The sequence below is a fragment of the Notolepis coatsorum genome (assembly GCF_963971535.1).
Source record: "Notolepis coatsorum genome assembly, chromosome: 6".
NCBI classification, from domain to species: Eukaryota; Metazoa; Chordata; class Actinopteri; order Aulopiformes; family Paralepididae; genus Notolepis; species Notolepis coatsorum.
The window spans coordinates 10,871,928-10,944,016 of NC_140170.1; the positions used below are offsets into that span (position 1 = coordinate 10,871,928).

At 42.6% G+C, this 72,089-nt stretch overlaps 1 protein-coding gene across 4 annotated transcripts; it reads right to left on the reverse strand.

Annotated features, from left to right (window-relative positions):
* Positions 1-9,070: 9,070 nt before the first annotated feature.
* LOC311230580 (CMP-N-acetylneuraminate-beta-galactosamide-alpha-2,3-sialyltransferase 1-like) lies at positions 9,071-60,620 on the reverse strand. 4 transcript variants are annotated; one of them, XM_084316901.1, is made up of 10 exons: positions 60,502-60,620; positions 58,426-58,534; positions 58,247-58,291; positions 57,799-57,847; positions 57,021-57,295; positions 53,232-53,425; positions 43,745-43,924; positions 15,704-15,749; positions 15,096-15,215; positions 9,071-12,389 (listed from the first exon to the last, which is right to left on the reverse strand). In XM_084316901.1, exons 5-10 carry the CDS (start codon positions 57,264-57,266, stop codon positions 12,222-12,224), a joined length of 954 nt encoding a protein of 317 aa, XP_084173027.1. In that variant the 5' UTR covers positions 57,267-57,295; positions 57,799-57,847; positions 58,247-58,291; positions 58,426-58,534; positions 60,502-60,620; the 3' UTR covers positions 9,071-12,221. The 4 variants fall into 4 exon arrangements, with proteins under 4 accessions (XP_084173027.1, XP_084173025.1, XP_084173028.1 ...); XM_084316899.1 differs by lacking the exon at positions 57,799-57,847; XM_084316902.1 differs by lacking the exons at positions 57,799-57,847; positions 58,247-58,291 and having other exon boundaries at positions 58,422-58,534.
* Between the last annotated feature and the right edge of the window lie 11,469 nt (positions 60,621-72,089).

Below are 72,089 nucleotides of genomic sequence, written 5' to 3' on the forward strand. Positions count from 1 at the left end.
AGCCAACAGTCTAATGTACAAGTGTTCTATGGGTGATTTCATAAAGAATTCAATTTCCATTTGTTATTTATGTGACATGACTGCACCATAATAGCCCAGTTTGTCCTGAAAACAAAGATGTATATAACATAATTGTGTGTTACAGTGTTATACATGTATTATTACACAATTACACCGGGCGAACAAAGAATAGGAGAACGAAATGTCTTAGATCTCAAGACCAGTGTAGTTTTGACTTCTCACTACTACCAGAGATTGTCCAAACAGGCTCAGAGACAGTTTCTCCCCCAGAGCCATCACCACCACCCTGAACTCTAACATGCACTAATAATTCAAACAGGACTGTAACATTGTCTTGTTGTATAGCATTTAATGTTTCTGTATAGGATTTTATGTTTCTCTTTTATTACTTGTGATTTTATTACTGCACCTTAAGCTTGAGTCCCAAATGTTGTTGTATGCAAATATAATGACAATAAAGTACAATCTAATCTAATCTTGTCCCTGTTTTTAACAAGTGTTGTGTTCATGGATGTACAGTATATGATATATGTTTTACTTTACCCGACTTGACATTTGTTCGAAAGTCACTATTCATAAGTAATTCACCCGTGTGAAAACCAATAGGTGGTAGATGTTGGCCAGTGCCTTCCTGTATTCTCTGCTACAAGCTGTTCCTTCCTGTGTTCTCTGCTACAAGCTGTTCCTTCATGTGTTCTCTGCTACAAGCTGTGCCGTCCTGTGTTCTCTGCTACAAGCTGTTCCTTCCTGTGTTCTCTGCTACAAGCTGTTCCTTCATGTGTTCTCTGCTACAAGCTGTGCCTTCCTGTGTTCTCTGCTACAAGCTGTTCCTTCCTGTATTCTCTGCTACAAGCTGTTCCTTCCTGTGTTCTCTGCTACAAGCTGTTCCTTCCTGTATTCTCTGCTACAAGCTGTTCCTTCCTGTATTCTCTGCTGCAAGCTGTTCCTTCCTCTATTCTCTGCTACAAGCTGTTCCTTCCTGTATTCTCTGCTACAAGCTGTTCCTTCCTGTATTCTCTGCTACAAGCTGTTCCTTCCTGTATTCTCTGCTACAAGCTGTTCCTTCCTGTGTTCTCTGCTACAAGCTGTGCCTTCCTGTGTTCTCTGCTACAAGCTGTGCCTTCCTGTATTCTCTGCTACAAGCTGTGCCTTCCTGTGTTCTCTGCTACAAGCTGTGCCTTCCTGTATTCTCTGCTACAAGCTGTTCCTTCCTGTGTTCTCTGCTACAAGCTGTGCCTTCCTGTGTTCTCTGCTACAAGCTGTGCCTTCCTGTGTTCTCTGCTACAAGCTGTGCCTTCCTGTATTCTCTGCTACAAGCTGTTCCTTCCTGTGTTCTCTGCTACAAGCTGTTCCTTCCTGTGTTCTCTGCTACAAGCTGTTCCTTCCTGTGTTCTCTGCTACAAGCTGTTCCTTCCTGTATTCTCTGCTACAAGCTGTTCCTTCCTGTGTTCTCTGCTACAAGCTGTTCTTTCCTGTGTTCTCTGCTACACGCTGTTCCTTCCTGTGTTCTCTGCTACAAGCTGTTCCTTCCTGTATTCTCTGCTACAAGCTGTTCCTTCCTGTGTTCTCTGCTACAAGCTGCTCCTTCCTGTGTTCTCTGCTACTCTTGTTATTAAGTCCCGGGTGCTCCCGCAGATTTGAATGGCTTGAACAGACAATACAGAAATGTTAGCGAAAATATAGTCGTTTTCATAAGGTTTCCTATGGCTATACACGTTCTAACCATTTTTCTAGTTGTTAAAATTAGACTGATTTAGTCCTTTTTTTTGTGATAAAATCTTTTTATTATTTTCCTTTTTTCCCTTTCCACATGAAACAAGACAAAACACAATACAGTGATAATAATAATTAACAACAATAATATGCAAGACTTCACAGGACAATAACAGCAGAAATAATAAAAATAATAAAAAACAGAATATAAAATAAAATGTATATGCCACAGACATTACAATTTATTTTCCAAAAACGAGCCACCGGTGGGCATTCCCAGAACATGTGCATATAAGTGCCAGTGGCCCTCAGAGTGCACAGAGAGTCGGCCCCCAACCCCATAGCATACAGCTTCCTAGGTGTGAGATACTTCCTATGAATATAATTCAAATGTATTTGTTGGTGAGCTTTGGTGCTTCAGAACGCACCATAGCACTGAAACTGTTCTTACAAAAATAATTAGTGACCTCAGAATAAACTCTGATGCAAACAAAGTCTCAATTCTCGTCCTATTCGATCTAAGCGCAGCATTTGACACGATCGACTGATATCCTCATAAATCGTCTAGAAAAGTTAGTTGGTCTTTCTGACTATGTATTAAACTGGTTCAGAACATATATCAAAGGGAGAAAATATTACGTCAGGCCTGGAAATCATTCTTCTGAGAAACATGACACCTACTTCGGAGTTCCACAGGGGAGCTGCATTGGTCCATTATTATTCTCACTATACATGCTGCCACTCGGAGACATCATTAGAAAACACAATGTATGGTTCCATAGTTAGGCAGATGACACACAATTGTACATCTCCGCTGAACCAAATGATCACACAGCTATTAACTCCATTTCCGCCTGTCTCTTAGCAATAAAGAAATGGATGACGAACAACTTCCTAAAATTAAATGAGGGCAAAACTGAAATCCTACTAGTCGGTCCTATAACAAAAAGAGAAATGTTACAGAGCAACATGGCGCAACTTACTCTTTGGATCAAACCCGAAGTTACAAGTCTTGGTGTCAAGCCTAAGCTTTAAATCACACATCAACAAGGTGACAAAAACATAATTTTCCACCTTACGTACGGCCGTTTATAAAACAAAAAGACGCTGAAAAAAACTGATCCATGCCTTTATCTCCAGCTGACTTGACTACTGTAATGCACTCCTCACTGGCCTCCCCAAAAAAACCACAGAACGACTCCAACTCATTCAAGACTTGGCAGCTAGGCTACTAACTAGAACCAAGAGGAGAGACCACATCAGTCCAGTATTAGCTAACCTACACTGGCTTCCGGTAACATTTAGAATTGATTTAAAATTCCTCCTCCTTATATACAAAACACTAAATGGAACAGGACCAAGCTACATTGCAAATTCTCTAGTCAACTAGTGCCTCCTAGAACATTGCAATCATCTTCTACTGGTCTATTGAAGGTTCCAAGCCACAGTCTAAGGAAAATGCAGGGATGCAGCCTTTGCAAACTATGCACCAAAGTTATGGAACACACTACCTACAGACATTAGGAAAGCTAGATCTCTTAATATTTTCAAAAATAAGCTAAAAACGTACCTTTAACCGACTAGCACAAGTAACCATAAGTTTGTTTGTAGACATATGCCCAATGCATCTATACTAAGCCACTTGGGTGTTTTCTTACAAATCATGCATTATGACACAAGACAATAGGACCCAGGCCTAGAACTGCACCCTGAGAGAGGGAACTGCGCCCTGAGAGGGAGGTTTGCCCTGAATGGTTTGAAGGGTCAAAGTGGGTATAAAACAGGAGGGAAGACTGTCAAGTGTTAAACTGTGGATACCAAACAGAGAAGGTAAAGACGACTTTGCAAAGTAATCCAGAACTATTTTATTGCACTGTAAAAAAAGAAATATATATATATTTGATCTATTCTACTATTTTATTGCACTGCACTATTGCACTTTTTTTTTACTCTGTCTATTCTATCTTACTCTTTTTATTATTGTCTATTTAAAACTGAATCAAACCATAAACTAGGTGGCCTGTTGGGGTGTTCCTAATGTGAAAAACGGACACTTCCATGGCACGACAGCGAGTATATAGTGTGCCTCAAATAGATTCGCTATCAGCTCTATCTTCAATCTTTCAAAATGTTCAGTTGCTATCGCTATCAACTCTATCTTTAATTTTTCAAAATGTTCAGTTGCTATTGCATGCACTCATCTGTGTTCCTCTACACACATGAGTGCATGCTTACCAACTGTCCGTCTGCAACACTACTATCACCGACATCTAAGAAGGGAGATCCCCCCTTGAATGGCCCTTCTAAGGCTTCTCTCCTCCACACTGCCTGTGGAGCATTTTTCCCTATTGTTAGGTTTTAGTGAGTTTTTCCTTACCTTTGCGTGGGGTATGTCTGGGAGTGCTTGCATTCTTTCATTTATTTGCATTTATTTTAAATTTGTTGGACCTTATGGTGTTCTTGTTCTGTTCTTGACTTATTGTTATGTTTTCTTCTTGACTTGTTTAAAGAAGACTTGTACGGCCCATGGGGACATTAACGTGTGTTGTCGGGCCATATAAATAAATTTGATTTGATTTGATTTGATATGACCGGAGCTAATGTGCAGCTCAAGCAGCTAACCAAAGTGCCTACCCAGATGGAGAAATACAGGCGCTTCTCCATCAACATGTCGCTGTGAGGGAGGAAGTCAAGTCTCAAGCAAGCCTATTGCAGCGCCATTCTCCACTGCGTGCTGTAGCACCACCCGCCGTAACCCAGCCAAGGCAAGAACAGCACCGTTCTCCACTGCGAGTTGTATCACAACCAAGGCAAGAAGACAGATCTGAAGACAGCACAGCAGCTCTTGTCAGATTGTTCACAGAATCCATCAGTGCAAGTCGCATTCCTATACCTGAACCTACAGTGTTCAATAGTGACCCGCTAAGATACAACGACTGGAAGGTGTCCTTTCAGACGCTTGTTGACAGGAAGAACATACGAGCCAAAGATAAGATGCGAATCCACGAGGGGAGCCCGGACCGCTATAGCTCCCCTAGATCAGACATCAGCTCCCCTGCAAACTTGATTTGCGATTTTTTGGGGGGTCTCTAAATTACTATTATATATTATTCACTGACAGTGAAGCTGACAGAGCAGCAGGAGGCGGGAATCGGATCATCTACAGGCGCAATTACACCTGCGGCTGGTGCTGCTCCGGTGGCCGTGGGGACTATTATTAGTTAAATATAAATCATTGTTTTGAGATTCACGTCACTCACAGTGGTGACTGTGGTGGGCGTCAGCGTTACTGCAGGCAGCCAATGTATCGATTCGTCGCAGCCAATGTAAATGCAGCAAGCAAATAAATGTAGCCTATTAGGGTCTTCAAATATGATATGAAATATGGGCGCGTTTCCTAGTGGTCGAAGCAAGCTCAGTGACTCGTCAGTCGAGAAAATAATGCTTGGGACCAGGAGTATTTCATATTGTTAGTAAGTCAGGAGTCTGAGAGATAATCATCTCTATCTAACTAAATAGATACTTTTTTTTATCATGGAATGTGCTGTGGAAGCCCCGGACGGTAAGTGAGTTGTCTACTCTAACTCTACTCTACCTACTACAGGCTACAGACTAGTAACGTCTGCGATTACACAGTCCGACTCCTGAGCACTCCTCGCTGAGAGGCGCGCCGCGCACCCCCCCCCCCCCCCCCCCCCCCCCCCCCCGACGCGGCTCACCCAAAGATCATGCTATGGGTCGCACACTGGGGGGGTGTTGCATCAGGTTACAATGATTCCTACTATGCAGCATGGCGCATCCTAGATGAGCGATATGGCAATCCATTCTTTATTGCCAGGGCCTTCAGAGATAAACTTGAGTCGTGGCCCAAGATAAGCTCCAAAAGCAGTGTGGAACTTCAAGAACTCGCCGACTTCCTGCGCAGCTGTGAGGCTGCCATGTCTCAGATCAGAGGTCTTGAAAAACTTAATGATTGCAACGAGAACCAGAAAATACTCTCTATACTTACACAGGTAAAAGGGCGCGCTCATAGGTCTTGGAATGCGCAAAGACCGGTTTTATCATAAACATCCCCCAGAGTGTGGACTCCTTTCCTTTCCCATTGAGGGTTGCTAATGGATTTATGCCCAACAATTAATAGTTGGTTATGAAATATTGGAGATTCGAAGTGCCATGGGCACTTGATAGTACAAGATCTTTGTGGGTTACGTCATGTTTGAATCACATGGGAGATGATGGAACCAAATTGTAATTGAAATTTTGTAATCAGGGTGTTGGAGTATACAGGTGCAGCTCGTTAAATTAGAATATCGTGGAAAAGTTATTTTATTTCAATTGAAAAAGCGAAACTATTATAGATTCATTACACACAAAGTGAAAGGGGAGCATTGAGCTAACAAAGGTTATTCTGGGCAGTACGTACATTTCTATTATGGGTGCTCGGGCCTGTAGCGAGTTGGGAAGGCTTGACCATCTATTGAGATCGTGAAGTATTTTGTTGTATGTGCCTGTATAGTCAGGGCCGGATTAACGACCGGGCCGTTTGGGGCGCGGCCTGTGGGCCTCTAGTGACAAGGGGCCTCCAATTTTTTTTTTTTAAATTAACTTTTTTTTTTCTCTTATTTTTGGATCGATGTCATACTGACACTGAAATGAAAAAATATTTCATCAACTAAAATATTTAGTCAACAAAAATATTTCATCAACTACAATATACAGTACGTCACACCCCGTGCCTCTCCCTGCCGTCTGCAAGTGGCTAATCTTGAGTTTCCGACCCCCCAGTAATATAACCATGGATAAATCCAAGAAAAGGAAAGTCTGAGGAAAATAGAGGGTTTAATTCAGCGTGGACAGATTAATTTGCTTTCACGACTAACAATGCAGGCTTACCTATCTATGCCTGATATGTGGTGCAAAATTTGCGAACAACGAAAAATTTACTTTTTATTTTATAGATTTTCCACAAATAAGGGAAGGACTCAAATAGAGCTGCATAGTTCAGGGTTTTATTTCAAAGTAGGTCTACAGATGCCAGTGTTGTTTTTCTCCTTTTCTGTGTTTTATTTCAAAGTAGGTCTACACATGGTAGTCTTTTTTTTAAAGTGGACTACTTTTTATTTGATAAATGTTCCACAAATAAGGGAAGGACTCAAATATACCTGAATAGTTCAGGGTTCCTTTTCATAAGAGTTTGAGGTTTTCCTTTGTTATAACAGGTAAAAACAGCAATAAAAAGTCAAAACTTTTCTTTTTGTTGCTTTATAATTCCATTAATGTAATAAGTATAAAGTATAATAAATTGCAAATTACTTTGGGTATGCAATTGTCAGGCGTTTTATGCTAAATGTGAGGTATGCTTGGGGATATATAAAATGTTATACACTGTGTTATCTTCTTTTAAGGGTAAATAGGTTGTGCGGCTCCCTGAGCATTTTATTTTGTGGGAGGTGGGAAAAGTGGCTCTTTTGATAGTAAAGGTTGCTGACCCCTGGACTAGACGTATAGGGAGGGCTGGAAATCTATAGTGCTCCCTCTGTCCTGTGGAGGGCGGCAATACGCCTAGACGCGTAGTCCGCCGGAAATATACAAGAAGAAGAAGAAGAAGACGCCCGCGTCTAGTTTTTTACCAACGGATTTCCAGTTTCGCATTCGCGTTCTGCGATCCGATTGGCCACTGACGTTTCTGGTGCGATCTGATTGGCCACTGACGTTTCTGGTCATGTGACATGTGCGCCCAATCGCGTGACGCGCCCATTTCCGCCTCGAACAGCCTGCAAACTACCTAACGCCTAGTTTATCACTGGTTAAGCTTAGGCGACTCTTTCGAAGTTGGTTAAGGTTAGAGTTTGGAATCAGGGCTGGTGTTCTATCGCCCTACTCTAAGACAAACTCTAACCTTAACCAACTTCGAAAGAGTGCCTAAGCTTAACCGGTGATAGAAACAGGCGTCACACGATTGGCGCAGATGTCACACGCCCAGAAACGTCAGTGGCCAATCAGATCGCAGAACGCAAACGCGGAACTGGAAATCCGTTGGTAAAAGTAATCAGGCGTCACGCCCGCATCTCCACATCCCAGCCCCGACACGAATGAGGCAGATTGGGATCATGACAGACAGCAGAGACCCGCCGGTGCTGATAGTGGATATTCTTGGAGCCCGCAGCCCAAAACAGATTGAAATCTTGAAGTGGAAAAATGCTGCTTTAGAGTACATGATTAGAAATACAAAACAATGAATTTTTTGGAAAAAAAACTTTACAGATGTGTTCCATAGACCCACAGGAATTGTGTAAAGTTGCCCAAATAGTGAAAGGAATAGCAAGACACAGGACCTTTAATACTACTTGCTCACTCAAAATATTCATTAATTAGAAAATATCTTCACTGGCACAGTGCTTAATTCGGTATACAGATTCAGCACTATGGACAGGTGTCCTCCAAAAAAATTATAATTTATAATGTATTTGTCCATGTTATTCAACAGTAGGCTATTATGAGCCAACGAAATTAGTTAGATTGGACATTTTGATTAATTATTTCAAGTGGAGAATTGAGAAATTCTGAATTACTGTATGAATTTCAGGACCCTGTCTATTATTATTATTTGTTTATTTAGACGGGACAGAGCATATTAATGGACACTACAAATAAATGCAGTGTAAATACACTGGATTTAGCAAGGATGATAGTTTTCATCCGCAGTCCCCACACAAAACATAAAAACTAAACAGGCAGGCAGTGAAGCATATGCTACGAGACAAAGCATAAAAACATACAAAAAACTAAGTACAAGGTATAAAGTTGTAGGATGTTGTCAGGGTGCACTACTATACTATTTGACTATATGGTTACAGGTTTGGTTGTCGAGTAACCATTTGTTTTAGATTGAACTTAAAAGATGGAAATTATGTACAATCTCTTATGGTAAATGGTAGATCATTCCAGATTAAACATCCCTGGACTGAGAGGGTGTTTTTACCGAAGGCGGTTTGCCGGCCGGGTACTTCGAAATCCCCTCTAGTGGTTGCCCTAGTGCTGATTCCTCTATCGGGCTTCCTTTCTATGAATTCCCTCAAAGGGCACAGACCATGTAGGGTCTTGATAATAATAATAATAATAATAATAATAATAATAATAATAATAATAATAATAATAATAATAATAATAATAATAATAATAATAATAATAATAATAATAATAATAATAATAATAATAATAATAATAATAATAATAATAATAATAATAATAATAATAATAATAATAATAATAATAATAATAATAATAATAATAATAATAATAATAATAATAATAATAATAATAATAAATTGTATTCGTATTGCACTTTTCGTTCACTAGGATCCCAAAGTGCTACAGGGTTAAAACATAGTTAAACATTTTAATAATTATTAATAAAAAAAATTAAATACAGAGTAAAAAAATAAATAAAAATAGAACATAGTTAGAAACATAGTATAAACAGAAAATTAAAGGCAACAGCACAAAAAAAAATATATCACAAGAAAAAAAAACTATAGCCTGTTTAAAAACTTTAAAATTGGCAAATGTGACAGTGGTGATGAGTGAGGTTTTTTATCGAACACTTTAAGTGCACTGCACTCTTTTATAGCTGTTCTATGGGTTTGAGAATTCAAATGGGTATGAGTGAACAAAGCAGTGAGTGCTTGAGAGGTTAGTCACTTTACTAAAAATGCTTCAGATATTTCTATGAATAGAACAATTAGATTGGACATTTGATTATGTATGTCATCATGCACAAGCACAATAAAACGAAAATAAATAAAGAAACCCATTATTATTTATTTATCCCAAATTAACATTCTGACGGCCGGTCTGCAGGCAGTCAGCCAATGCACGTCGCTATATAATTACTGTAACTGTGCTGTAGTGGGTAAAGGGTTAAAAGTATATAAAAAGTAAAAAATATATAGATATATCAGTCCAATGACATTTCCATAGGTTAACCTCTTCCACCCGACGGGACCGGTACCGGGCATCGTGTGAGGTTTTTGTCCGTTGCTCACCTACTCGCTCTGTTCCTTTAAGCCTACTCGCTCTGTTCCTTTAGTTTTCTGTTAATCAATTGCATTCTCCTCACCTCACTAGCCCCCACCCTCGCGTTCGTTACTCTCGTTTGCTCTTCAGCAGCCACACCCTTGGACTACCTGTCATGATGTGTTTGATTGGTCTGGTGCCGAACACACACTTCTAGTTAAAGTATCAATTACCTTCACGCACCTGAGGTGCATTCTAATTAGTTCCCCTTTGGGCTTTAAGTACCTCGCTCTTCCCCTCTGGCCTTGTCGGGTCGTTCCGTATCATATCTCTATCACCAAGACTCCTTCGGGAGGTTCTCTGTCTGTTATGCTGTTTTCATCTCCGGCATGAGATGCGCTCTAGCCTTCGCCTCCTGTCGCCGTTTGCCTGGAAGGAGACACTGGACTGCGCTCTCTAAACTTCCACGGGAGGTATTCCAGTGTTCCACTTCAGACCTCCGCGCAGCAGACGTCCAGACGCGCTTCCAGACCTCCGCGCCAGATGCACTCAAGCCTTCGCCTCCTGTCGCCGTTTGCCTGGAAGGAGACACTGGACTGCGCTCTCTAAACTTCCACGGGAGGTATTCCAGTGTTCCACTTCAGACCTCCGCGCAGCAGACGTCCAGACGCGCATCCAGACCTCCGCGCAGCAGACGCCCAGACGCGCATCCAGACCTCCGCGCAGCAGACGCGCTCTTCACTCCAGACGCGCATCGCTTCCTAATACTCTACGGGAGGATGCGTCTCTCCGAGCCGGCGCGCTCTTCCGCGCAGACGCGCTCTTCACTCCAGACGCACATTCAGACGCACTCCAGATGCGTCCTCCGTACCGGCGCGTACTCCAAGCAGACGCGCACCACTCAGACCTCCGCGCCAGATGCGCCCTCGCTACCGGCGCGTACTCCAAGCAGTCGCGCACCACTCAGACCTCCGCGCCAGATGCGCCCTCCGTACCGGCGCGTACTCTAAGCAGTCGCGCACCACTCAGACCTCCGCTTGGACAACCCGTTCCCCGTGGCTTCCCGCTCTCTTTACGCACAGCGCCTGGGTGAGTTTTGGCAAGACTGTCTTTGACCCTATTCGTTTTTCGTGTGTTTTATACACTGAAGAGATCCTGTTTTTTGTCTGACTGTCACTCTCCCTGTGCCTGCTTTTTTGGATAGTTCATTTGGGATAATATTTGCTTGAACATCGCTCACTGTGTGTATTCACACCGAAGATATTTTCACTTGGATTATTATTGGGACTTCGCTCACAGTGTTTTTTGCACCGAAGATTCAATCACGTGGATTTGTGTTTGGGACGTTACTCACAGTGTGTATATACACCGAAGATTCATTCACTTGGATTACTCTGTTTTTTGGGACAAGTCACTTCTCCTGTCACCTGCTCTGTTCCCCACTGTACTCTGAGCTAACCCGCTCCCTCTCTCCCTCTCGGTCCCGTTTACCACCTGGGAGATCTGCCGAGAGAAATCTGCAGAGCGGCTCTGACGACACCGTCTGCTTCCCCAGACGACCCATCCCGGGAGAAGCTGCAGAGCAGCAACATTCATCTATGCTTGTATCCCAGTCTTTGTTTGTTCTCTCCCCAGCCCGCCTCCGCGAGCCTCTGTCCCTGTTTTCCCCTCCTAGTCTTCCTAGTCCTCCCTGTCTAGTCCTCCTAGTCCTCCCTGTCCCCAGCCCGCCTCCGCGGGCCTCTGTCCCTGTTTCCCCACTCTAGTCCTCCTAGTCCTCCCTGTCCCCAGCCCGCCTCCGCGGGCCTCTGTCCCTGTCTCCCCTCTCTAGTCCTCCTAGTCCTCCCTGTCCAGTCCTCCTAGTCCTCCCTGTTCCTGCCTTGTCCCTTGCCCGGGCCCTGCCTTCCCTTAGCCTTCCCCTTAGCCAGCTCGCCTCTTAAAGGCACTGTGCCTTTCCCATTCTTGTTATCCAGTAATTTGTGTTCTCCCTTAAAGGGACAGTGCCGTTTTTCTGTGTGTTTCAATAAATGCCCAGTTCTTGGCTTACTCTCATACCTGTCTTGTGTTGTGCGATTGGGGTCGGTTACAAACCATAACACATCGTCTATTATAATAACATTTAACATTTTAAGCATTTTATGAGCAAACACAATTCATTAGATTGGACATTTGAAAACGGTCTTGAACATGTCTGGACATTATAGCCTGCGAACGTTACCACGTAAACTTTTTTTTCACCAGTTAACCTGATAGGCGTGCTGATCAGCAGTAATGCAACAAACTTTTAAAATAACCCTTAGATTGCGTTGTCTTCCTGACAACAATTATTAAATACTGAGACATGTTTCTTTAATATAAATGCGTACAACTTTCAAATCAAGAGGGATTCGCGACTCCTTGTGGAACTTTGGTGACCCGTAGTGGGGGTCGGGACCCCCAGGTTGGGAACCACTGGTATATTCTATAATAATTGCTCAATATCCTCTAAAGAAATGTATTTTTTGTTTGTTAGATAGTTCCACAATAAGTTTATACTCAAACATTCCATCATGTTGTCCAGTTTTCAGATTTTTGTTTTTCAGTTCTTCCCAATAGTGGCTCCAGTTTCCATCTTTGTCTTCCCCAAATCCGAACACATTGACCTGGGAAGACAGACAGACAATGGGCCTCATTCTCAAAGCGATATAAGAACAGATTTCATTCTTAACTAGCATTTCTTCTTATTTTGTTCTTACCTGGGATTCAGCAATGTTTTCTTATTTTTGCTTTTCTCTTAGGCAAGACCAAATTCCTACCCAGATAAGAAACTCTTACCCAAAAAAAATAACTATACCCTTCGTCAATCGCCCCCAAATACGTCTTTAAAATCCCTGAACTTTTGAATAATTATTGGCGCTCTGCTTCTGAAATGGATTATATATTGCTGTTAGAACAGTTACATGCACTGGCCGGGTCGTACGCATAGAACGCATATCTCTATTTGCTGAGCCAGATGAGTGGCTGATTAACCGTTTCAGATTGAGATGTATGCAATACTCTGGAGCATCAACTCAGACACAACACAACGCAGTCGTCCAGTATTGACAAAGCCTACATTGCTGGAAAGATTAATTTCGCACATGTACAATACGTATACGTATAAATCTTTATTTGTCAGATAAAATGTTCATTCAATCAATCACTGCGCAGGTGATTGATTGAAGGAAAATTGTATTAACAGATTGCAGAATGGGTACAATACAGTACGGCTCAATACACACAATTATTAAGGGGATGCAGACCAGAGAAAGACTTTCGTCTTGTTTACATCAGGGTCTCCCATTTTCAATTCATAATGAGGGTGCAATTAGCACAGTGCAATCCATTCTTTGTGGATCTAGCCCTGAGTCGTGAGACATGTGTGCGTGTGCGTGTGCGTGTGCGTGTGTGTGTGTGTGTGCGCGCGCGCGCGCTCGGACATGCGCTAAGGCTGCCTCGCTAAGCCGTTTATTTATTTATATTTATTTATTTCTGGAGCATGTATCCAATCTCAAGCTGTTTTGCACACGCCTCATCCGCCTTATAAGGAGCAGCCGGGACATGTCTGTATGCAAATTAATTGAGCGCGAACGCGCATTTGAGTTTAAGAACAGGTGGGATTCATCATTCAACACACCTGGATGAGAACGGATTTGGACTTTAAGAACGGCTTGATGAATGTGGCGGTAGCTTTTATTATTTTTCTCTTAACAGACAGGTAAGAAAGAATATAAGAAAAATAATAAGAGAGTATTGGTGAATGAGGCCCAATGTTACATGAATGGAGCATGGACTTAACCTTTATATTCGATTTTATTTTTCTATTTTACTAATGATTTGCCACAAATATCTTTTAAGTCCCTCGGTGTGGCCACTGATCCGGTCTCAACTACACCATTTAGTTTGCTGAAGAAGTGATGTTTCTTCATGACAAGGTTACACAGTACAGGTTTCTATATATATATATAATATAATACCACCTCACAACCCCCAACAACAGTCTGTTTAAGCTGCTGTGGTCAGGCAAGCTCCTACGGTCACACGCTGCAAGAACAGAGAGACTCCGACTCAGCTTCTTCCCCCAGGCCATCAGAACACTGAACTCTCCACTCACAAATACACATGCGCACACACACGCATGCACGCACGCACGCACACACGCACTCACACTCACACACACACACACACACACACACACACACACACACACACACACACACACACACACACACACACACACACACACACACACACACACACACACACACACACACACACACACACACACTCATGCGGCAACCGCTAAACCAATCACTTTAAACAAAATGTCAAAATGTCACAAAATGTCACAAAAATTGAATCCTTAGAAACACTTTAAAAGAAGGAGGTACTGTATAGTTTAGATACATTAAGAGTTAACTGTATATTGCATAGTAGTGTATATAAGAACCAGTTTCTCAGGAACCTAGCATGTCTTTTTTTAACATGCATATCTTGTCATGTATGTCATATGTTATGATGAATTGAAAATGGGGGACCCTGATGTAAACAAGACGAAAGTCTTTCTCTGGTCTGCATCCCCTTAACAATTGTGTGTATTGAGCCGTACTGTATTGTACCCATTCTGCAATCTGTTAATAAAATGTTCAATCAATCAATCAATCAATCAATCAATCAATCAATCAATCAATCAATCAATCAATCAATCAATCAATCAATCAATCAATCAAGCATGGGGGAGGGGAGGAACAGGTATGGGCAGGGTAATAGAAGAAATACATAAATATAGGCAATAAAATTAAATCTGAATATAGAAATATGAGAATAATAAACAGTGTAAACAAGATAATTAACCCTGAATATATGATTTTGCTTGATGCGCAACTTAATGGGGTAGCTCCCCCCCTGTCTCTCTCTTTCAACACAATACAAATCCATCTACCAGACACCCACACAACGCAAGCCCTTTTCACACAAAAATCCTGCATTCTCCATTCACTACCTCCATTCTGCCGGCTTGGGTTTGTTCACACTGAACACCACCGTGGCTGTTGATAATGTGGGGGAGACCTTGCTGGTCACGGAAAAAAAAACGATAAATATTTCTGGGGGTCCAAACAAAAAGACCAGCTAAGAACAACTACGGGTAGTTTCTTAATTTAACTGCATATCTTGTGTCTTATCTATTTTATTTTTTCTATGCTTATTTTATTCTATTTTATTATTGTATTTTGCACAATCAATGCAGGCATGACCACCCGCATTACACTGTATGCTCTGGTATGTATGTGACAAATAAACCTCTTGATTCTTGATTCTAATATATTTACCTCGTCACAGATGTGCATGCTGAGCAACACGGCCAGGAAGCCAGTGGACGGTTGTGCTCCCTTCTTCTTCAGCCACATTTGATGAACATATCTCATGAAAGCAGGATGGAGGACTGACACCTGTGTGGGTTATGAATCAACAGTTAACCTATGGAAATGTCATTGGACTGATATATCTATATATTGTTTACCTTTTATATACTTTTAACTAGGGATGCTCGATATTGGCTTATTTACCGATACCGATATACCGATATTGTCCAACTCTTAATTTCCGATACCGATATCAACCGATATCAACCGATACCGATATATGCAGGGTTCCCCCCCCCCCCCCCCCCCCCCCAAAAACTGAATAATTTCAGGTAATTAACATTACATATGTCTTGTTGTGGAATTAACATAACATTATGCATACTTTTGACAATAAATAAAATCAGAATTAGTTCTTACTTGCTTGCCTGGGTAAATAAATGTTATAGAAATGTATCGGTAGGTCAATAATATCGGACGTCCCTACTTTTAACCCTTTACCCACCACAGCACAGTTACAGTCATTATTTGTGACTCATTGGTCAAAATGGAAGACCTGTTTCTGTTTTACTCACCAAGTCCTTGTTCCCTGTTATCTTTGCTTTCACGGGCGTGCGCGTTCTGTTGGATGAAATGATACAAGAACATTTAAGTGTGTGTGTTTTTCTTTTGCAAAATGCGTTATATCTCATTCTGGCTTCAGTGGCTTGCTTTGTCCTATTGGAGTGGTCTGGTGCCAATAGGCGCCCACTGAAATAATTTTACTCAATGCACCAATCAGGGCCACACCCCTCTGCTTTGCATATCATAAGCATGTGTGGTAGCCGCATAATCTCCCTCCCGCTTGTTTCACGCTGAAATTTGGCTCACTAGCATCTGTACTGTATAGGGAGGTGTAGTCTGACGTCACTTTGGAGCGCCCGCGAGGTCCACCCGTATAGGGATTTATCATTGGGAAAATGGATTATCGGCTATTTTAACAATTCTGCCTCATGAACATTGGAAAACTTTCCATTTTTGCACAAAATGAGTTTCCTTCTATCACTAACATTATTGTTTAACTTCTTCCACCCGTGCGGTCCATCGGCGGAACGCAAATGACATCACGTCATAAATCAATCTCTCCAGACTCGTCTAGACTACTGCAATTCGGTTCTCACCTGCCTCAATAAATCATCCATAGACCGCCTCCAGTTCATCCAAAATACTGCTGCAAGACTGCTGACCAGATCAAGCAGAAGGTGTCACGTCACTCCAGTTCTAGCCTCCTTGCACTGGCTTCCTATACATTTTAGAATTAATTGCAAGGTCCTGGTGCTCACTTCTAGAGCTCTGCACGGCCAGGCACCAGAATAGTTAACCGACCTGCTGGAACCATATGTGCCCAGCAGGACCCTGAGGACAGCTGACCACCAGGTTGATCACCAAAGGTGACAGAGCCTTTCCATCTGTAGCGCCTAGACTCTGGAATGCCCTTCCTCGTGGCCTAAGAGCTGCAGCGTCTGTTGAAATCAGCTAAAAACATTACTGTTTAAACAGGCCTTTGGGTAATGTTTGAGCTTCTCTGTGAAAAGTGCTATATAAATAAACTTTACTTACTTACTTACTTACTTACTTACTTACAGACTGTTTGACAAAGGTATCGTTTTATTTTTCAAACGTATTCAAGTATAAACATCATAACCATGTCACAACAGCAGTTATAATGTATATGAGCTCATCATGGACCCCGCCCTGATCACCGACTTCCATCATTCCCATCTGGACAAGCCGAGGCCGGGCAGGTCGCCATGTGGCTCCCGTGGAGGGGGGGGGGTACTCTGAGGGCTGGCCCAGCACTGCGCGCTTCTCAGCGTCAATTACCATCACGCACCTGAGAGGAGTTTCCAATCAGCTCGTCGGGAGGACTCTTATACACGGTTTGCAGAACATTCATTGTCGGGTTGTTTTGTCACCACCAACTCTACTGCTGTTCCCTCTCGTGTTTCTCCAGTGCGAGACGTTTCGCTTCTCCGCCGTCCCTTGGAGTTTGTTGCTGTTTTCTCACTCTGCCTCACCGTGGACCCGTGCCTCGTTTTCCACTTCGACCTTGCTCCTGGTGAGTCTTTTGGAAGACTATTTTTCTATGAACTTATATCCTCGTTTTTGTCCTGGACTCACTGCCTTCGTCCGTTTTTGTGTGTTTCCTTAAACACTGCAGAATTGTTGAATTGTTTTGTTACTGGACTCTGCCTCGTATTTTCTACGTTTGGGACTAATGACATTCTACGTTTCTTTTTCCCCCTCGAGTGGGATAGCATAAAGCTGCAGTGCTGCAGAGCTGCAGAGCCGCAGAGTCAACCTTGCTAAAGGCAGAGCTGCAGAGCCGCAGAGTCAACTCTGCTAAAGGCAGAGCTGCAGAGCCGCAGAGCCCAACTTTGCTAAAGGACATTCCCCTCAAATGGAGTAACATAATTGTCGCACAATTCTGTTTGTGAAAATAAATACGCCCTTCGTTTTTGGCTAACTCTGAACTACCCGTCTGTGTCGTGCTGTTGGGGTTGCTTACAAACCATAACAAATACGTAGGTTAAAGTGTTATTCGATAGATTTTCATTTTCGTTTTGATGTTGTTTAGTTTGCGAAAGTCGACCATTTTGGAAAATTTGAACGTCGGGAATTGTAGTTTCTTTGCGGCCATTTTGAAGAGAACACAGAGAGCTTTCGATGAGCATTGGAATTTTTCCGAACAACACTTCCCAAAGGCCTCTATGGGGTTTGAAGCTAATTACTTCTGTATACATTTTTTTTTATATCTCTTATTACTCGGGATAATAAACCACAAAACGTAATATTCAGATTTGAAATTAGTAAAAAAAATGGTGGCACCCTGGCAAAAATAAAAAAGCTACTGTACATACAGTAGATTTCATTATCTGTACTTATGCATGCCTTATGATACTAAATCCAAATTGAACTCTGGCATTTGAAATATAAGATTTGGCACAATCCATAAATGTGCGAAATGGCTATAATAAGGTCATTTATAAGCCTGCTATTCTATTCTATAATAATATTTCAAATAGCATTGGTCCGGATGGGAGACTTCAGTACTGTATCTACAAAACCTTCTGTTTAATCATCTTCACTTTATTAATTTCCTTAGATTTTTTGTACACATGATCTCAAGAAGGTACCATAGCATGGTATTATTCACTGTCAAAGATGCAAAGAAAAATCATTATTCATATTCTCCTTTTTCATCACAATTTAAGCAAGCCTAGTAATAGACACAATATTTCTGACACTGGGAATACATTCACTGAGGTCCATAGATGTCCCTAGATATGAAAAATACGCAAATGGACCTTGTAGAAGTGGAGCAATATTCCATTTACTTAGGTATGTATTTTAGGCGGATTTTCAGAAAATTTCAGGGGGAAAAAAAGTACTGTGTTTAGCGGGTATTGGGGTGGGGCTAGCAGTTAGCGTAGCGTCGCCCCCTGTAGTTAGGTGTAGCCACCGGCAGCGTCGCGTAGCTAGCTGCTGGCATAGCATTGTGTGGGGTGGGAAGAAAGACGTCTCTGTTGGGAAGGGCATCTCTCTGTCGGTCTGGGAACAGGAGGGCGCGAGCAACCTGGAACCAATGGGATTTGGTGGTTGTCGTCTCTTGAGGCCTGACAGAGAGGGGAGCAGCCGGTAACCAACAGAGCACGAGGGGGCTAGCAGTGAGCGTGGCGTTGTCGGAAGCGTCACGTGGCTAGCTGCTGGCATAGCATTGACTGTGGGTGGTTTTTGTTCGGGGCGAGGGACTTTGTTGTAGGGGGGTAATGTTGATCAGCCGAGCTGTCACTCTGTACTCTGCCATTGTTGGTTGACAGAGTCGAGGGGGCAGGGGCTGATCTGGGGAAGGTATAAGAGGGTGTGGCACCCAGGGTGCGCTCTCTTGAGGCATGGGAAGCTATAGGGATGAGTCACTCGCGCACTGCATCCTGTTGAGAACTGTTGATTAAACAAAGACTGAGAAATAGCATCTGCCTCAAGAGTCATCAATAACGTTTGAAACCTCAAAACGTTACAATATTGTACATAGTCCTGTATATTGTGTGTTGTATATTGTGTCCTATATGTTACGTTTGTGTTTTATATTGTCTAGATTGTTTTAAATAACACAGTGGGAAGGGGGTAACATAATTAAAACTTTCAGTATGTCTTGCACAAATGGAAAACTGACAATAAAGTTGACTTTGATTCAGCCTAGCTTTGTTTTATTATTACATTTGAAACCATTTCAACATAGGCCTCAGACTGCATGTTAGGCAGGGACTACAGATGAAAACTAGCTAATTTGATTAATGTGCACATGGGTAAAATAAATAAACTTAAAAAAAAAGTTTTTAAAAGAAAACACCCGTTCAACTTACCCCAGAGATACCATATGTAATTAATTAGCCCCAACCGCTAAAATGGTACACTTTCATGCTAGGTTTACTACCTCATGTTGCATTATTATAGATGCCCCAACTGAGGTATAAAACCAATTTTAAATGATCTATGTTGGTCTAAACACAATTCTCATGAAACTGAATACATTCACTTCCATGAGTGAAAAAAGTGTTTTTGGACATACATGTCTAACCACTTTAGCCGTGTGGCTCTTACCTTCACAGACGCCATGCAATGGCGCCTTTCTCCTAAATTTCTGGTCACATGCTCACTTATTTTTACGGTTTCCTAGAAACAAGGGTTTGCTCAACTTACCCATAGTGCATCCTCAATTTACCCCAGTCTCCCCTAGTAGTTGAATATGTTTTACATAACCACATAGTGTAGTGTTTTGTAAGTATTGGATCAGTGTGGGTTGTCTACTGGTATTGGTATCCCCAAAAATATAAACAGTAAAAAAACGTTTTTAAAAGATTTATATATATATTTATTTTTTATAGTTTACAATAATAAAAAACAATCATTATTTTTCATCTCTGTGTTATAATAATTGTCTCCCTCCTGGAGAAATGTTCTATTTTATTTTTCTTACAATTTTCTCCGTCTTCTCCTTCTCAGTCTCTCTAACACTCTGAGGCAGTCACTGTCTGCTCAGGCTCAGCATTATTTTGATTGACATTGAGAATTTGAGAATATTAGGGCGGGTTGTCTTTTTCTCGCATCCACATTGTGGTTGGTTATGGACTCCACAACCAATTATTAGCCAATAAGATTCGAGCTTAATAAATGGGTTGGGTTAATGCCTACGCCTTAACACTGCCGCAGCCTGGCAGCCAAGCAGTCTAAGAGTCTTCAAATTTGCTGCCCTGGGCCAGAACCTTTCCATCGATTGACCAATCAAATCACATTAAAAGCTAAACGTGACAACAACAACGTCATCGCCTCGCGGGCACCTTGAATTCTCTAGTACTGTAGGTTGCAATCATGGAGGAAGGAGATATTGTCGACTAGCTTGCTTGCTAGCTAACATTATGTTGTAACGTTATGCAAGTCGTGTGAATGTCTAAACAAACGGCATTGTTTGATTGATTGATTGAAAACTTTATTAACGACGCAATGAAGCATATCACTAGTTAGAGGGGAAATTCGGATTCCTCTCTTGGATTCATTCATTGAGCAGAACTGAAATAAATTCGCTCAGCTGCAGAAAAGTTGAGGAGACAATACCCACAGGACTTGGAGGAGAACTTTGTTTCAAAAATCAACTTTGTGGATGAGTTTTGCCACTTTGCTTTACTGTCTGACTCTATTATCTACACATTTGGAGCAAGGCGCGTCAGCTCAGCAGCAACAATGGTGAGTAACCGAATAACTTTCCATAAGTGATGCCGCTGTGTGTGTGTGTGTCTGTGTGTCTGTGCGTGTGTGCGTGTGTGTGTGTGTGTGTGTGTGTGTGTGTGTGTGTGTGTGTGTGTGTGTGTGTGTGTGTGTGTGTGGAGCCAAACTATATGTTCTGCCGTGTCATAGCATACTGTGTTATTTTTTGATGGGCCCGAGCCATACTGTACATAGGGTGACCAGATGCAAAAAGTCCAAAAGCAGGACAACAGTAAGATTTTGGTGGGACAAAGTGGGACAAAGTGGGACAGATAGATAATGTAATTTTTTTTATTAGAATAACTCGTCTTCACCAAATAGATAAAGGTTAAATCAAAATAAAAACAAATTAAATACAGTATTATATCTCTCCACATTCATCTTGGCACTGGCAGCTGGCTTGTTACTACCTAACATCTGTTTTAAATATTCAAACTTTATCACTTGACAGGAATGTCTTGTGTTCGATATTTTTTTTTTTGCTTTGAAAAGAGGGACATCCTCTCAATATGTGGGACGCGGTCTCAAATGGTGGGACAGTACAACCAAAAGGGGGACACCTGGTCACCCTAACTGTACATGCAGGGCCGCCTCAGGGGGTGTGCGAGCAGTGCGGTCGCACAGGGCCTCGCGGGAAGGGGGGCCTCGCAAAAAAAAAGTTTTGCTTATATGCTTATATATTTCACATTAGACACGTTTGTAGAATGTGTCTGACTTCCTGCCTCTGCGGCTCTGCAGACTGCAGTTTTCCGGTTTCTGCGGATTTGCTGCTCTACAGATTTTAGGATAGTGTTTCCGGCCCGTCTGCCGTAATACCAAATAGAAGAAGAAGACACACGAGGTAGATAATTCAGCGCTATTCAGAGGAGCGAGGCGAGTGGATGTCTTTTCAAAAGCCGCATGGATCAGAAGAAATTACACCGTGGGCCAAGAAAGTCTCCTTCCAACTTTACCATTGGCGCCGGATTGATACTGCGTTATGGTGAGTCAACCTATGATTATATTCCCACGTGGACCTATGCTCTCTTTCTCTCTCTCTGGAGCCAAACTGGTCGACTAGCTAATATAGTACTACTAGTAGCTAACGGTGTGTGCCTGGTGTCAGCGCCTGTATTGCTTTTCTCATGTTGTAGTTTCAGTGGTAGTGCGTTAGCTCATGGTTAGCGATAGCCGGGTTGAGCTAACTGGCTAACTGATAGCATCAAAGTAACGTGCGCAGCCAGCAGCTAACGTCGTAGCTAGCTGCCGGCTAGCTGCCGGCTGCGCACGTTACTTTGATGCCATCAGTTAGCCTAGGCTAGAGTTAGCTGTTAGCTTGTGCTACGAGTCGACCATTGACATTAGCCGTGAGAATAGCAGGGGGTTCTGGCTTATTTTGTCCCGCCAGCGAGAGGCCTTTCGTCAACGTGGAGACCTGTGTTGCGGCCTTTCGCCCTGCGTTCCTTTTGTGCAGGTAAGATTAATGAAAATGTCATGACATTACCCCACTCTTCCTTCCTTCCCCTCCCGAATGTTTTGTTAATAACGATGTTTTTTTCCAGGCAAAACATATGCTACTTCACAACATTTGGAGATACGACATGTGCTGTGTGTGAATGTCTTGGTCGCTTGTGTAGCTTGGGTAGCGTTGGGCCGTTGGCCAAAGCTGTGTGTGGCCTGGTGTCACAGTACCTGGCTAGCCTATTTAGCTGATGTCGGCCATTGGCTCCTTGCTGCTTTGGTTTCTCTGGTATAGACCCTCTTCTTGTTGGATTTAAGTGTTGATCTTTGTCCTTTTGGATCTCTCATACATGCTCTAGTCTCTCTCTAACACACACACACATGACAAACACACATGTTCTCTCTCTCTCTCTCTCTCTTTCTAACACACACAGTCTGCCTATGGCGGCCTTTCTCGATGGCTAGGCTGTGCTCAAGCCAGGATCTTCAGTCACAGTGCTCAGGTATTCTGCCACTGTGTACTCTCTGTTTAGGGCCAAATAGCATTTCAATTTCTTTCCAATGTGTCTCTCTCTCTCTCTCTCTCTCTCTCTCTCTCTCTCTCTTGGATTTAAGTGTTGATCTTTGTCCTTTTGAATCTCTCATACATGCTCTAGTCTCTCTCTAACACACACACACATGACAAACACACATGTTCTCTCTCTCTCTCTCTCTCTTTCTAACACACACAGTCTGCCTATGGCGGCCTTTCTCGATGGCTAGGCTGTGCTCAAGGATCTTCAGTCACAGTGCTCAGGTATTCTGCCACTGTGTACTCTCTGTTTAGGGCCAAATAGCATTTCAATTTCTTTCCAATGTGTCTCTCTCTCTCTCTCTCTGTACACTGTATATTGACTGTAAAACGGGAGCTCTCTCTCGCTCTCTCTTTTGCTATATGTTGACTGTATCATGCCCCGCCTCGGGCAGCGCTATTATTTAAGAATATGTTGACTGTATAAAAAAAAAATAATAATATATATATATATATATATATATAATTTTTTTTTTTTTAACCTTTTGGGGGGGGGGGGGGGGGGGGGGGGCTCGCGTTAAATCTCACACAGGGCCTCGCATTTCTCCCAGGCGGCCCTGTGTACATGGTCTGCTTGGTTTGATCATGAGCCGCCGAGCCTGAGCCATACTGTATACTGTATGTCGGCAATATCTTGACATATTCCTATTCTATTAATAATCGCAGTCCTGACTCCTGTGTGCGGACTGCGTTGTGGGGGTGTTTGTTTACAGTCTCTGTATACACTATGGCAAGTATTTCATATCTTAACCAACATTGCAAGACGCTTATAATGGGAGGGAGGAAGGAAAGAGGGGGATAATGAGAGACAGCGAGCAAGAGACATACTAGGAGATAGAGAGAGAGAGAGAGAGGATTGATTGATTAATTGATTGATTGATTGATTGATTGATTGATTGATTGATTGATTGATTGATTGATTGATTGATTGATTGATTGATTGATGCCAAAAAAGGAAGGACAAAGATAATTCATCGTTCACCTTATGTAAACAAGACTAAAGTATTTTTCTGGTCTGCATCCTTTTAGCAGTTGTTTGTATTGAGCCATACTGTATTGTTATTTAGTGTGCATTTTTATTTTGTCACAATATTATTTGGCTTAAATATAAAACAAATGTGTAAAAAAAAATATATATATATATATTAATAAAGCTAATTTATAAATCTTTTTTTAATAAATCTTTTTTTTGGCATCCTCTGTTATATTACCCACGCGACGCCACTGGTGACCATGTCTACTGTAGAGGATTTTGTGCAGAATCCAAGTGAGTGTTTATTGGAAGTTAGCACAAAGGATTTATTAGGATATCATTATATTATGTTGAATGCTGTGCTTTGATCTATTTCTATATTTATTTGCATCTTAGTTTAGTCTGAGGTCACTAATTATTTTTGTAAGAGCAGTTTCAGTGCTGTAGTATGTTCTGAAGCCTGATTGAAATTCCTCCATGATGTTTTCTCTGAGAAAGGAGTGTATTTGAATTGAGAACATTTGTTCAAGTATCGTGCTGATGAATGGAAGATTGGATATCGGCATGTAGTTGGTCAGTACATTACTGTCTAGTTTGGGTTTCTTTAGTAAGGGTTTTACGATGGCTGTTTTGAATGCACTTGGGAAAATGCTTCTCAGAAGCTATGTATTTATAATATTTAGCACATGACTTGAAATTAGTGGTGGGACTCGATAATTTTTTTTATCTAATTAATTCAAGACTTTATAGTTAATTAATCTAAATTAATCGCATTTTAAACACATCAATATTTTATGCGAAAAGCAACGTTTTTCAATTTTAGTATACGAGTGAATCAATGAATATACATTATACATAAGTCTAAGCAGCAAAATCTTGTTTATTGGCTACTACACAGACCAACAGATCAATGCAATTTGATGCGCCAACTCGCAGCAGATCAACCGATTAGACAGCCTCTAGTTGCTCTAGGGTTGCCACCTTTCAGAAAAGGAAATAAGGGACACATGCAGCAGCGGCTGGTCAATAGGGGGCGGTAGAGCGCCGCCCACCCTGGTTGAGAGCAATGATAAGGTAGGAGAAGAAGAACTTGTGTTTTTTTATTTTAGATATTTTGAAGGCTTGAAGCCCTAAAAATAAACTAAACATGTTTCAAATGATTAATAATTACTATTAAAATGCACTATAACATTAATATAGCAAGTATAAATCATTTTGCATGCTATATTATTCTATCTCCTCTCCCCCCGTTTGTGATTGACGTCACGTCCGTCTATTAGAAACAACCTCCGAATCCGGGCGCTCTCCAAAACGCTTTGACGCATTGATTGATTGGCAAGTGGCCAATTGTAATGACTCTAGTAAATAAATGTTAGCATATCAATGGTCATAAATATGATCTGGGAGGCGGGCTTTGGGGAGCTGGGTGGTCGATGTTCCAGGCGCTCGCCTCCAAGCACTCTGTGCTCACGCCCCCCTCCACACTCTGACTCTGTGTTCACTTAAGGCTATACTCGGTCAACAACAACAACAACAACAACAACAAGCTATATGGCTGGACAGTGGACATCAACAGTCTGGACAATGGACGTATACTGTACACTTTATCAAGCCCTGCTGGACCGCGTTTGAACTAAACAAGTGAGTCGCGGTCGGATCTCTCTCTCTCTCTCTCTCTCTCTCTCTCTCTCTCTCTCTCTCTCTCTCTCTCTCTAATTTCGCCGCGGGTGGGGCATAACCACTCAGACTCAATGAACTCGACTTAACGTTGGAAACGGGGTAACGTTATGTCGAGTCAGTGTTTGCTTGGTCAGCTGTCCGCTTGCCCCCCCCTTCACCCCCCCCCCTCCCCTTCACCCCCCGCGCCCACCCAAAAGTATGTCACACCGGCCGCCACTGGACACATGTCATCGAGCGCATGCGTAGCGCGGTTTTGGGTGAAAATGAGCGGATTTTGTACATTTCTTCTTTTTTTTTTTTTTTTTTTTTTTTTTACTTTATTTCGGTTTTAGGGTTAGAGTTAGGTTAGGGTTATGTCATTTAATTCTTTTGGGGGAGCCAGCCCCCCAAACTCCTGAAATGCATAGAAATCTATGAAATCTAAATAAAACAATCAATGACATTTATATTTAAAATAGCTAGCCCCCCCCCCAAACCCCTAAAATACATAGAAATCTATGCATGTTGTGTTGTCTGCACTAAATGCTGTCACTTGATTTAATGATAAACCAAATTTCTCAAGGGATTGTTCTAGGAGAGCTACAATCCCGGCAACGGACTCATCTGGATTCTCAATGAAATCTAGCATTTTGTTGGTGACCCCACACTCTGGACTGAAGTATTGGACAGCAAGGGGAAACATCTTCCTGTTCCCTTTATTTGATGCATCCGTCTGTATGGAGAATGGGAGGGGTTTGTCTGATGTTAAGGCCTTGAGAACATCATACCACTGCCTTTGGAGCAAGGACGTCTTTGACCAGAGCCTCTGCCTTTGTTCTTCCTAAAGTCATTTTCTTCACTATTTTGGAATCATGTAGAGTATTTTGATTGAGCTTGTGTCTGTTGTAGCTGAGGTTGTGTTTAACCATGTGGTATACATGTGTCACCTCAGCTGGAGTAACCTAGAGGGGAGGAGTGGGATGATAAAATTTACATGAAATGAAATTGAACAGTATGACTTTTATATTGTTGTCTGAACACTATTTATTTATTTATATTTAAGTATTTATTTAAGTATTTTTGCATTTATGTATTTATGAATTATATAATTTATGCATGTATGAACTGTTAATCCATTATGAAGAATTCCGTTTTTCAGATGAGCATAACAACATAAGGGCTTAAATGGGCACACTATTTAATTATATTGATTAATATATATTAAATACATGTTTATTTATTAGACTTTAAAAACTCAACATTAATGAACAATCAATCATATTAGTCAACTGAAATAGCCTAGACTATGCACATCAGCAGCCAATATGTAGGCTCCTGGCTGCCAGGGCAGGTAAATAGAAATACTGACATCTAGTTAAAAACACAACCAGATAAATAAGATGTAATTAAGCATTACATCACGTGCAGGAGTGTGTTATGAGAATTTAATTAGAGCATGCCTAGGGGTGGTTGTTAGGCCCGAGGCGCAGCCGAGGTGTGTGTGTGTGTGTGTGTGTGTGTGTGTGTGCGCGTGTGTGTGTGTGTGTGTGTGTGTGTGTGTGTGTGTGTGTGTGTGTGTGTGTGTGTGTGTGTGTGTGTGTGTGTGTGTGTGTGTGTGTGTGTGTGTGGAAGAGGGGGGTGGGGGGGCATGTTTCCAGATGTAGAGAGAGAGACACAGACATTAATGAACTAAAAACTATCAATTAACAATGAGCGCACAAGCGGCCAGAAACAGAGATGGAAGGAACCGGGGATTACAACCAGGACTCAACCATCGAAACAACAAAGGACCGGCTAGCCTAGCTCCCCCAAGCAAACCAGGACCCAAGGCCGGAGCACCCCCCCTCCCCCACAGCAAACCTGGACCCAAGGCCGGATCATCCCCCCCCCCCCCCAACCAGACCGCGGGATGCATCTGGAATCAACAACGACCAGCCCCCCCCCCTCCTCTCAGACTTTCCAACAGACGAATACCATTCAACAGAAGACATCAACGCAATAATTAATTCCAATGGACGGGACATAATTCATTTGAACATTAATAGCCCTAAACTGGCTGAAATTAGACAAATGTTTCTAAACGGTAAGGCCAACAACTTATGTTTCTCTGATCTAAAAACGAGTTTACTCGTCCTTGGCGCTCAACGCATGGCAGCCAAGAACTAGTTCTGTATTCATAGTGGCTCCGCTCGGCGTCACTCATGCACTGTCCTCGCACGTGCACGCGCACTGAATAAAGACCACAATGTACCTTTATATCCCAATATTTGTCTGACCACACCCCTATCAGCTTCCCATATAAGCAGGGGTGGGGCCACCCCCTCGCCTCCCTTCTCGCTTTCACCACAAGGTAGTGCCTTCGGAGATCCCCACTTGACGTGTTGCTAGTAGGAGGAAGTTGGAAAACAAGAGATACGTTGACATCATATCTTTATTTTCTCTCTCACTATTTTCGAGAAAATACGGCGATATTGTCTTCGTACTGGAGTGTCTGGAAGATGATGATCATTCTACACCTCCGTCGGGTTTCGTATTGGGAGTTTATGCCGCTACATGCCTCTCAACTGCAGTCCTTCTTGCTGTGGCTGGTTGCGGTAAGACCTTCCAGCGACACAGCTGGACTGTAGGACGCGCCGCTGTTGTGAGAAGCGGTGGGTTCCAGGTTGGTGAGTAATGTTTTGCTTGCAAGCTCCACTTGTCTGTTAGTGCTATGGGGGCTAGCTGACAATGTTTACGAAAACCGGCCCCAGATTAGGGTCCCTTGTTCAGCCTCTTAGGCGACGGCGGAGGACCTTGTTCTGAAGCCCATTATAGTCAACTAGTGGGCCACGACCAGTAACACTGGTGCTCCCTGTGTTCTCTGGACGAGTGGATGTTTCTCTGTCACCGTGTAGGCCCCGTCTGTCATATACAAATGAGAGTATACCCTCATGAGGAAATATGGGCATGGATGTTCGTTATCGGAAGATCCGTGTTCAAAGTCAGCTGCAGCCCAGATGGGACTTGTGCTGGCTCCGTCGGATGTTGGTAAAATCACCGTTGTAAAACTGTGTTAACATCTCGTTTCTCTTCTCTCTTGAACAGTGAGGAGAGTTTTCAGAACGGCGGCATGTCTGAGGCCCCGTTTAGATGGAAACGCTAGCAGGTGAATCCGCAAAAATATTTTTTCAGATGTGCCTTTCGTTTATACGGAAACTGCGTTTTTACGGGGTGAAACCGTAAAAAAGTGAGACCACCTTCCAGGGTGGAATTCCTAGAAACGGTAAACCTTTGCGCTCTCGTCTAAACTGTCAAACCGCATAAAACGATGATGAAAGGGTCGTCAAGGCTCTCGTCGCGCCTACTGCTTACATCACAGGCATGCGCCAGTAGCCTAGAAGCGTAAAAAAAACAAAGCATGTCTGATTCTATCCATGGCGATCACCTGAAGGCTACATTGGCAGTACTTTTAAATACACAAGAATCTGTCCCGCGGCTATCACAACTATTATGACTGGACCCACTGTCTGTGAGTGACTCTGCTTTGGTCCAATCACATTCCCCACCCACACTCTGCGAATCAGAGGCAGAGTAGGGCGGGTCTTCACAGCACGTCATGTGACATATGTGCCAATCGTGTGACAGCAGGGCTCCGTTGTCTCGAGTTGTTACAGCCTCGTCTGCACGGAGAATTCCACCCCAAAACGCTTGTCTAAACGCAAAATTAAAAGTGAAACCGCAAGACGACTTTTGCGGTTTCTGTTCAGACTTCCATCCCAAAACGCTCGTCTAAACGTAGCCTGAGTGTGGCTTGTTATGTCATTGTGTACAAGTTCAGGTGATAGCTGCGTAGCTTGCGGGAAATGTTAGCTTGCGTGCTAGTTGTGGCCTACCTAGGCTAGGCTAGGAAACGTTAGCTTGCTGCTATCGGCCGAGGGCGGCCGTTAGCTTAATGCTACACTGTTGAACGTGCTGTGATTATAACATGTTTTAAACACTCTTGACTACGACGTCATCTTTGACAGCGGATGTTCGTCGAACCTGCCCTGAGCCAGGCCGGCGAGGACTGCGTCAACAAGGAGCACCGTAGTGGCGGGTCGGAGCAGGGTGTTGCCCGTGTCGTCAAACACAGGAGGCTGTGTTACTTCGGTGCCATGTTAGAGACTACAATTCGCTTGATCTGCGCTCCCGGTAGGCAAGGTCCTGACCAGACCTTGAACACTTCTTCTTGCTTTCCCTTCTAAATGTTTTGTAAATAACGATGTTTTCCAAAACGAGTGTTGCTGCACTACATTTAGGATACGACGCGAGTTATGTGTGAATTGTCTTGTCACTGGTCTCCATGCAAATCGGGTTATTGTTACAGATGTGAAAATGATCTGGTTTGTTGTGTTGAGACACATTGTGTGTTTATGTACCGTGTACTCACAACTAAGGGGGTTAAACTAACCTATAAAGCTATGCTTAGTGACATATGAGTAAAGAATGATTCTTTTCTCAGCCTGTAATGACAATGAACAGTGTGTTCACATATTAACAGGTTTACCTGTTTAACTGGCCGTATTAAGAGTAAAGTAGGAGGGTTGTGTTTCCCCCCGGTTCCCTGGGGACTTCTTCATCCTCCTCTCAGACATGTTGTTACACTATATTGTGTCACTGTGTGGTAGGGATACGATGTAACCCTTAGCTTAGTTGTTGGGGTTGTGCTAACCGCTTGAGAAACTTTATTTTCCTAAAGAAAAGATTGTTTGGTCACTTTTTCGTGTGTGCTTAGCAAGGCCTGTGGCCGATACTAATCGAGAATTGTGTATTCTCTCATTATGAAAAACGGCGTTCCTCTGTAGAGTGTTTTTGCCATTTTTTATAGGTGATAATGGGTTGTGTGTGTCGTGTGACCTACAACTGGGTTGGGCTGGCCACAGAAGCACATGTGTAAGTCGGGTACCGGGGCTCTTGAGAGGGCCCTCTCTATTCTGTGTGTTTTCCTTAGTAAAAATCAGATAGCAGGTTGGCACATGCGCTGTGTGAAGCTGTTAGACGCTTCATGGAGCTGACTATGACTGCGTCATACTCTTTTTGTCATTACATCATATCATGGGTGTGGGGTCGTAAAGGGGTGAACTGGTAACCTTTCCTCCCCCTTTTTTCTGTTGGTCAGGGATAAACCCACCTGTCCTTCAAGGTTCCTGTCACGTTGCTGTTTGGCATGTTACAGGGTGAGGGAGGGGGGGGGGGGGGAGTTTCCTGGTCCCACGCCCTGGAATATTGGGCGTGTGCACCGCAGAAATTCCCCCGCCATAGAGTACGTCACTGTGCGCGTCTCTGTTGGTAGGACTTCCGTGTGCTGTTCAGGTCCATATGATGGATCTGTTTCGGGGGGTGGTCAGGGCTCCTCCTCACGAAGCTCCTATTCGGGCGTTCTGTGAGTTGGGACTCTCCTTCCATGTGAGGGAGCCTTCTCAGAGTACAGAGCCTCCTCCTCAGATTGTCAAGGTGAGTGGAACCTCAAGAAGGAGTCCTACTCTATTGTGTGTGTATTCGATTCAATTCGATTATTGAGTGTGTATGGGTTCAGTGCCTCCTCCCCGGAGAGCACTAAAACCAAACTTTTACATGGCTCAAGGTGCAATATATTCTTTTCAATCTGTACAGCTCGCGTGGGAAGTCTCTCTGGGGATTTCCGTCTCCTCCCTATGGGAGGGTGGTGGGATGTAAAAATGTGATTTTTTTTTACCCCCGGCTGTGTAGACTGGGATACATACTGTTGGTGCTTCCTTCTTTTCTATTAAGAAGAGTTGGAGTTAGGAAGCGTCACACCCCTCTTGTCGTTCCCCTGGGCGCCTTGGGGATTCAATGACAGGTCTAAATAGCCTGTTCATTGATGTGGTTGTGTCCCGACGCACTTATAGTGCTAGCTCGGGGTGTTCTGTAATCAGGCGAATGACTGGCACGCCTTGGTTGCTTGAGGTTAAAACGGCGTTTTTATAAAGCAACTGGGATGGAGGTTTTTCCTCTTCCGACGACCTGTTTTGGTTGTCGACGGATTCTCGTTCATATCTGGGGGATGATGACGGAATGGATCTGAACATATGTAGAGGGGTCTCACGCCCTGGGGGTGGGCCACCGGGCGCGGTTTGCACCGAACGTCTGGGTGGCGCCTTCTTTTCATGTTTAAGATCAACACGCATATCTGCCCCTTCTCCTGGAGTAGGCATGTCGGCGTGGTTAGGGCACGGGGCTGGTTCTGGTCACGCTGGTCCGGATCAGTTAAACCCGTTGTCCGCCGGGGATGCAGATCTGCTGTTCTGGTACCGTGAGGGACTTGGGCTTTTTCAGGGGGAAAATGCCAGGTCGGTCCGGGTGTCACAGGGTTAAGCGCTATGGAGACCCTGGTTGTGTACATTTTGTACTCTGCACTGTCGTAATGGCCATGCCAACCTGTACACGCTCGATCTCGTCAGATCTCGGCCGCTACGCAGGTTGGTCCTGGTTAGTACTTGGTTGGGAGACCGCCTGGGAATACCAAGTACGGTGTGCTTGGGGCTGGTTCTCCATTCTTTTCGCTCCTCTCTCACACATGGCCAAGAGGGGCCTGTTGGGGTGGTCTTTGACCTCCTCTGGTGACCCTGTGCTTCCCGTATCGCCGGGCCTGGTCCAAAGTAATGTTTCGTCGACCCGTAGGCCTGGGTTAACCCTTTTTTGAAAACTGAAACACTTGTACTGCGGTATAGCCGGTGTATACCCGCAGGTGTGTTTTGGAGTTTTTTCTTGAGGGGTTATAGGAACAACCACCGCATTGGGTAACACCAAGGTGGTTGATTCCCTGGTGTGTTGGAGCAGTGTCAACTCCCGGGTTACCCGGTTGAGGGTGCCCCTGCACGTTCATGACGTCTGCCAATCGTGTCAGCCTTCTCTGCCTCAACCCCTCTGGGTGGGTTTTTTTTTTAAATGGAGGCTTGGTCATGCAACAACGCCAGCATACGCCCCATCCGCCGGGGCGGCTGTTTTCAGCTGACTCCTTTGGCGCCTGTCTCGTCCACAGTGCTCCAGGCTCAGGTTACAGCCTGTTGCCTGGTTTTTCCCCGGTGCGCTGCCTGCTTCTGTTGGTTAACCTTTTTTGTGTGCTTACGGCCATGCTGACTGCCTGTTCTGCAGGGTCAGTGTGCCAGGTGGTGTGCTATTGGGGGGAAAGGGCCCGCTCTTGGAAGAAGAGGGGCCGTATCCGAATACGCTGGCGATGTGGGGGGCGGTGTCACTAAGTGACCGCCTGGTGGGGTCTTGATGCCTGGCGTCATTGACCTCTCCGGGCCCCCGTTTTCTGGGGGATCCAGTCCCTTCAGTGGGTCTGGGTCTTCCTTCGCGCTCCGCTGCTACGGCCTTGCCACGGGGTTGGGTTTGCCCTTGACCCCGTGATTCTGGGGGCGGTAACGTGGTTGTTCCCTCCGTTCGTTCCCGGGTGGCATGCGGGTTGTGCGTGTGTGTAGTCGTGGGGTCAGGCCACGGTCTGCTCACCCTGTGCGTTGAGTTGCTTGAGTGCCTCTTCGCACGGTCGGGTCCGTCGCCCTCCCGGGGACCTCCAATAGGGGGGGTGCCCTCCATTAGGGGGGGTCGGGGGGGCTCGGTCCTCCCTGATCTCATGGTTGTGGGGGGCCTCAGCGGGGTATATTTGTCGGCCTCCCTTGTGCATGAGTGACGCCGAGCGGAGCCACTGTGAATACAGAACAATAGGTTATGACTATAACCAAGTTCTGTTAATAGTGGTGACGCTCGGCGTCCGACGCCGCTGCAGCCCTTGATCTCGCCTTGTGGTGAAAGCTTGGGTAGGAGGCGAGGGGGTGGCCCCACCCCTGCTTATATGGGAAGCTGATAGGGGTGTGGTCAGACAAATATTGGGATATAAAGGTACATTGTGGTCTTTATTCAGTGCGCGTGCACGTGCGAGGACAGTGCATGAGTGACGCCGAGCGTCACCACTATTAACAGAACTTGGTTATAGTCATAACCTATTGTTAACTCGTCCTTGGCGCTGAATGTGTTAACATTCACTTTGGACACTTTAAACACTTTTTAACACTATTTGATCTATTTATTACTAAAATATTTGCACTACATCTCTACCAAATCTTTGCACTTTGTACTTTAGCTTTGTGTATATTTTATATAGTGTTTGGTCTTTCTTCTTTTTACTGTATGAAGCACAATCTCAGGAGGCTCATATAGAACCGAGCATTTCACTGTGTTGTGTTACAGCCCACCCAAAATGTATTTGTTGGCAGCTGATTTGTGGTAATAATTTTTCATAATCTTACATTTAATGTTTAATGTTTGCTTATGCATATCTTTGGACACATCTAGCTGAACACACACACACACAATGGAGCCGTGCTGCTGCTTGTGATTGGTGGAGGCGGGACCAGGCGATACAACTGATTGACAGTGGAGGCGGCGAATGGAATGGCAGATGGCACACTCCCAAAAGGAGTTGTTAAATCTGACATTACAAAAAACAATATGTGGTGGTTATGATTGGGGCTGAAGTTGAATAAACAATTTATGAAAGAGAGAGTCAAAATAATTCCAAGATAATTCAAAGATTACACACCTTTGCCACATTGGCTACAAACATAATCACTGCAAAGTTATCAAACAAATAAGAATCTGATCAGACACAAGGGTTAAGTTGTTGTTCCCTTTCTAATTTCCTCAAAAACATCTAGTCTAGTTAATGTGATCAATATTATTTGACAATTGATGCTTTTTGTTGGAAATTTCAGTCAGTGAGCTCATACTTTGAGCTAATTTTATAGTTAAAATGATTGAGACAACGCAATCTTCTGTCTTCGTTGTGCATGCATGCGTGTGCTCACCACACGTGATACATGTGTCACTATTCTGGCAGTGGCTACTGTTATTATAGTATTGTAATGAAAGGTCTGTTATTTAATGTTTGTGTAAAGGGCTATTTTAACTGTTGATTAAAACAGTTCATCAGTTCAGTAAAGTGAATATGGTATTGTGCTCTTGACTTGTTTGAATAGGTGGAGAGAGTGGTTAACTGTATTATAATAGTAAATAGAAAAATATGTTGTGCTCTTGCTTTTTTCTTTTTGAAGGTGGAGAGTGTACCATTGCTAGTGCCACAACAGTTTTATTTGAGGTTCATAACAGTACATTGTACTAAGCAATTGTTGGCTCATTAGTTTGTGATTCACATGCACTAAAATTCACCAGAATGCAGGAAATTAAGTCTTTGTAACTAAAATCTTCCGGGTGGGAAGTGGCCTGATTGGGGCTATATTTCGCGCTATATCTCCCGGTATGAATTATTTCCCCAGTCCGGCCCTGCACACAGCCATACGCCCACAGCGACCTCTGGCGCCCAATGTGTTAAGGAACCCCAACATGTAAACAACTGAGGATGGATCTGGAATGCTAGCTATGTCTGGATTATGCATTGACAGTAAATACTATTCTAATAAAACGTTCAAGACTATGCTCCAACTTGTGTAGTGTTTTACCAAGATTGTTGAACCGTGACATATTTCCTCTTGTATTTCGCGCTGTATTCAGCCATACCGACGTTACAGGTGAGCCTATTAGCCATTAGATGGCTAACGTTAACGTGATATTAACGCTAGAACGGTTAGATCTATCCGACCACAATTTGATTCCAAGTTTATTACATGCCTCACCAGGTTGGAGTGCTATCCAATTCAAAACAACAAACCAAGGTGGCAAGCTCTCACATCTTCTCTGAATGTCTGTCAGACGTCCTCTCCATAAAAAACGTAATTGAATTGCTCCTACAGTCGACCCCCCCCCAAATAGGACATAATCTTATTAATATTATTCCCCAGTGACACAATCAACACCAAATGAATAGATCTGGAATGCTAGCTATGTCTGGATTATGCATTGACAGTAAATACTATTCTAATAAAAAGTACAACTACAACTATGCTCCAACTTGTGTAGTGTTTACTAAGATTGTTGAACCCTGACATAATTTCCTCACATGTCCTCTCCATACAAAATGTAACCGCTCCTACAGTAGCCCCCCCCCCCCCCCCCATTAGGACATACTATTTTTAATATTATTGCCCAGTATGACACAATAAACACCCAATGAATGAACCCCCAACCCAAAGTCCAAAAGGTTACATTGAATAATTTCCCCAAGGTTTGGTATGGGGGGAGGGGGTATTCATGTGTTCATGCATGCATGTGTCTAATTGTTGGAAGGAGACAAGAACAATTATACAATTGTCAGAGACAAGTTGGGTGAAATGTATTAACAGTTCATTGCAGTGGGCTAATTTACATGGCCTAGAAAGCCAAATTGCACAATTGGCTGTTAAAACATTGAACATTGGCCTTCAAGTACGCCGATGACAACACCATCTTGGGCCTCATCTCCAACAACGATGAGTCCATTTACCGGCAGGAGGTGGACAGAGCAGTGAGCGAGGTGGTGCTCATCCAACAACCTCCTGCTCAACACCTCCAAAACCATGGAAATTGCAATAGATTTCAATAGAAACACCCATACTCCCAATAACCATCTCAGACCAACCCATAACCCGAACTGAATCACTCAAGTTCCTCGGCACCCACATCAGCAATACACTCAAATGGGACATTAACACCACTGCCATCATCAAAAAGGCCCAGCAGCGCCTGTACTTCCTGAGGCAACTGAGGAAGTACAGAGTCCAACAACGCCTGCTGGTCCAATTCTACACCGCCATAATCCAAAGCATCCTCACCTCATCCATCACAGTCTGGTTCGGTTCCGCTGACAAACTCACCAAACACAAACTCCAACGCATCACCAAGACAGCCTCCAAAATAATTGGCTGCCCCCTTCCCTCTCTGGACTCCATCTACACCTCACGCACAGTCACCTGCTCTGGTAAAATAGTCAACGATCCCTCCCACCCAGCACACCACTTATTCCAGCGCATGCCCTCAGGTCGCTACAGGTCAATTTCAACCAGACACACACGCTTCACCAGTGATGCCGGTAACGCGTTACTAAGTAACGCGTTATTGTAATCTGATTACTTTCCCCCGAAAATAGTAATCTAACGCGTTAATCTTTAAAAGCCAGTAATCTGATTGCAGTTACTTGTCCAAGTGGCTGTGCGTTACTATTTCGTTACTATCTCATCATAAATTCATAATGCAGGCGGAATGCAGTATTTTATTTCGTTTTCAACAGTCAAAAATACATTTTGAGCTGTTTTTCTTTTGGGAGTGACGTAGTGTGGCAGTGAAAGGGTTACACAAGAATGTGTCCCGCGGCGTGACTGGACACTCTGTCTGTGAGTGACTCTGCTTTGGTACAATCACATTCCCCATCCACAGTCTGCGAATCAGAGGCAGAGTAGGGCGGGTCTTCACAGCACGTCATGTGACATATGCGCCAATCTTGTGACAGCAGGGCTCCGTCGTCGGAGAATTCCACCCCAAAACGCTTGGCAAAATTAAAAGTGAGTTTCTGTTCAGACTTCCATCCCAAAAACGCTCGTCTAAACGGGGCCACAGTCACTACTTCACGTTCATATACGGAGGAAACAAAATACTGTCTACCGCTAAAAACAGCACATCCAATTGCATTGAAAGCATCTGGAATCACAACACTAGCCGACGCTTCGACTAGGTACAGGAGGACTCGGAGGCCAGCCAAACAGCAAAAGAGAGAGATTGTTTCTTTCCCTTTTGATTAATGTATATTTGATGGTGGCAGAGCAAAAGCTCTTATTTGCCAGATTTACAGTTAATTTACATGTTAAAGAGAGACTGATTGTATGTTTATAGAGAGACATTTATAAAAACAATTTAATAGTTACAGTTGATATAATTGAATAGTTCAGCCTGCATTTGTTAGATGTGAATGCCTTGGATACACTAGTTTTGTAAAACCACTGGCTGGCTGCTCTAATGCTGTGAGCATCATAGACTGTTGCTTTACCATACTTGATGGTACAGAAGCTGAAGCACTAGTTTACAATTTACGTTATGTGCAGAGAAACAAGTTAAAAACAATTTATGCACTTTCAATAAAGCGTTTAAAAAAAACGGTTGGGGGAACGACGACGACTTCGTAACCTAGTTACTTTCAAAGTAACTAAGTTACTCTGACAATCAAGTAATCAGTAAAGTAACTTGGATTACTTTTTAAAGGAGTAATCAGTAATCAGTAATCGGATTACTTTTACAAGTAATCTGTGGCATCACTGCGCTTCACAAACAGCTTTTTCCCCACAGCAGTCCGAACACTAAACACACTGGCCCGCCCCCCCCTTGCACAGACGGGCAAGCATCCGAACTGAAATGAACATGAACTGACACTAACTGACACTACTCATGTATGTATTTATTGTGGGGATTGGGAGGGGGGGCGTTCCATGTTGATGTCCCAGTGCTTAAATAACATGCTGTACCGCAAACGATTACCACCAACCATAGTTGTGTGGCATTAAAGTATCTTGTATCTTGTATCTTGCATTGAAGAGAACAGCCCAATTCCAGATGTGCCAGCTAATAAAGGCTACTGTAGGAGCCAACTCCTATGATGATAAATTGTATCTTTATTGCCCCATTAGACATATAGTTTATTATGGTATTTGTGCTTTGTGTTTATTAATATATGTCATAATGAATTCCTAGATGGAGAGATACCTGGTCAACTCCCCTTTTTCCCACGTCCCCCCTAACCACTCCTATAACATGGCAGGTAATTTAGAGTTCAGTTGGGCCCTCATTCATCAACGTGTTCTACGCACAGATCTGTGCTTACCCTGTGCGACGATCATTTCTAAGCAAAGAGTGGGATTCATCAATTTCGATTTGAACTTGACTCCGTGCTTACGTCTACGCCAGTGGAGGCTGCTGACCAAATTTTTAGGTGAAGCACAAATTATTATATTATATTAAATTATATTTTTTAAACATACCCAACGCTGCAACACCCCCATTCCTCCCAGGTGTCAGGCTCCTCATTTGCTTCCATTCATTTTGGGGACGTACAGTATACAGTGGCTCGGCGGCCCCTGATCAAACCAAGCAGACCATGTACAGTATACAGTGGCTCGGCGGCCCGATCAAACCAAGCAGACCATGTACAGTATACAGTGGCTCGGCGGCCCGATCAAACCAAGCAGACCATGTACAGTATACAGTGGCTCGGCGGCCCGATCAAACCAAGCAGACCATGTACAGTATGGCTCGGGCCCATCAAAAAATAACACAGTATGCTATGACTGGCCCCTGTAAATGTCCTAACACAACCCCCTCAATGTACAGTAAATGACCAAGTATGGTTGTCAATATTCCAATGTACAGTTTTGTTTGTACAGTTGTACAGTGTATGTCCCCCACCCCCACCTCCAATGTACAGTCCCGTCCCCCCCCCCTACCCAACCTCCTCCAATGTACAGTTTCTACGTCAAATGTATATACTCCCTTTTCTGGACTATTTTTGTACTGTATGTGCAAGTCTGGTACATGTCATAAATGTATAGATGTAGCAGTACTGTCTATCTGTATGTCATGTATGTCATATATGGTATGATGAATTGAAAATGGGGGACCCTGATGTAAACAAGACGAAAGTCTTTCTCTGGTCTGCATCCCCTTAACAATTGTGTGTATTGAGCTGTACTGTACTGTACCCATTCTACAATCTGTTAATAAAGTTTTACAATTCAATTCAATTCACGGCAGAATGTGTAGACAATAGACAGACAGTGAAAACAAAGTTCTCCTCCAAGTCCTGTGGGTATTGTCTCCTCAACGTTTCTGCAGCTGAGCTTTTGTATTGTATGTATTGTATGTATTGAGCTGTACTGTACTGTACCCATTCTGCAATCTGTTAATAAAGTTTTCAATCAATCAATCAATTCAATCAAGCGAATTGCAGTTCTGCTCAATGAATGAATCCGAGAGGAATCCGAATGTCCCCTCTAACTAGTGCTATATGCTTCATTGCGTCATTAATAAAGTTTTCAATCAATCAATCAAACAATGCCGTTTGTTTAGACATTCACAAGACTTGCATAACGTTACAACTGCACGGCGGCAGTTTCAACAACATTATGTATTGTGTACCTTAGATGAGCCGCGCCTGCTGCATACATCCCACAACGTCATCTTTTCCATTAATTCATTCCAGATAGGGCGGCGGCATTGTTGTTATTGATATCATCTTCATCAATGCCATCAGACCCAATAATGACACAGAATCAATCAATCTTTTCATAATGTCACGTTTTTTACGGACCGTGTCGTTATGCTTTGTCAACTGGAGACGCTTTCCTTCATCAAGCAGAGTATCAATTCTGACTGTTCCCAACAGACTTAATTGTACTTCAGCGCTGACGTGATCATTAGATTTCTCATGAATCCTTACAGACCTGTCGAAATACAGTATATCCGCAAATCCTTCTCTTGCAAACTTTGAACACCCCATACTTCCAGCAGGAGACTTAAACATAATGCACGGCCAACAATATGTGCGGTTTGTTTGCATGCTCCCAGTTAACCACAGCACTTTATCATACTTAGCTGGTTGAAAACGGCGTTGTTTGCCCGACGCAAGTTGTTGACTCAAGTTGATCTTAGGTTTTGGTCTCCCGTCTGCTTTTACTCTTAGCTTTTCTTCATAGGAGAATGTGTGAAAAGATTCCTGTATGATCCGATCTACGATGTTTGGAGGGGCATCCATAATTCTTTGCAAAAATAATTTCCTATATTAGCCAGCTACAACAACAAGGAAGTTAGTTAGAACTACACTAGTCTTCAACTGAGATTTAAAAAAATATATATATATATCATCCAAGTAAACAATGCAGTGCACAACAATAAGTGAACAAGTGTGAATAAAGATCTTAAAATATGAATGATTATATTAGGCAAATTAATGTTCTTCTTCAGGCAAACAGATGATGCAACACAACATTGACTATAGTAGAATACTGACGCCAGTCCAGCTGCAGACTGCCTGGCACCACTTGCAGACAGTCTCTGATTGGATTTTGAAGGTTGTCAATCATTCAACCTCCGTGTAATATTGGATGTCAAGGGCTGTCAATCAATCATTCCTCCATTCAATGGCAAGAGTTTAACTGCACAGACCGTGCTTAGATGAAGTTAATAGCCTATTTTGATTCGCTGTTATATATTATTTATTTAACAAAGGGTCACACCTGTGAAGTTTTCTTCACGAATAATTACTGCAGGCAATACTGCAGTGCAGGCCTGCTCAGAACTGTCAATTTTGGCCATTTTTGAAAAAAAAAAATTTACTGGCATTTTTTTACAGAGGAAAACATTTATAATAAAAAAATAATAATAATAATTTAAAAAAAATATATATATATATCGTTTTTTTTTTTTATATATATATATAGGTATATGTAAATTAATAATAATTATGAATTATGAGTGAATTTGTGTTTCACGTGTTGTCATAGAGAAACCTCCACTGGTCTACGCACAGGTCAGACCATGCGTACCTGGCGCCCAGTGGTAGAATATATTATTACAACAAGGAAATGAGCTTCTGTGCATAATAACACTGGCATGTTCTGTACGAACCGTAGTTCATTATAGTTCATTGTAAAATAGCAACAGTAGTGTAATTATGGTCAAAACCCTATAAATAGCATTTGGAATAATAGATCTTTCTCTCAGAATGAATGCAGCATGGTTTATATAGCGTTATCGGAATATACGGGGTGTACTGACTGACTGACTGCGCTCCGCGTAGCTTGATTGATTGATTGATTGAAAAGTTTATTAACAGATTGCAGAATGGGTACAGTACAGTACAGCTCAGTACATACAATTGTTAATCGGGGATGCAGACCAGAGAAAGACTTTCGTCTTGTTTACATCAGGGTCCCCCATTTTCAATTCATCATAAATCATAAAGCTCAACTCGTTATTATTTTGCGCAGACCGCAGAAACACGGGAACGCTTTGATTATATTTAAAAGGCTTTACGTTAAACGAAACAAGTGGAATTTCGAAGCTGTAAGCAGAATACAAGTCATATGAATATAGTGTTCTTCCCCCTTTTTACTGTATAAGAAAGAATAGAAAACGCATTGCAATGACACCAGATAGTGGACAGACTATGTATATGATGGAATTCAAGTTCATGTATTGAAAGGCAGGCTACATCATACATGCAGTGAGATTCATTGTTCTTGTATATGCTCTCGTATTATTGTTTATATAGGCTACCCAATACTGACATCAAAATAGATTGTAGTATGCCTCTAGAAATCATATGCAGCAGGTAGAAAATTGACGGGAGATCCATCGCGATTTGGAATAAAATTGAGGAGAACTTTAATCCCTGGGTATTAATCAAACAACACGGGAAAAGGCAGTCATATTCCAGCGCGGTATTTATTAGTGTTTGCGCTGCCCAGGCAGCAATGGTTAATAGATATCATATCCGACATCACCGTAAGTGTACACGTCTGTCAGCCTGTCTCATGACACGCTTCCCTCGGCTTAGTCCATTTTTCCACATTTCATGGGTGTATTCCATTACCGTATATGGTTAATCGGGGCGTTTCTGGTATGCAAATACGTGAAAGTGTGCACGAGCCTCGGCGCAGAGCCAAGGTGGGATTCATGATGACAGGTGTGCGTAGAGCCTGCGTACGCACGTGTGATGAATCCCGACTTCCCTGTGCGTACACTGGTTCTACATTCCGTGCTTACGTGTGGAAATAGAACATGTTCTACGCACACATTGATGAATGAGGGCCCAGGTAGGCCCAGGTAGAGCGGTACCATATAGTTTTTGACCGCACATAATTTGCACATAATTCGCACTTGATTGACAGTTTACGTTCATTTACAAAACCCTTTTTGTTTGTTTTATAGTGGTAGGCAGCTATTGGCTGTTGTGATTCGCTTTCCAATAAATTCTGCTTGTTTTGACAAAGTACATCGGATCAGCGTCATCTTTTCTTTTGGACTGCAATTCGGAGCGTGTCGGACTAACAACGCATTACCTGGAGCCTCAAGGCAACTGTGGTTCGTAGGATTGCCTTTTCAGCTACCACAGAGAATGCTACATGCAATTTGCTAATTCAAGGAACATAGCCCGCAAGAGGAAGGGACATTTTACAAAGAACACAAATGCAATTTACTTTAAACATATGATACATGATTACTGTATTTATTTGTTTACTGGACTGGCCCTGTAATTTGCCCTTCAGGTGAAAACTATCAATATTCTTATTAATATGGATATTCAGATCTCCATGTATGATTAATCTTTGACATCTAATGATACCAACTGAGATTAGCTCTGATAATTCCTGCAGAAATACTGATGTGTATTTTGGTGGTCGGTATAATGAGGGCCAAACACAGTGCATGAAGAACATGAAGAACACATGTAAAGTACAGTAAAATAGTAAATGAACTGCATTCATATAGAGCTTTTATCCAAAGCGCTTTACAAGTTATGTCTCACATTCACCCATTCACTCACACGTTCACACACCAGCAGATAGGGTGACCAGATGCAAAAAGTCCAAAAGCAGGACAACAGTAAGATTTTGGTGGGACAAATTGGGACAAAGTGGGACAGATAGACAATGTTAGATAATGTAATTTGTTTTATTAGAATAACTCGTCTTCACCGAATAGATAAAGGTTAAATCAAAATAAATACAAATTAAATACAGAATTATATCTCTCCACATTCATCTTGGCACTGGGAGCCGCCTTGTTACCACCTAACATCTGTTTTAAATATTCAAACTTTATCACTTGACAGGAATGTCTTGTGTTCGATATATTTTTTTTTTGCTTCGAAAAGAGGGACATCCTCTCAATATGTGGGACGCGGTCTCAAATGGTGGGACAGTACAACCAAAAGGGGGACACCTGGTCACCCTACCAGCAGAGGCAACCATGCAGCCTGATCTTCGGGAGCAGTTAGGGGTTAAGTGTCTTGCTCGAGGACACTTTGACACGTTACCGGGGGAAGCCAGAATCGAACCGGGAACCTTCTGATTACGAAATTACTTTTCTACAGTAGCTACCTCCTGAGCCACTGTCGCCCAGTAAACTGAAGGGTAGATTTTTTTGGGTTACAATCCTTCACGCTAGTCGATGTGATTCGTTGATAATGCAAATTATACACCCATAGACTCTCACCTTGTAATGTGTCCCGTGGTGAAGGCACTGACGAGCCATCGGAGGTCCGTCACCTTGAACCCAACAAACACAAGATGGGTGTTCTTGTCCAAATCAATGGCACTCTCAGGATACATCATGTGAAGCGTTGTCTTATTTCCAACATCCGATTCGTATCCCTTGACATGACCCTGGTTCATTCTAAAGTACAAAGAGTGAGAGAGAGATACGTCTTAATGTAAAGTACAGAGAGAGAGAGATACGTCATAATGTAAAATAGAGAGACAGATATGCCAAAATGTAAAGTACAGAGAGAGAGAGATATGCCATAATGCAAGGTACAGAGAGAGAAAGATATGTCATAATGTAAAGTACAGAGAGAGATAGAGAAAGATACATCATAATGTAAAGTACAGAGAGAGAGAGATACGTCATAATGTAAAGCAGAGGTTCTCAACCTTTTTCTCAGACGACCCACGTTTTTTCATATATTCTTTACAGCGACCCATATAACAATATCAATAAATCTTCATTGTACAGTACATGCAATCAAGTCAAGCCTCAAAAATACGAAAAGAAACGTACTTAATGAGAAGGTTGTGCCTGCATATTCTGCACGATCTGGCTACAATTCGGTTCGCAGGAGGAGAGGGCAACACGCATATCAGGTGCAGCGTTCAGTCCGTTTCTTTGTTTCGTCTTCCAATTTTGCACATCTACGTCGTTGTGAAGGGCAATACAACGCTTGCTTTACTCAGCAATGGGTACTCAGTGGAGAAGAGGCCAATCCAGAATGAAGATAACTTGTCAGTTTTGTGGCGGTTTTTCAGCGTGCTGTCACATGTCAGCTGAAGCATTTCTGATTCCTCGTTAGGAGTTAAATTTAACTCGACTATTGAGTCCGGGGTTTAAAAAGGCAAAGGTATTTTTCACCCACCTCTCGTCTTTCAAATAATTAAACTTCTCCTGCGGAAAGTAGCAAGAGCATTTTTCCCCTCAGTGAATACAGATGTGACTGGATGCCGCGCGTCAGGTTTGAATATGTTCGCAATGTCTGAACAGATCATTTCCACTTCCCTGTAGCTTTAGATTCAGTTTGTTTAGAATTGAGAAAATTTCAGCAAGATACGACAGAGTTAAAAGCCATTTCTCATCACTAAACTAATTTGCGAGCGGTGACTGTTTCTCAATGAGGAAAGTGTATATTTCATCCCTCAATTCGTATACTCGAGTAACCACCCTGCCCTTCGACAACCATCTCACATCTGTATGAAATAGTAAGTGGGGTGCGGCCGGGTAGCGCAGCGGACTAAGCGTCTGCCTACCACCACAGAGACAGTGGGATCGAATCCAGCTGTGGTGCCTCCGGCTTGGTCGGCCGTCCACACTAACACAATTGGCAGTGTTAGCGGGTGGGAAACCTGGCGAGGGTGGGTCCTGGTCGTTGTAAACAGCGACTCCTACAGTTCGGTCGGGGCGCCTGCACAGCAAGGGAAGGATCTAGGAGAGGTAGTGTGACCTTCCACACATTACACTCTCCCAGTGAGAGTCCACACTGCCAGGTGAAAAGAAGCGGTGGGCTGGCCACACATGTGTCGGAGGAAGCATGTGATTGTCTCCGCCCTCCTGGACCGACGGTAGGGGGTAGAGTGCGCAACGACCAGGAAGGGGATTGGGAATTGGCATAACGACTAACATTGGGATGGGAGAAAAACAGATAAAGAAGGGGGAAAAAGGGAAAAAGATAATAAAAAAATAAAAAAATAAATAGTAAGTGGTTGTGCTCGGCTCCCATTTCAGTACACAGGGCCTCGAAAAGCCGGCTATTGAGAGCACTGCCACACTTTCGGGGCCATTCACTTATATCTACGTTATTGGGCGCCAGCGGTTAACGGCCAAAAACGTATATATACGTTTGTTAAGATCGTTTTCCCTTTTTTTTTGATTTTAATATCCTATTCAATGTCAGGGACCTGTATGTTGCCGTTAAAAGGCATACTGGGACTCCGAAGGTGCAGTACCGGCCAGATCCTGCTAGTAGGCAGTATCGAGAGTGCAGTAAACCCTATTCCAGACCGGGTGCTACCTTTAAACCGCTCCGGACGCTCTTTTCTAGTAATGGGAAACCTAGGGCTTCACTCGATCGCATTGACTCGTTTTCGGGACCCCCGATCCATATGTTGTGGTGGGTTATGTCGTGGACCAGATGGGCATAGGATGGACCAGATGGCGATCAAATAATTGGAATATTCTTTTTTGAATACCACCAACCACAGGTAAGGACAATCTGACCTCAATTTCAGCTTGATCGTGCATGGTTTTCATACCCATCCCCCTGATCGGCGTGTGTTGTGGTAATAACGAATGCCGTTATTGGCAATCAATTAATCAGAAACGACCCACCCCCCCCCCCTTTCATGCATTCATGATGAAACATAATACCTATCATATGCATTTTATTTGAAAATAATAGCGTGTCCAGAGATGAAACGCCAATGGTTTTAGTAGAATTCACGTTGTGCCGTATAGCCAGCCTCCCAGGAATTAGCCTGGATCATTCCGAAATTATACTCATATTCACCACTGAATAACGCGTGAACGTATTCATTAATTTCATTTAAATTTTTTGCATCTTGAACGGAAGATAGTTACTGTCAAATGACCATGGTATTGTATCCATAGCTATAATATAAAATATAGATTTAGCTCTACAAACAAGGTGACGCACAGTGAAACTATGTAATGAAAACGAAGGTTATTCTATAACCCTAGTTATATGAGTAATAGCGAGCGCTTTGCTCTATTGGAACTGTCCCTTTAATCATAACCTAATATGAAAGCTTTCACCTCGTGTACCCGCCCACCTGCCTGACCACTCCCACATCTGCTCCTATAAAGCGGGGTCATGGCCATACAACAGCTCCTTCCCCAGTCTTTCACCACCGAAACAGAAGACTGTGGGGTCCTCAGTGAGTCAGAGCAAAGCGATCGCGATTACTCATATAACTAGGGTTATTGAATAACCTTCGTTATATTTCATTATAGCTTACGCTTTGCTCTATTGGAACACAAGAGCTGAGCAGAGCGTAAGCCAGACAGATGCACCCGCTGAGGTCCCCTACAACCATTAGAACCGGGGAGGATCCGGGCCCCCCCGCCCCCCCTAGCGAGGGACGGGAGGGGGATCGGACCCGACTGTGCGAAGAGGGTTTAGCGCCTCAAACGCACAGGGTGAGCAGACCGTGGGACTTACCTTTGTTTAGAAGGGCCCGCGACTACTCAGACGCGCATCCCACACGCCACCAGGGAACGGACGTGAGCAAAACCCCCGTCACAGCCCCCAATATCGCGGGGTCGGAGTCAAAACCCTAACCCCGCGGCAAGGCCGTAGCAGCAGAACGCGGAGTAGGTCCCAGCCTCAGTGGGTCCCACCCCGGTGCTAGGACCCCCTGAAAAAAGGGGCCTGGTGAGGTCTATGAAGCCGTGGCATCGAGACCCCACCAGACGGTCACTGGTGACACCACATCGCCAGCGTATCGGACAGGGCCTAAACCAGGTGAAGGCCCTTCTCCCCTTGGCACGCTGATCTGAAGCACTCCCAAAGAGGCTTCCCCCCCACAATAACGTGGGGCCAGCCGGCGTGCCGGGGAGACAACCCTCCAAGGAGGTTGATCCCTCAATCCAGGCCGACAGGTCCCAAGAGTAGAACTCGACCTGCGCCCGGAGCACTGCGGACTAGACAGGCGCCTAAGGGGCTTAGTGTAAGAACAGCATCCCGGCGGAAAGGGTGTTCCGGTATACTGTGCACCATGTCACAATCTCCATGAACCCCGACCCCGCCAATTTATTAATTCCGTGGGGTCGAGGTTCAGAGAAAGAGTTTGACATAATTGGCAGACGTCATGAAAGATGTGGGGGCATACTCTCGGGCAGCCGGGGTCAGACCCGGGCTCAACCTGAGAGTCGACTCTGCTACCAACACACCGGGGAGACAACCACCCCCCTATGTTTATTATAACAGGAGGTGGGTGCTCCCATAACCCACTAAGAAACTATCATCCCTGTACCTAAAAAATCCAAGCCTGCTTGCCTCAACGACTACCGCCCTGTAGCTCTCACCTCCATAGCCATGAAGTGCTTTGAGAAGCTAGTAAAGGGCTACATCTGCTCCTACCTCCCCATCAACCTGGACCCCCTGCAATTTGCATACCGCCCCAACAGGTCCACGGAGGACGCCATAGCCCATGTGCTGCACACAGCAGCATCACACCTGGACAAGAGGCAGGGGAACTATGTGAGAATGCTATTCATCGACTACAGCTCAGCATTCAATACCATAGTCCCCTCCAAACTCATAGCCAAGCTCAGGGACCTGGGCTTGAACTATGACCTATGCCAGTGGGTCTTGGACTTCCTGACGGGCAGACCCCAGGTGGTGAGAGCAGGCAACTGCACCTCCTCATCCATCACCCTCAACATAGGGGCCCCCCAGGGCTGTGTTCTGAGTCCCCTCCTCTACTCCCTGTACACACATGACTGTGTGGCTCAGCGGAATAACAACACAATCATCAAATTTGCTGACGACACAGTAGTGGTGGGCCTGATCTCTGCAAACGACGAGAGGGCCTACCTGGAAGAGGTCAAGGTCCTGGTGGGATGCTGCCAGGAAAACAGCCTCTCCCTGAACGTCAGCAAAACAAAGGAGATGATTGTGGACTTTAGGAGGTCGGGGGTCAGGGACTACAGCCCCCTCAGCATCGACGGGGCACCGGTTGAGAGAGTGAACAGTTTTAAGTACCTCGGAGCCCACATATCCGAGGACTTGACATGGACCACACACATTGACAGTGTTGTGAAGAAGGCACGACAACGGCTCTACTTCCTCAGGCGCCTAAGGAAGTTCCAAGTCAGTCAGAAGATCCTTAAGAACTTCTACTCATGTACAATAGAGAGCATTGAAGTATCTATCATAACGTATAACGTATCTCTGATCGTATAGTGGAATTTCCCTTCTCTCTGTGTTTGTTGCATTTCAATTGGGTTCGTTTGCAGGAAGTAGGCACGGACGAAAGCTCTCGGTTCCAACCAGACGGATCTGTTTTTATTCATCAATCAAAAGCTTCAGTTCCTATTATAAAAGTGGTTTCCAGCCGTTCCCATATTGACAAGATACAAGCTGGATCCCATAAATGTCCACAAGTTATTGTTCAAGTCTCTGATCGGCTGGTGCCGAGATCAGAAAAAGTCTTCTCCTCTTTGTTGATTCAAGTTGGCCTGGAAACCCGAGGCTGGCCCTTTGTTGTGCTGGTTTCCCTGGCAACTCCTCTGGCTCAGAGCCGGGTGCACTCGTTTTCTTCTCTGCTCCGATCCTGTGGCGCAGCGCGGGTTTCTTCGACTCCTCCTTCTCCGTCAGCCCTGTAGTTAAAGACATCTCTCCGCCCCCTTTTCCGTGTTGTCCTAGTGACGATAGCTAGGGGCGTCACTTCTTTCTATTGGCTTAACTTGATATCGGCCATTTTGGATCTTAAAGGGACATGGTACTATTTACATCTAGGGACGTTTTTACCATTTCGTCTCCTTATATGGGAAGCTTCCAGTTTTTAGAGGGCCTCTCTTCTTGAACAGAAATAGAGCATACGTTGCTTCCTATTGTGGGATATTCGTGGATATCCTGAAGAATGTACTCAGTCAACCGAGATTAAGATAATAAGGTTTATTATCCAGACAGATAGAAATATACACATAGTATTTAGAGAGAGAATGGCTGAGGCTCTCGCCCCAGGTGATCAGCTGAAATGACCCAGGTAACGAGCCAGGATTGTTCTCGGGAGGAGCCTTATATGGTTAAAAGGGGGGGATGTGGTCCCATTTGATAGGTCAAATGGGTGGGGGGGGGGGACACAGGATTGGGGAGAAAGGGGAGGGGAATGTCTTTACATGAGGGAGTTGGGGAATCATTATATTATTCCACACTATTTTAACAGATAAAAGTACCTTGTCATGTTTTTCTGGTCTTTACCATAAGAGATTATTCTTTATTTTGACTAGACAGTTGCTAAAAGTCTTTCCTTGAGTTTTGTCCCCATTTAACTATGTAATTAAACCTTTTGTTGTTTTTTAATCATACTGGTTGTATTTCTATTCTCTAAAGTAATCCTTAACTTTGTTTTAGCTTTATAGAACACTAAGCAGCTTGATCTGACTTCTAATCTTTGGTTCATAATGTTTTTATAGTATAACTAAGCTTTTAAAGGATCAATCTGTATCTTTATAGTTTTATACTGAGTTGATTAGTCTTAAGATTGATTTTCTATGGGCAGAATATTCCTGATAATATTCTATATCTTATTATACCTTTTTAGTGTATTCAACCTAGTTTTCCAATTTCCTAGGAGACAGAGCTCTCCTCCTACAAGTATTTTTAGTGCATGCAGCTGGTTTATTACTTCTAGTAGGCTGACACAGACCTCAAAACCCCCAGTCCTCTGTTTTAAAGATAGTAAGTTTAGCTTGTCCCCAGGCCTAATGATCCATTGGGGGAAGGGTTTGGTTTCAACAGCCATCTGTTCACTGTTCCTTACTGGCCTCAAGACTTCCAGTCTATCTGTTTTAAAGATAATAAATTACTCTAGTGACCTTCTCCTTTAGAATGTGCTTTGGCGGGGGGAAGGGTTTTACAACAGTGGCCTGTTTTAACTGTTACTGCTATCTTTAGACTTTGTGCCAGCGTTACAGACAACCACTTACCACTTACAACAGCACGGTCCCCTGTAGAATTGCACATTCCTTGGGAGAAGACATGTTTTATTGCAGAAATATACCACAGCATCCTGACTGGCAATATCACCTCCTGGTTTGGGAATAGCACTGCACAAGACCGAAGCAGACTACAGAGAGCGACACGTTCAGCCGAACGCACAATTGGAGGGGGGCTTCCCACCCTCCAGAACATTTACAACAAGCGGTGCAGGGGTAAGGCTAAGAGAATCATCAAGGACTCCAGCCACCCAAACAACTGCCTCTTTGAACTGCTGCGGTCAGGCAAGCGATACCGGAGTCTCATGGCGAGCACAGAAAGACACAGAAGAAGCTTCTATCCCCAGGCCATCTGGCTGCTCAACGAACAATAAACACTATGCAACAACCATCAAATGCACACAGCACACACATCCACACGCACACACTCACTTTAAACAAACAACACACTGCAGCACCCACTCTTCACACTTTAGAACACCTATACACACTTTATATTTATTGGTAAAGGATTTGCACTACAACCCGTACACCTTACTGTAAATTGTACCTAAATTGTACCTCATCCCATTTCTGCTTTGCACTATAGAGTATTGTATATTAGTACATTGCATAGTATATTGTATATTGTATGGTAACTCAGTTACTTCTATTCTGCATTGAACATTGTACATATGTCTATACTGAACACTGTGACTTCTATTTTTACTTCTATTTTTACATGCTATACTATTTTATTTCATACTTATCTTGTCTAGCACAGTCTCTGGAGCGTAACAGTAAGAAGCATTTTGTATAAAAGTATTCTGTACTTCTGTATGACAACTATTAAAGAAACTTGAAACTTGAAACTATACACAGGCTATACAATGCAGTTCAAGCGTTTCAGGTTTTAAAAGGGTTAACCCAGGCCAACAGGTTATTAAGGCCAAGGCCTGACCTGGGCCTGGTGGACCGGGACCTACACAGGGATGCATAGAGGAGTTGACAAAAGCAGCCTCCCGGACAGCCCCCTCCCATCCCCGGTTTAACAGGGAGGGAGGGGTGAAAGAAATGGAGAAGGACCAACCCCCTAACATCGTGCAAAAAGGTACAACACAGTATGGACCAATGCATGCCACTGTTAAGGGCAACTCAAGGTGACTCAAGGTGATGTATATGACACACACATTCATGACATCAACCCCTGTGACGTCCGGCCCGACCTGGCATTTCCCCCCCGGAAAAGCACAGAGTCCCGCGGGGAACCAGAACCTGTCTGTGCCCCGGCGGACAACGGGTTAAACTGATCCGGTCCGGCGCGACCAGGACCAGTCCCGTGCCCGTGCAGTCACACCGCGGCCCCCAGTCCTAAGAGGGGGGTAGGTACGCGTGTCGATCCAAAACATCACAGAGGGCGCCACCAAGACAGTCAGTACGCGAAACGCACTGCTCTTGATGGCCCACCCAAAGGTGTGAACCCCCCCTGCCAATGTTTGATCTACCCCGTCATCTCCCCCTGGAGATGTACGTGAGCCGTCGAGTCTAACCTAGTGCATAATACTGTAAAAGCAGTCTGGAATAACTAGCCTGCTTTAGCGCGCCACTTTAAAACAGCAAGTGAGGACGCATCTCGCAGGCAGCTGATCCCAGGCCTTTGTGGTCGCTTCTGTGTTAAAGGGGAACTATTTTACTATTTCTTTCACTATTTGGGCACTTTTACACAATTCCTGTGAGTCTATGGAACACCTCTGTAATATATATATTTTTTTTATTCATTGTTTTGTATTTCTAATCAAGTCCTCAAAAACAGCATTTTTCGACCTCAAGATCTCGAGCCGTTTTGAGCCTGGGCTCCTAAACCACTGCGCCACGGCCCCGCCGCCTGAACATTAACATGCAGCCTGGGCTCCTAAACCACTGCGCCACGGCCCCGCCGCCTGAACATTAACATGCAGCCTGGGCTCCTAAACCACTGCGCCACGGCCCCGCCGCCTGAACATTAACATGCAGCGGTGTCTCTCTGACATCACATATCAGCACATTTTCAAACGACTCAGTTCAGTGAGGGTGAATATTGTGAGAGGAGAATTGGAAGAATGCGCCAATATGAGAATTTTGAGACATAGATCATATTAATATAAGTCCACATAGCTAGGAAACAATGCTAAACACTCAAAAAGGCCATTTATAAGATAGTTCCCCTTTAAGGTAAGACCTACTTTTCCTAATTACAGTAACTGTATTATTATCATTATTGCTCATTTATAAAATGTCTATGGTATGATTGTTGTGCGTTGGTGGTTACATGCGCAGCTGCGCTTGTCTCGTGTGTGGGTGCGTCACTCTTTGAGTACTGACCAGGGTGCCACTGCTGACTGGTGTGATAATGTTGCATTTGCCTACTATAATAATCTTAGACTCGATGTGTTTGGTCGTGGACTTGTTGTTCGCTATTGGTTCATCCGTGTGTTTATGTGTAAATAGGACTGTTGTGTGTGAATTTTTGTGTTGGATCAGAGGGATTAATCTGAGCATGTGTATTTCAATATGTGCGTCTTCATTATGCCTGCAGACCTGTGTGGTGTGGACTATGTGTGGTTCTGTAACGTTGCTCATACCTATAGCCTATGTCAGCAAGCGTCACAGTAAAGTCCTCCCTGTGAGACAAGTGAAGTGCTGGTTTAAATCTGATGAACGTGACTTTGACGTTTTCAGGGTGCTATTTGGTTCCTACAGCCCACTCCCCAAGAACCACGTGTCTATGGTTTACCTTATGACGACGTCATGAATGTCGATGAGGGCTCCGTAGTGTGATTTAATCAGGTTCCCTGAATTACCGACCACGGCACACGTCCTGCAGCGCCGGGGGCTTGAATCCATGAAGCTCAAATTGTTTGGGAAGAAGTTGAACAGCTCTTCCACAGCGGTTTCGTAGGAAACGTCGTGTCTGTCAGGCTGTAAACGCTGACACAAACCAAACAAGACATGTGGCTTCAATACACATAGTGTGCAGGAGGGGGGGGGGGGGGGGGGGGGGGTCAAAACTATTTTGTAATGAATCCATGATTAGCCTACGTTACAACATTGTTTAGATCAAAATGAGTAAATCCCGGATCACCTGCTCTGAGGGAATACAGTACATATTGCCAACTCATCGTCTTATCTCAATAATTTCAAACATAGATTGAAGACCAGCCTGATGACTCTAAGCCATCAACTTGACTCCAACTCACTGACACTCTCATACAAGCGCACACACACACACTTATGTTGTTTGTCTTGTGATTGAATTAGCAATCGACTTGTGTTTTCTTTTTATTTATATATAGGTGAGGACTTTGTATATCAGCCCTGTATGGTTTCCTTTCTCACCTGCACACAAGTTTCATTGTGTACTTTTGATTTGCTTTCATTAAGAGAATAAATAAAACAAAAGCTGTTTCACACCTGAGTGAACATAATGAGGATAGAGGTAAGACTGACTCACAGGGGTATAGAGATATGAGGATAGAGATTAGACTCACTCACAGGGGTATAGAGATATTAGGATAGAGATTAGACTGACTCACAGGGGTATAGAGATAAGAGGATAGCGATTAGACTGACTCACAGTATAGAGATATGAGGATAGAGATGAGACTGACTCACATGGGTAGAGATATGAGGATAGAGGTAAGACTGACTCACAGGGGTATAAGGCCCGGACTGGCCATCGGGAGCACTGGGAGTTTTCCCGGTGGCCTGGCCTGCACAGATTTAAAAAAAAAATTATATATAAAAAAATATATATATATTATTATAATAAAAAAAAAAAAATTGCCATGCCATTGTTTCTAGTTGTGGCGGCGGCGCGGCGCGATAGTTAGATAACCTAGGTGGGTGGGGAACAACCAGGATTTCACTGTCTGCGACAGAGTTGGAGAACTATCTGACTCTCTCTCTCTCCCTCACGCGGACGCGTGTAGCTTATTGCCAGCGGAAGAGTGCAAGAATGCTTCCGCATTCGTCACCGCACGCCAGTACGGTAATGCGCCTTTCCTTTCGCCCCGCTCAGACAAATGCATGTAGTACATTGCAACACAACGCAGCATTTCCGCGTACATTGCAACGAATCACTTGGAGTTTGAAAGTGATATCAGAAGAAACTACTCAACCTCGGCTGTCTTTAACTAGCAGGACGCTAGTGGGCTAGTCGCTAAAATATATATCGTTTTATATATAATTGTACCAACACAGATATTAGGCAGTACACACATTGTCCTGCAATACATGTACAGTGAATGCACAGCTACATTCACCATATATTTATATCGCTGCTGCGGTCTACAGTGAAATGCAATATTATTATTATTATTGTAAAGATTATCATTACAATCGCAGCCTGGAGAGGCAATGTTACAAGTGTACGAGGGTTGTGTGCAAAGAGCACAGCCTCTCAATTTGCACAACGTGCACAAAATAATAATTGTAATGATCTTTACAATAATAATAATATTGCATTTCACTGTAGACCGCAGCAGCGATAGAAATATATGGCGAATGTAGCTGTGCATTCACTGTACATGTATTGCAGGACAATGTGTGTACTGCCTAATATCTGTGTTGGTACAATTATATATAAAACTATATATATATTTGAGCGACTAGCCCACTAGCGAGGCAACCTCCTGCACCATCGCAGCAGCGCCGAGCGTGGTGATACAAGCGGGCTGCTCTGAGGAAAGGAGCCCCTTCACGCTAGTGGGCTAGTCGCTCAAATATATATATCGTTTTATATATAATTGTACCAACACAGATATTAGGCAGTACACACATTGTCCTGCAATACATGTACAGTGAATGCACAGCTACATTCGCCATATATTTCTATCGCTGCTGCGGTCTACAGTGAAATGCAATATTATTATTATTGTAAAGATCATTACAATTATTATTTTGTGCACGTTGTGCAAATTGAGAGGCTGTGCTCTTTGCACACAACCCTCGTACACTTGTAACATTGCCTCTCCAGGCTGCGATTGTAATGATAATCTTTACAATAATAATAATAATATTGCATTTCACTGTAGACCGCAGCAGCGATAGAAATATATGGCGAATGTAGCTGTGCAACATGTATTGCAGGACAATGTGTGTACTGCCTAATATCTGTGTTGGTACAATTATATATAAAACGATATATATTTTAGCGACTAGCCCACTAGCGTCCTGCTAGTTAAAGACAGCCGAGGTTGAGTAGTTTCTTCTGATATCACTTTCAAACTCCAAGTGATTCGTTGCAATGTACACGGAAATGCTGCGTTGTGTTGCAATGTACTACATGCATTTGTCTGAGCGGGGCGAAAGGAAAGGCGCATTACCGTACTGGCGTGCGGTGACGAATGCGGAAGCATTCTTGCACTCTTCCGCTGGCAATAAGCTACACGCCACGCGGACACACACACACACACACAATGGAGCCGTGCTGCCTCTTGTGATTGGTGGAGGCGGGACCAGGCGATACAACTGATTGACAGCGGAGGCGGCGAATGGAATGGCAGACGGCACTCAGATGCAGAATAACAGCCAGGCAATGAGCCAGGTAGTGAGGGACTCTGGAGAGATCAGAGAGCGAAAGTCAATTAACGTTGATGTCAAGATGGACAGTGGAAGAAAGAGAAAGGGTGGAGGAGAGAGGGATAAAACAAAGAAAAAGAAAGGCCCTTACAGGAGAGAGTGGTTAACAGTATTATAATAGTAAATAGAAAAATTTGTTGTGCTCTTGCTTTTTTCTTTTTGAAGGTGGAGAGAGTAGCATTGCTAGTGCCACAACAGTTTTATTTTAGGTCCATAACAGTACATTGTACTATTGTTGGCTCATTAGTTTGTGATTCACATGCACTAAAATTCACCAGAATGCAGGAAATTAAGTCTTTGTAACAAAAGAATTCCTGGTGGGGGACCCCCAGACCCCCCGCTTAAAAAGTGGCCTGATTGGGGCTATATTTCGCGCTATATCTCCCGGTATGAATTATTTCCCCAGTCCGGCCCTGGGTATAGAGATATGAGGATAGAGATGAGACTGACTCACAGGGGTATAGAGATATGAGGATAGAGATGAGACTGACTCACAGGGGTATAGAGATATGAGGATAGAGATGAGACTGACTCACAGGGGTATAGAGATATGAGGATAGAGATGAGACTGACTCACAGGGGTATAGAGATATGAGGATAGAGATGAGACTGACTCACAGGGGTATAGAGATATGAGGATAGAGGTAAGACTGACTCACAGGGGTATAGAGATATGAGGATAGAGGTAAGACTGACTCACAGGGGTATAGAGATATGAGGATAGAGATGAGACTGACTCACAGGGGTATAGAGATATGAGGATAGAGGTAAGACTGACTCACAGGGGTATAGAGTTATGAGGATAGAGATGAGACTGACTCACAGGGGTATAGAGATATGAGCATAGAGATGAGACTGACTCACAGGGGTATAGACTCAGAGATATGAGGATAGAGATGAGACTGACTCACAGGGGTATCTGTACAAAAGACATGTCGCTTACCTTCCACCACACGTGGGCGTTCCCTGAATGCTTGTTTTCTCTCGTCAAAAAGGGATCAATAGATTTGTTGAATCGTTTCTCGTTGTCATCTGATATGCATGTATGACAGGCACAAGGTGTGGTTCTGTTCAGAATCTCAGAATACTTGTCCATGAGAAAACTGTGTCGTCCCAACAACACCCAGGCGGTGATGGCGAGGCTCAGTAGACTGGCAGTAAGTAAGATTCGTATGTATTTGACAGTCATCTCGGCTGTGGACTTTATAGCAGAGCAGTCTGTGGATAGCGAGAATATAATTTTTATTTTTTTATCAAATCTTTTTTATTTCTTTTTTTCACATAACATAATTGTAATTGTAGTGCACTTTTTGTTCACTAGGTGTTCACAAAGTGCTACAGGGTTAAAACAGTTTAAAAAAAATTATAATAATAATAATTAATAATAATAAAATAATTCAAGGCACCCATGTCACTGTATTGTTGTATGTTTGATGTTGTTTAAGGTACTGTCTAAATGTTGTAAGTGGATAATTGTAATAAAAAAATTTTGTTAAAAAAAAAGAAATAATAATAATCAAATAAAATAAAAATAGAACATAGTGTGGCAGATATCACCCCCCATCTCATGGATATGTGAAGGCAGGGGTGTAGCTCCAGATTCTGGGCCCCATGAAAGAATGTATCTGTAGGCCCCCAGTGAATGCGAGCGTGCGTAAGCGCGCGAGCGAAAAAAAATTGGCAATTTTTTTATTGATGAAAACGCATAATATGGTTTTTACCTATACACTCGGATCAGCAGTTCAGCACCTGCACTGTTGGTGGGTGAGCCTAGTAAAGGATGTCGCATTGCGTTCATCTTCAATGAATGGACCAATGCAATAGTCTACCAAAGCCCCCCCTCTCTCTCTCTCCCCCCCCAGTGCTGGGCCCTTGGAATCATCCTAAGCTACCCCCCCCCCCAGCTACGCCCCTGTGTGAAGGACAGGAGATATTACTGCCACAGGAGGAGTGGAAGCAATTAGGTAGCTGATTAGTACTGACTGACTTGTCTCTATAAAGAGTGAACAGGAACCCCATCTTCTGCCTCTTACTTCTGACACATACATGTATTCTAAAAGTGTGATTAGCTTCCCTGTCGTTTCCAAGCAGTGAAGCTGGGCATGTTGGGCATGTTGGTTCCTTGCCAGCCATACCACGCGCGACAGGATAAACCAGTGAAAAATTTACCTCTTGATTCTTGATACACACATTCTTAGTGGCTGCCTATCCGGTCTGTGAACAGAGCACATGCACAGTCCATGGAGAATATTCTACAGACTGATCTGTTAAAAGCAGTATGCTGGTCACAGTACTAATAATATTAATAGTAAAAATAGTAATGTTTAGATGCTCAAAGACATACGTACAACTTCTTTCCACTACAACAGCTGCTGCTGATTGAACTGATTGGGGTGATAGACAGTGAGAGTCAGTAGTTGATTGGTAATCAGCCAGTGTGAGAGCTGCAGTTTTGCCCTGACACAGAGAGAGAGAGAGAGAGAGAGAGAGAGAGAGAGAGAGAGAGAGAGAGAGAGAGAGAGAGAGAGAGAGAGAGAGAGAGAGAGAGAGAGAGAGACATACAACAAGACATACCAGAACACAATAATAAATAATGTAAAGAATCATTGAAGGAGTCAAATTTATTTAAATATATATAATAATAATAATAATAATAATAATAATAATAATAATAATAATAATAATAATAATAATAATAATAATAATAATAATAATAATAATAATAATAATAATAATAATAATAATAATAATTAACAGATCAACAGACAATAACTAAAAGACACAATTTGCCCTAAACCCACCCCCACCCCAGTACCTCTCAGGACCAACCATCCCGATCCGATAGTGAGAATATTCTTGTAAATCGGTCTGAGCAAGGATGCAACCTACAGTGGAGCCAGGGATCTTGGCTCCTCTCAATAACACACGAGCTCCCCTGAAAACATGATCTGTGACATTTTGATGGTGGTCTCTAAAATATTGACTTTATGTGCATTGTTTTCTGTATCATCGGATCATGTCGTAAGGCATTCCTATCAGTTGATGTATTATAATTAGTGGTGGGACTCGATTAAAAATTGTAATCGAATTAATTCGAGACTTTATAGTTAATTAATCACATTTTAATCGCTTATCAATATTTGATGCAAAAAGCAACATTTTTCAATTCAAATTAATTTTGGTATATGAGTGAATCAATGAATATACACATACGTTTAAGCAGCAAAATCCTGTTTTAGCTACTACACAGACCAACAGATCAATGCAATTTTTAACAAAGTGCAGCAATTTTAGGAATAATATATATAGCGCAAAGGACCTTTTGTAAACTCAAGCACTTTCAAGGTCAAAGTTAAATGCAGTACTTTCAAGTACATTCCAGAACAGTTGACCATTGGAAAAAACAAACTCTTGATTGATCTCAATTTCTCTTATTACATTTTTTTTTATGAACAAACCAGGCTAAGAAAAAAAAGTTATTTGCGATTTATTATACTTTATACTTATAGCACCTGCATGAGTCTGGTCTCCTTTGAAAGGTAACATTCTTACACAATAAAAAAAAAATCATCATGTGATTAAATGCATAATTATTTTTTACTTTTAATTCTTTCTGTAGTTAATTAATCAAAAATGTATGCAATAAAGTCCCAACCCTAATTTGAATTACTATCCAGCTAATATGCTACTCCTACCATCACCATCCAGGTGTATAGCAGCACTATTATATCATAATAACTTCACTCACTTACTTTCTGTAACCCCGTCCCCGGATTGCAAAAAAGCCATATATAAAAGGTATATGAGGCCCATTAGGTTAATATATAAGTGTATATATATATATGTATATATATATATATGTATATGTATATATATATGTATATATATATATATATATATATATATATATATATATATATATATATATATATATATATATATATATATATATATATATATATATATATATATATATATATATATATATATATATATATATATAAACCTAATGTGTGTCATATACCTCTTATATGTAGCTTTATATTTTATATATATATTTAAAACAACATAAAAAAACATTTAATTTCTAGTTTGACCGTCATTTTTTATTGAAAAGTTCCAGAGCAAGGCAATAGCAGCCTCCTCAGCGTTTTAGGCTATTGCCAAACTGTATAGCTTGCATGTCTATATTAGATGTATTGAAAACAAGTGTGATACATGTAGCCTACTTGATATGAGACTATCAGTGGCTGGCGAATAGCCTTAACATTTGCATTTGGGTGTGCTTGACTTGAGAAGCCACATCCCTGTTAATTGGGTATAATTTTTATGACATTGGTTCAATTAGTTGCCTATTTTTGGATTAACGTTTATTGTGTTTTAGTTGAATATTCCATTCTGAGAATATGAAAATGTTTTCCTACCTGGTGATGCCCTTCTGGGTGGAGGACAGGAGACAGGGCAGCTGCAGTGGAGGAGTAGCTACTAGTGTAATTATTTACTGCCTTTTCAAAAAGGGACAAACAGGACCAATGGTCCGACCTCTCATTCATCAACTATGTTTGTTTAGGATTTCATCGTCATAGCTCATGAAGAGATGGCCAGCTGCCAATAGGATGTTAATTCCTGTGGGAGAGTCTGTGTGAGAATATTATGACTTAATTATAGAACGCACTATTTTTGTCCCCAAATCTTGTCCAGTAATTAAAAAAAGAAAATAATGGTTATGAAATAAAAGGAGAGGACTGTAGTGAAAGTAATGTGTGTACAAGGTTCCCACTCTTTTTGAGAAATAGTTTTCCAGGACATTTACATTTACATCTTTTTTTTTTTTTTTTTTAAGATCCAGGACAGGTCATATAATTTACCAAGATGCCTAGTATCGACACATTTAACCTCAGTTTTATTCCTAATTCTTTTATAATGCAGTGTTCATGATAAAGTGTCGCAGTTCACAAACATTTACATTTTACATTTACATTAAATTACTTTGGAAACAGTGGAGGAGTAGATACTAGTGTAATTATTTACTGCCTTTTCAAAAAGGGACAAACCAAAGTTACACTTATGCACAGGACCAATGGTCCGATCCCTCATTCCTGTGTTGTGGAGGGCCCCCAGGAGCGTGCAAACGAGTTGAACACGTTTTTCAACCGCTTTGACAATAATAACAATCCGACTCGAGTCTTAATATAGATGAGAGATGTCTCTGATGGCATATGTGTAGGAATGTCTTCAGGGATTTTCTCACATTTCACAATCGCTTCTTATTTTTAACTAAACTAAGTTTCTGACGCTCTTAAGTAATAATTTTCTCATAAGCAAAAAAGTGAATGTATACTATTACTGTTATGTAATGCTGTTGTAAATATGCGTTTCAGTTTCTGATTGTTCATTGTACCTCAGTAACTTCAACTTCAACTTCAGATAGTTCATAAAACTTAGTTTAGTTAAAAATAAGAATAAAGAAAGAGCACAATTACAGATGCCAAGTACAATATGAGGAGGTATAAATATATATTCAAATCAAATCAAATGTATTTGTAAGGCCCGACAACACACGTTAATGTCCCCATGGGCCGGACACGTCTTCTTTAAACAAGTCAAGAAGAAACATCACAATAAATCAAGAACAAAACAAGAACACCATAAGGTCCAACAAATTTAAAATAAATGCAAAATAAATGAATGCAACACTCCCAGACATACCCCATGCGAAGGTAAGGAAAAACTCACTAAAACCTAGCAATAGGAAAAAATGCACCACAGGCAATGTGGAGGAGAGAAACCTTAGAAGGGCCATTCAAATCAAATCAAATCAAATTTATTTGTAAGGCCCGACAACACACGTTAATGTCCCCATGGGCCGTGCACGTCTTCTTTAAACAAGTCAAGAAGAAACATAACAATAAGTCAAGAACAGAACAAGAACACCATAAGGTCCAACAAATTTAAAATAAATGCAAATAAATGAAAGAATGCAAGCACTCCCAGACATACCCCACGCGAAGGTAAGGAAAAACTCACTAAAACCTAACAATAGGGAAAAATGCTCCACAGGCAGTGTGGATGAGAGAAACCTTAGAAGTCGATGATAGTAGTGTTGCAGACTAAACGTTGATAAGCATGCACTGTAGTGAAACACAGATGAGTGCATGCAATAGCAACTGAACATTTTGAAAGATTAAAGATAGAGCTGATAGCAATAGCAACTGAACATTTTGAAAGATTAAAGATAGAGCTGATAGCGATAGCAACTGAACATTTTGAAAGATAAAAGATAGAGCTGATAGCGAATCTATTTGAGGCACAGGGGTGGCGCAAAGAGGGTCGCGTCCTCCCCGTCTTAATCACGGGACATTCAACACTCCGGTCATTGCTCCGAGACAGCCAGAGACAGGGAGATAGGGGGCGGCGCAGAGAGGGTCGCAACCTCCCCGACATCATCGCGGGACGTTCAGCACTCCAGTCACCACTACGAGACCGCCGGAGACAGGAGGGCATGCAGAGAGGGTCGCATCCTCCCGGCCTTCATCACGGGACGTCCGACACTCCGGTCAGCACTCCAGGACAGCAACTCACAGGGAGACAGGGAGACGGGACAGGCGTTAGACAGCTTGCGTGATTGTAGTGGGCGGACATAGCAATAGATACAAGTGGTGAGCATATATGTGAATAGAGTAGATATATGAAGTAAGCATATTATGTGACTAGAATAGAAGTACTTAACCCATCAATGAAACCGCGTCGACGGACCAGTTGACAAGACCACGGACAGACGACGGTAAGTAGCTGATCCATGGCCTCGGTGGTGCATGTAGAGCAGTCACTGCACTCTTGGCCAAGACCCAGAGGCATCCATCACCTTAGTCAGCACTAGGAGACAGGCACTCAGAGAGATGGGGGAGGGAGGTGGGGAGGGGGGGGAGGAGTTAGAGAGTTCCCATGTTTGTGGATTGTGGTGCTGCAAAAAAGCAGACATGGGGGAAAATAGACATCCTAACTAAACTAGACAGATTAATTCAAGGGGGGATCTCCCTTCTTAGATGTCGGTGATAGTAGTGTTGTAGACGGACAGTTGGTAAGCATGCACTCATGTCTGTAGTGAAACACAGATGAGTGCATGCAATAGCAACTGAACATTTTGAAAAATATAAGATAGCGCTGATAGCGATAGCAACTGAACATTTTGAAAGATTAAAGATAGAGCTGATAGCGGATCTATTTGAGGCACAGGGGCGGCGCAAAGAGGGTCATAATTAATTGTATGTCAATATTAAATCAATTTGCTTTAAAGGCACAACAATTGCATTTCCAATGAATATTAGGTTAGAAAATTAATTAGCTGGATTTAATGTAACTTCCTTTAATCTAATGTTAATTAGTTAATTTGATTATGTTCCCATCTTGTATCGTACAATAATTGTTGTACAAATATATATATATTTTTTTTTGTCAAAGTTCTCCATATGTCTATGCTTGACTATGTCGAGGGGGGTGGCAAACGGGCATTTCTCTGTTTTAGGGATTGCAAAACAAAAAGCACCGATCTACATACAGATTGTCTAGTTGTAGATGCTGTGTTTTGCACGGCTCCAATGTGTTTTTTACAAGGTGTGGAGGAAATATGCATAATTAACACTATTATAAACACTATTATATTAATATTAATTGATTGTAATACCATATCCCTCCACTAGGACATAAAAGGGCATATTAAAGGTCACATGCAGACATGCCTGTTTTTGAATATCAACAAGGTATAATGCAATTTGGGATAGTATGTCATGTGTTGACTCTATTGAGTTCTGAAGCCTGTCAATGACAGGGTGTAATGTAATTTGTGAATAATGTGTCATCATGTTTTTAGCGACATGTTGAATTCTGTGTCAAACTGATAAGAGATTTGCTTTTGGGATAAGGAGCAGAGCCTTCAAGCTGATTGGTTTAATGGTCATTTACATCATGAATCAGATGTCCAATAGGCCACAGGATAAATTACACAGGGGTCATTGATTGGTTAAGATCAGATTTGTATGATAAGAAAAACCTCCTTTTCTGTTTGTTATAAAAGCTGTTTTTTGGTGTGTTTAGTCAGTCTCTCCTCCAGGAACTTTATGAAACACTGGAGGTAGTCAGTTTAGAAACAGATAGTTATCTCTGTTGGACATAGCTGCAATGGGCAGAGGTAATGATGCGATATCTCTGATTAGCAGAGACCCAGAGACTCAGTTACCGTGTGAAATTGTCAGTATCTTTAATAATAAACTTCTTCAAATTCACTTTAAGTTAAGACTCTGTTTTTATATTATTGCTGTGTAATTATTCTCACCGTATGGGTTCTTAACTGTGATTTACATAATTGTGTAGAATGGATTTACATAATTGTCACGACAATTTTGGCACCCCAGATGGGACCCTTAACTTGACTTTTCCTAAGCCAGGGATTGTGGGCTGGACTTGTCAATACAGGGTCAAAAAAGATAAAACGAACCAAGCCCACATTTAGAGGTGAGAATTCTCAGAGATGATGTTTGCCTCTGTAATAGGGTGACCAGGTCAAAATGGTTCAGTCGCAGGACAGCAGCACTGCTCTTGCGGGACAGTGCGGGACACGTGGGGGGGGGGCAAAAAAAAAAAAAAAAATTTTTTTATTGCTAATTAAAATTAAATAAATGTATTTATTATTTAAATGCCTATATACCATATTCGACGCAGACGGTAGGCTATATTATATAGCTCATTTTGTTATTAATCTTATTAAACTCACCTCCGGTTTTGGGGATATTAGCCTCCGGATTCTATATTGCCCCCTCCCTCTGGACAGTGTCCCGGCGATACTCCCCGTGTATTCTGTTATTATAACAAACCGACCCTCTGATTCAGTTCTCAATAATAGTCGGGCCAGACTTGCTGAAGAGGCGCTCCTCTGAACAACTATGTGACGTCCCCCTCTCCTCCATGGGTGATGGTGAAGCGGTGGGGATGGGGATCATCTGAAACGGTGTTCTGCGAAATGCGCATGACCCACAATCGTTCACACTACAATAATATCCTGCCACCTTGCTGACGAACGTCTTGTTGAGTCTTGTTGTTGATATATCTTAAACAATATCTTAAACATATGTTTTTCATTGCACCTTTTGAACTGTATATGCATGTAAATATTTGCATGTAATTGGCTTTGCAGCCGAATGTATTTGTAGATGATAAAATGTCGGTACACCTGTTGGAATTCGGAGTGAACTATAGGGTGACGTCACCCAGCCGTCCAAACATATAGGCGATTCGCGCTACGGCAGCAGTTCTCAGCAGAGTAGTAGAATTTCGCAGAACACCGGCTCGGACAGGTGACAGGCAGCGCGACTCGAGTGAGCTGCTCAGCAGCCTCGGCTGGAGATGCATCCTGCTGCAGGACCACAGCATCGACACTCTCAGGACCGTGACACTTTGCGGACCCACACTCTCCAGTCCAGACCCTCGCTCCCATTGGCTGATTTGGGTCACGTGACCCAAATCAGCCAATGGGAGCGAGGGTCTGGAGAGTGTGGGTCCGCAAAGTGTTGCGGTCCTGAATCTGTCAGTGCTGTGGTCCTGCAGATGGATACTATTGCTCGGCTGCGCAATGCATTGGTTTGTGACGTCGCCCGATTTTTTTTATTTTAAATATAAGAGGGTATTGGAACGAGGCATTAAATCAACAACATTTAAAAAAAAATTTAAATAATAATCTTTGAAAGATAATTTTTTATTTTTTTTTTATCTTTGAATTGCAGGACATTGTTTTGTTGTTGCGGGACGCGGGACAAACGGCCCAATATCAGGACTGTCCCGCGACTCGCGGGACAGGTGGTCACCCTACTAACACACGCGAAGGGCCTGCAAGCCCTCCTGGCAGCTAGCCAGGACACACAGACACAGGGCCCGTGTCAAATATACAGTAAACACATGGGTATATGTTTTGTTGACCGGTGTTGTTGTGTGTCAATGTTTTGTCAATGTTACTATACATGTGGGTATATGTTTTAATGGCCAGTATTGTTTTGTCAATGTTTTGTCAGTGTTAGATACAAGGAGTATAATAATAATACGTATATAAGAGAACAGAACCCAAACTTCTGGAGGATGGCAAGATCGTCTTGATCAAACGATCTCTTCATCAAATCTGTTAAAAGATCGGCACAGCGCTGCTGATAGCACTCTCAATGGCATTTATTTGGTGGATAAAGACTGTACAGTTACCCATCTATTGAATGCCCTAACCCGAGCCCCGAAGAAGAAAGAGCTACTAACAAAGTACAGTAGTGCAGCTCGGATGTCTTGCATAGTGTGAGACAAAAAGATTAGATGAAGTATTAAGATATGCAAGACTAGACGACAGAAGGAGGGTGGCAGTGCAGAACCCGACAGGAAGGGTAGCCAAACCTATATATATTATTATATTATATTATTATTCATGGGACCTATCAACAGGTCCTGATTCGATATCTAAACAAATAGTTAAAGAAATTAAGACTGGATGGGAGTTTGAAGCGGTCCCCACCAGAATTACATGTCACAGCGAAAACTGTGACAAAACCTGACCCCAGTTTGAGGAAGAATGGTTCAAAAACCAATTTTCTCTGCTAAAAGGAAAATACATATACGTTTCAAAAGAATTCTGTGCATTATCTGTACAACTGCCTGAAATAGAATATACACTTTTTTCTGTTCCAGGCAGCATAGTTCACGTCTCAATCTGTAAAGCAAAAGATAAGACGTGGCAGGGAGTAGGACCATGGCTGGCAATATTGGAAGCCGTTACTGATAGGCAACCTTCCTCAAATGGAGCCCAATATTCCAGAACTATGGAGGTTTTCAAAATCTCCTATCCCCAGGTATTCATGGGAACGCACCAGATTCATGAAGTGCCACCAGAAAAATCCATACAGGGAAATATCTCCAAATGACACAAGGATTGCCTAAAATATTGGAAGAGGTACCAAGCGGCCTATGGGCAAAAGATAAATATGACGTAGGCTTAATAAAAAGGAGCCACTCCCCTGGTGGTGCAACCGAAAGGTTCATATGGGCCCTGCAAGGCCCAATACCCCCTCCGGCCGGATGTTGAGGCAGGCATTACTCCAGTATTAGAAGAAAGAGAATGCCCTAAGACCAGAAGACTACATGACAAAAAGGGGGGGGGGACTCTTACTGACAGAGTGAGGGAACAGACAGCACCTCTAAACTTTGTAGAATTAGCCGAAACAATTAAATACATCAAATGTAATTTACATGATAAAAGGGAAAATACAGAGATATTAAAACAGCACAGTGGGGTTTGTGTGAGCGGGCTGGTGGGCTCTGATAAGGTTATCAAGATCAAAGTGGGCAAAGAATTACAGGCCGGCGGCTGTCACTGACAGACAGAGGCACAGACTATAAAGGGCTATTTCCCTATTTTAACTAGTTTGAGCTATGGTTAAAACCATTCTTAAAAAAAAAAAAAATTGTGAGAAATTCCTACTTATATGAAGTGAGAAATACTTTTATTATCCCGAGGGAAATTTGACACTGCAAATCGCTCAACATCAAAGTAAATCAGCTGTAAAACTGAAATACACAACAACAAAAAAGAATAATCACACAATTGTTTTCAATGACATTGAATTACAGTATACAATACAAATACATTGTATGTGTAAAATGACTTCAACTCAATGTAAAATGACCAAAATGAGCTAAAGCAAAATGTCACTTAAATATGAATGTGTACAATATTTACAAAGTGTACTCAACTAAAATACAAAACAGAAAGTTATTTGAGTTGACTGAGAATTAGCATAACATTAGCAATACAGGTAGGCTAACCAGGAGTTAACACGAGTGTATCCAAACTAAGCAAACATGTTAACTGAGCATTACAGACTCACACAGGTGAAATAAATTGCAATATGATGTTTGCACAATAATCGCAGACTCACACAGGTGAGATAAATTGCAATATGATGTTTGCACAATACAAAAACTTACAAGCAATAATTTCCAATGCTGGAAGAATATGAACTGCATGCTGAGAGCAGACCTCATATCGAAATACTTTCTGGGGTGATGAAATAGCTGACCTGGCAGTGTCACATGACTGAATTAGCCAATAGCATCAACGCTAGAACAAGCTAAAGAAAATGAGTGCAGTACTCAAAACGTTTACAAGAGAAGGGAAAAAATCTTTCCATCCTAGTTATAAATAGAAGAAAGAAAACAGGAATAATGCACCAATCTAACAAAGGTTCTAGTTTTTTCGATCCGCTCGCAGGTGAAAAAGCCCTACTGAAACCACGGGAGGGCCACTTCATAGCCTGCAACCAGGAGAACTTGGATCCATACCAGGACCATACCAGGTCCTGCTCATCACCACGTCTGCATTCAAGGTGGCAGAACAACCAAACTTGGATCCATGCCAGCCACTGCAGGAAATGTTTCAAGCCACAAGAAGTATCCTTGAAAAAGACGATTAAAAGATTTCTATGATAGAACCAAACAAAAGTATTAGAGAGAAACCCTGGTTTAGTTAGGCGCCGGGTGGACCAGCTATATTGAGTAATCAATATTTCCGACGGTCCACTAATTTATTATTTTTCCTTTTTTGTTTTGAGGTAACTCTGGGTGGAGACTTTGGGCTCTGTAGAGGGTACGCCCTGAGCCCGGCACGCCTCAAAGAAGACGGTTAGGTTTAAGGTAGTTATATGAGTGGTAGGGAACCAGGGTTGCTTAAATGCAAATATCATTGTATATGTTTAGGGTTTGACACCAAGGACGTTTTTGCTCACCACTTTTTCTGTTTGTATTCTGTGTAATAGTATGCTACTTGTTAATAGTAGTGTCTATTGCTAATATTTGTTCCTCTTGAGTATAAATTGTCTTGGTGCTATAGTTTGTTAACTGTGCACTACAGACCAGTTTGCCAGTAGCAGTGTTTCAGCTGTGCACCAGTGAGTCTTCGTGGTTCTAAGTAGTGATTAGTGTTTTTAAATATGGCTTCCATTGTGAAAGACTTTATACACACTCCTTCAATGGAGTTATTGACTGAGTGTACAAAGGAACACCTGCAAAACATTGTTGATAATTTAGAAAAATGTAAAGTGGAAGTGAGGGAATAATGAGGTGCAAGGTTTTGTAATTTAGTATATCCTTACATTATACAATATTGCTACTGACTTAAATATTTCCCCTTGAAAATAGTTAACATGTTGTTTCCATGTTAAAATAATTGTTAATCATGCATAAAAGTTATAACCACCACCGGCAAAATCCATACTGGGTTCAGTCCTGGATATATTATGGGCCACAGCAATTGTCTGCAGTAGCCAGTGGAATTTAACAAGAAGTAGGAGAGGGAATATTATTTTCCCAGAGCAGGTATACCTGGTCTGCAACACTAAAACCTATAGTTGTATACCTAGAGAAAATGTCAAAGGGTACCTGCTGTTATCTAGCTTATCTGACACCATTAATCAGAAAAGCGAGTACTAATGAAATTAGTATATACCATAAAAAAGTAAACGTATGATCAGTCAAGGATCACGGATTATGAGTGTAATGTTTCACAATATGGGACCTAGAGATCCCAAGCTAAGATAGCAGTGTTGTCTACAATATTAGAGAGACACAGGAATCTAACCGAAAAGGTTTTGACTTCCCTACAAAAGGGGGGGGGTATGTGAAAAGCTTCACGCTGAATGTTATTACATCAGCGACTCAAAGTTCTACGGAAACCAAGTAGGATGTTTATATGTATATAATTATCTGAAGGGGGGGTGAATTAACTATCGAAAGAGAAGTGAAGGAAATAATAATAATAAAACAAAGTAAAGACAATTTTATAATAATTACCATTGCCACGTTAGAAGAATCAGCTATATGTTCGTATGAAAAGAAATTTCCCCATACCCTGACTGCGTCCAGTGAAGAAAAAGGGAAGAAAAGGATAGCAGAGGGGGCTAGTTAGTACGTTTGTGCGCATGTGCAAGATCCATACAGCAAGAGAAGTGACAGGAAACACATGGGTTGCTGATAAGCACAATGTCCATTATGAAAAGAAAAAACTGTGAAACAGTGTTATTTTAAAATGAAAGAGGCATAAATGATATGCCAAGTTTGAAAAATTATAAATGTACCACAGATTATATAACATGAAGTGTTGAGATTCATATGCTTCCAGGAATTCGCCGGAAACTCCGGGAATGGAACGGCAGAGTCAAGCATCGGCTTGCAGTTGTGCGTCATGGGACTTGTGACAAGAGGGGCCTGAGCAACCCAGATGAGCTCCAGGCTGCCATCAACAGCAACAGGAGGGAGGGCCGGCGACAGAACTTTGGCAGCTTCCTGTTCACCTACTGGGCCAACGGGACCCGACCAGGCTGTCATCCCCAAGCTCGCCATGGTCATGGCTGTGGGAATCAACGGAGCCTCGATGACCTCCAACCATGATGATCAAGAAAGTACAGAAGCTGAGCGCTGCTCTAAGTGAGCAGGTTGATGAAAGAAAGGAACAGGTGGACTGACTATTGGGATAACTTCCCAGTTAGAAGATACGCAAGATATGGAAGTGTGCCAGGTCATGGGTGTACACTGGACTCAATGAAATAAGGAGAAAATTGTTATGCTTATAGGGAAATGTTAACATGTTCACAATATATTGCTAAAAGGGAAAATAGATATGACAATTTTGGCAACAAACAAATGCCCCAGATGAGAGTGTGATAACAAAATTGGGTCTATGGCCCTGTTGTGTCTTCACACTAGAACTGGAGGAAAGGCCATGTCATATCTCTTCAACCTTGGCTGTGTTTAAGAGACAGACACTTTTTAAAACTGTCGCCTATAGTGTTTGGGCTGTATACTAGTCAGACTAGTTAAAGTTTGTACAGAGAAATATGTATTTAACACGAAGTGGATAATATTTCCCTCACGAGAGAAAAGCTTACAGGAAAATAAGATACCCATGCACGAGCAAGGGTCTAGGCATGGTGTAGTGGCTATATTAATGTATAATTAATATTAATTAAAGTATTTAAGGGGGGATTGTGGAGGAAATATGCATAATTAACACTATTATAAACACTATTATATTAATATTAATTGATTGTAATACCATATCCCTCCACTAGGACATAAAAGGTCATATTAAAGGTCACATGCAGACATGCCTGTTTTTGAATATCAACAAGGTATAATGTAATTTGGGATAGTATGTCATGTGTTGACTCTATTGAGTTCTGAAGCCTGTCAATGACAGGGTGTAATGTAATTTGTGAATAATGTGTCATCATGTTTTTAGCGACATGTTGAATTCTGTGTCAAACTGATAAGAGATTTGCTTTTGGGATAAGGAGCAGAGCCTTCAAGCTGATTGGTTTAATGGTCATTTACATCATGAATCAGATAACACACAGGGGTCATTGATTGGTTAAGATCAGATTTGTATGATAAGAAAAACCTCATTTTCTGTTTGTTATAAAAGCTGATTTTTGGTGTGTTTAGTCAGTCTCTCCTCCAGGAACTTTATGAAACACTGGAGGTAGTCAGTTTAGAAACAGATAGTTATCTCTGTTGGACATAGCTGCAATGGGCAGAGGTAATGATGCGATATCTCTGATTAGCAGAGACCCAGAGACTCAGTTACCGTGTGAAATTGTCGGTATCTTTAATAATAAACTTCTTCAAATTCACTTTAAGGTAAGACTCTGTTTTTATATTATTGCTGTGTAATTATTCTCACCGTATGGGTTCTTAACTGTGATTTACATAATTGTGTAGAATGGATTTACATAATTGTCACGACACAAGGTCTTTGGGGAACCATGTGTTATTATTTGGATGACATACGTCTCAATCACCACTTGAGAAGAGACCAGCTATGGATATGTAAAGGATGGGAGATATTATTGCCACGGAAGGAGTGGAAACAATTAGGTAGCTGATTAGTACTGATAGAACACTCCTGCGCATCATTAGTTCACCCACATCTCAC

Bases quoted from the DNA above. Each gene is read 5' to 3' on its own strand.
- LOC311230580 (XM_084316899.1), bottom strand. From the start codon at position 57,266: ATGACTGTCAAATACATACGAATCTTACTTACTGCCAGTCTACTGAGC. The intron at 43,925-53,231 runs GTAAACCATAGA...TTTGTACTTTAG, and splicing joins ATTCATGACGTCGTCATAAG to AATGAACCAGGGTCATGTCA. The intron at 12,390-15,095 runs GTAAATATATTA...CTGTCTTCCCAG, and splicing joins GCATGCACATCTGTGACGAG to GTCAATGTGTTCGGATTTGG.